The following is a 72089-nucleotide window of genomic DNA, read 5'->3' on the forward strand; positions in this document are numbered from 1 at the left end:
CTTGCGTGAACATAGAGAATTTATAGATGAGTCAGCAGCTTGTCAAAGGTCAGTGGGATTCCCAGGGAGCTCTGGTTTCCTAAACCCATGCGAAATACTGACCGCCATCGTTTATTGTTTCATTTGCGTGGTGGTTATGACATACTCAACAATACTTAAGCAGTATGGTGGAAGGAAACCCGAAGCTATTTATAGGTCTCTGACAGACCTTTCCACATAGGAGAGGCAACAAGCATGAGCTGGACTTGAACACGCTTGTATACTAACCACTCGGCTGTGGAGCCCCCACCTCACCCTTTCAGTGAAATCTCCTGATTTTGTTGTCTTTTTATTATATCAATATTTGTAAGATGAGATTCATAATCAACCAATTTCCGACAAATAAGTTACCGTGCTGTACATGACCAGTCTGCCTCAGAACTGTGTTCATATAGACTGTTATAAAACGCTATATCCACATGATCGTGGCTTCTCAATCTAACCCGCGGTATGTGTATAGAAATCCACCAAGATAGGACCACCCTGACAAGTAAAACCGGGACTTAAAGGAAAATTAAAAGATCGACCAGAATTCTGTATTAAATATACTCCTCACACAGGGTAATCTTTAAAATGCTAATCCATCCCTCTGCCCCATTTATAGTAAATTTGCGTTGTGTACTTAAACAATAGTGAAAGCTTGTATCTTTTTTTTCCTCCCCACTTTTAAAACTAGCTTGGCAAGAATTTAGCAGATTTATCCTTTAGCTTGAATTGTTAGACGCACTGGAACTGGCCTATATTTAACTTTGAATGACGGGATTGGCACTTTAGGTGAAACCTCTATTATGTGTATATGCCCGTTAGCCAACCCTTAATACCATACAATATAAATGGCAATGCCGTGTAGATAACATGTGTTGAAGACTTAGAATAAAGTCAAATCTGGTATTAAGTTTTAGAGCAGTTTTGAACAACCGGGCCCAGTAGAAGATGATATACCAAACACGTGTTGTCAGTATCGTACAACTGGCGGGACGTCATGTCTGGAGTCATCGTGGCATGTAGCGCTAACTTTCAGTGAGGCAGCACAATATGCAGGTTTGCCTTGGGATCGGTTCGAGTCAACTTTGTGATTAGAGGTAATAACAAAAGCAAAACTCATAGCATACCCATTCGAATATCTCTGACATGAATCATTATCTTGCGTCATGACGTAACAAAATTCTGCTGGCTAAACAGTCAGCATTGTCCCTAATTGAATGGGATTTTTTTTTTTTTTTTGTTTTTTTGTTTTTTTTTGCGGTGTCTTTTTTCGAAATCCCTATTCCAAGACTGAAAAAAGCAATTATTTCAGGTGTCGTTTTTCTGATGACAGTATTGTGTACACTGTGAAGTACTCGGTGTATCGATCAAGCTTATTCTCCATGCAGAAAAACCCTATTGTGAATGAAGTTTTAGATGTAGCACGGCTCACACGAGCATCAACTGATTTACATAGAGAATCAAATTATCCCATAGCGATAGTTCTGAGAAAACAATGGTTTCTATACGGATGAGAAACAACAAAACCTCAAATCAAGTCATCAGCTTGAACAGATTCTGTGCACACACACTCTACGTATGTGCTGATAAGCAGATGAGCTTATCTTTTTGCTCGATATATTGAATATCCCATGTGGAACATCATATAGTGTTCTCTTGTGAGAGCAGTCGTCCAGAAGTCTCTTTATAGGCTCTTCCACAAATAGGTGCTGCATAGATTCTTGTATGAATCACGTCGCCGTTGTCATTATATACACGTGCCCGTAATGCATTGATAAACTCTTTGTGGAACCCCTCCGTTCTGTCACGACGATTGCATTGGCTTAGAGACAGATACGGACATGATTGCACTCAAACGATTTGCCATGGACAGTGAATTTGTACATTTGCCACTCTCACTGCTTGTAGGCTTTTCTGACTGTAAGCGGTTGGCGACGCTCATGTGGGTGTTTACGCAAGCTAGTTTCAATTAAAGACGAGTTCCAGAAGTAGTGGCGCAGCGCGCATATCTTTACGTCACACGTCGAAAAGTTCGTCAGTAGCTTGCCAAAAGTCGATGGTTTACGCCGGGCACTGTGGTTTTCTATACCTATGAAACTGACCGCCGTCGTATAAGTGAAAAATGCTTGAGCATAGCGTTCAGTAACAATCAAACAAATATAGGAATATGACTCTATTCAAGTTCTTTTTGGGACCCTCGATTATTTTTACACACAAACGTTTGCCTTCAATAGTAAACCAAAATTCATTAAGTGCAGTTTCTCATAAAATTTTTGTGCCCTCTAAATGTAGGCCCCAACTTAACATTATTAAATCTATATGCAGATTAGATAAGCGCACGGCCGTTCTGAGGTTTTGGCGACATCCACCTATGGTTATTGGCTTCAAAGCCGGGTTATGAGACGTCATTGCATGTGCAAGTATATGAACCCCATAGGCCTATATGTGCCGTTTTATCCAGAGATTGCTGACCCAGTCTGTAGCGGGGGACGGTATACGCATTAAAACAATAATCAGGTTAACTGCACGCTTTGATTATTTCTTGTTTTGTCCGATACATGCAACTAAAGCCTGGAAAATACTGCATTTGTGTTTTAAATGTGAGTTGCACGCAACTTGGTACGGTCAATTTGTGTGTTTGGTATGGTCTATACAATGTTTTCGTTCCTGCATGTATAAAAGAGAGCGTGACGTTTTTGCTCAGTTCTAAGCTATTCACCTCAGTTTGACATCCATCAATATATCATAAACCTTGTACGTTCAGCGTTAAGAAAATAACGAATTTCGTACCCTTCTTAAGATTTATTTCATTACAGTATAACTTACAAGTATAAAGCGAGTGTGCTGTAGATAAATAGTCGATTTATTCTTTTGCAGAAGATAATTTCGTACATTTTATTACATTCCCTCTCTTCCATCAGCAGAATGGACATTTTATAATCAGTATATCCTTGTGCATCTTGTTTCACAAATTCATCTTGGTAACCGACATCACCGATAGATGATCACCTAATTTCTGGGTGACCTCATAAACTCGTATACTCTTTCAAGACACCATTATCATTATAACGAAACTCTTAAATGAGGTCATATGGTAAGTTTTAGTGTATCACTGGCTATTTTTAGCCATGAGGAAAGACCAAAAATGTAATTTATAATCGCACATTTCATGTCTCCCACAGTAAAATCTTATATGAAACGCAGTATCATTATTCTACCAAAAACGCCCAAGGGAAATTGAGTTTTCATTGCATTCTGGCAGCAATTTAGATCCCTTGATGACTTCTGACACGTTCTTAAAAGAAAAGACACTAGACTTCATAGCTTTTTATTTTTTAATGTTGCACAACCGAGATATCACAGTTAAAAGTTGGGCACATCGAGAAAATGGATTTATAATTTTTTGCTATTAATTTTAACCAATCATGCGCGATCTATTCAGTATGTTTCCGCTGACTTTGTTAACCCTATTGTTGCATTACATAAGAATCACCTATTTGGAGCTTTCAAAGCTTTCACGGTTCTATATGTTCCTTGTGTAATACATTTCGTCACCTGACTGCCAAACCTGTGCTATGGCCCCAGCGCTATTAGATAAATCTATGAGTTATTCACACACTCAGTGTATTGTTTTTCATCTGCTCTGCGAATAAAAGGTCTACCACTTGTGATCAGACAGCGTGCTTAAAGTTAAATACGACCTTCTTGGAGGTAGTTTGTCATTAACGCTTTGCACTGTTTTCTCTGACGATGGGTTTGGGACCATTCTTAACCAAGCTAAACTTTGAAGCAAAAACCTATATCACGGCTCAGCGCTCTTGGGCAGGCAGTGTTGATGTATGTGTACATATAGAGCGTTTGCCCTTAAAAACTGGTGATCAGTAAAGGTACGGGAAGTATATAAATTTTGTACTTTCTCATCAAATGGGCAATGGTCAGGTGCCGTATAACGAGTTAAAAATGAGCTATGAAATTTGTTTTTTTGCAAAACATGATCCATAATTTGGTGAAAAAAAATCATCAGCAAATTTCCAAATCTGACTGTCGCACTGTATAAATATCACACATTCATGTTGATAAAAGCTTTAATTTTGCTTCTAATTATCTGACAATATGGCATTTGCATTTTACCATTGGCGGTTAAACAGACGCATCCGAAAATATATCTAGTACTGTTAGCTTTGGATTGCGTCGCTAAGCTGCTAATTGGTAACACGACATTCATGTGAAATGGCATCAGTGATACTAATACGTCTTTTGTTTAACTAACGGGTATGTCTTTGATAATAATCTTTTACCTCATTGCGAATGATACAGATCAAGAACAATCTGTCCCATTGGTCAGGAAAAGTCGATTTCATCAACTTGTTATTCACAAGCACTGTACAGTACAGGGTCCAGGTTCAGAAGGTTAGGGATACCCAACCTGTGTCGACGTCATCGAGGTACTGGTAAAAGGCCCACAACCATTGGTTTGGTCCTTCTTTTCCAGGCCTTGGTCGACATGCCCGGCAGCTCGATACAAGCGAGCATAGAAGCTTAATCCAGCATTACCAGGGTAAGCCACACAGCATATCCGCCGTCAGTAACACGCATTGTTGATGGACCTAAAGAGTGCCTTATACAGAATTTGACATCATGACAGAAGGGTTGTACATTTATCAAGGATTCAAGATGATAGGTTCTCTGCTCATTATTGGACTTGTTACCTCTTATTACATGTCATCGGTATTTGGGAGTTTAGTAGATATCCCTGGTAAGTTTTTCTTCATTTTGTTGTTTCTTTATTTCTTATATTTCTGTATATCGGTTGAGCCATCAAAAAACGATGACCCTCTTAAATTTGCTATTATTCAAAATGTTTCACCCGTATGAGACTTCAATTCCACACACATTATTTAATGAATATTAGACAGCTTTCATGGAGATGGGCACCATAGGTGAAATATTGTTAAAGCCACAACAAATCTAAAAGCTCCGCATTCAAAGAGCATGATGGTAAATTGGAGAATCGGCCCCAGTGCACCTCAAACTGTGCGCCTCAAGAACATATAGCTGTGACTGACAACTTGGTATAACTCCACTAGTTTGACTTCTGTTTTACTCCTCATTTTCCTGTTACATAACAAGCTTCAGACGCACACGAATCTACATCCATGTTACCGCTGCATTATTGGATAAAGGGTAACCTACTCCACTTAAAATCTTTGTGTTAAACACTGTAGAGTGGGGAAAATCCCTTCACCACAAATGTAACTTGGTGGAAAATTCTTGAGGTCAATTTAGATCGGGAGAACAGTCTTGTCGCGTTATTTCTAAGCAGCCATCTCGGTAGCAGGAAATATCTACAATTCTTGATATGTAATGATATAATTTAAATACATTTACACTGATTTAATACAAATGTACACAAAATCAATACACGAAGTCGGGAGATTAGGGATCAAACCAGGATCGGGTCAGGCCAAAGATTTTAAAATTGCTCCTTAACGCTGGGAGATTAGAGCGAGGGAACAGGGCTGGTTGACCATTTGTGAGTATGATGTATGAAGATTTCACTTTGATGAGTGACAGGCCGGCTGCCTAGACCACGTGCGCTCTCGCGATGGAATCAACACACATTACTATATGCATACATCGAAATTTACGAGGAAAGGAAATCAATCTACATGTATCGATGCCTAAGAAGACTAACATTGGTTCACAATACACTTCTTGTATCACACATCTGTTATTACACTTATGTTTTTACTCGAGTTGGTACACTTACTGTCATATTACTCAGACAAAACTGCTGTAATAATAAATGGAACGTTGTTAGTAAATTTTTGAATTCCAGAAATCTGATTCTCCTGAATATCAGGCCCCGATAGGTCAGTTGTTTGAGCGCCCGCTTCGCGAGCGGTAGATCCACCGTCAGTCCTGTGTCGGGTCACACCTAAGCACTTCCTCGTTTGGCGTTAAGCATTAAGTGAATAGTGCAACAATTCTTTGCCTGTATAGGTGCGGCTTACTTTCCTTCGATAAGTCGTCTCAGTGAAGCAGCACTAGATAAAAGAGCCGTGGAAATCCGTCGTGTAACAGGAGGCACATTACATGCACCCTAAGGATTCCTTCGTCGTCATATGACTGAAAAATTGTTAAGTACGACGTTAAGCACTCACTCGTGAGGTTATTGCTTATTCCTTAAAACGAATGCTTCAGACCACGACTATGCACCCGGACATCATTTATGGTATTCAAGCAACCCTATCATACCCTCTATACAGTCTTTGCTAAAAAGTATAATGCAGCTAATCACAGATTCTTTCATTCTGCTGAATTAGTTCTGGCCGTATTGGATTGATTCGCTAATGGTTATGTTTTGTTATTGACTCCTAAATTGATTGTGGGGATGTCAGTGATTTGCCATTGATTTTCCTTGACAAAGACTGAGCGCTATTGAGGTCTTGGACACATGAACTTCAGTTAACAGGTAGTCAGCTGATTGAAATGCATGGGATTGAAATAAACCTTAAATAGACAAACAGTTAAAGTTTTTGTTTATGAAATCAAGTACATCTACATTACAAGGGACCTCGCCTTCTGAAAGGATTAAACCGATTGCTCGATATAAGTATGTCCCTTGAGCGATGAGATCGCGTTTTCGAATTTAGGTCTTCCATCTGATATACCTTTAAGTGAGGAAGTCAGATACCGAGGAGAGTTCCGAGATTAACTGCGGGAACTCCGGTTTCCTCCAACCATAGCCATGACTGCCGTCGTATACAGCGTTAAACATCGCTCAAATGTTTATTATTCAATTTGCCAGTCAGCTTTCCCTACATACAAGACCTGTTTATGATGTGAGGGTGGGAGCTGAGAGCATTGCATACAAAGAATATCAAAACCGCGAGAATAAAACCACGCTGATATTGACATTAATTCAATGTGCGTTGTAGCCGTTGTTGAATCAGCAGTGAGTTGAAAATTTATACCTTGCCACCTGTATTTGTCATCGCACAAAGAGAATATTTCTGAAGAAATTTGTAACAACTGATGATTAATGAGAGTAGGTCAGGAAACAATGTGTATAGTAATAGATTCGTGCTGAAATAAAAGAAAATCTTAGTGAACAATTGCAGTTTGAACACAGCAATATTTACCACTTAACCCAGTACTTAATATGTTGGCTAGTCAAATATTTACGTAGTTTGCATTTTGGTGGTGTGACGGCTGCGGTGGCCTAATGATTAGACTGTCCACTTTGAAGATGGAAGACCCGGAGTCTCACCCAAAGACTTTATTAATGGTGCTTGTTGTGTGTCTCACTTTACCTGAGCTTGGCGATTAGTCCTGAGAGGTTAGAGCAGGAAACAGGACTGTTTGGCTGGTGTCAGTATAATGTGACTGGGTGGGGCGTCATATCAGGTGATACCTCTGTGGCGACAGCACTCGCTCTGCGATAAGAAGACACAGTATACTCACCTAATGACTCCAGGGTCTGAAAAATTGCGACGTAAAACTCAAAGCATACGTACATGTACTTACGTACATACTTATGGTGTAATTCGGTAGGTACTGGGGTTTAGACACCGATTGAAACGAAGAGTGCTTTGCAAACCTTAAAGCTTTTAATGAAAGCTAATTGTCTTCCAAACAAGTATTTTATTCTTCATTTTCTTCCAGATGCTAGCAACACAACTGCGTACAAGGCTACAGCAAATGAGACGATTGGACAAGGGCTTGGTTTTTCCTACCCCACGCATGCCATGATTGTGAATTGCTGCTTACTGACCTTTGGTGTACGCAGTTGTGAAAGTAAATACACCACATGCGCATTCAATCTTCCTGCGGATTCTGCACAAACCTGTCAACATTCGCGCATGTGCGAGTCAGAGCTTCGCCGAAAGTTTAACCAATTCTTTGGATGTGCACTGAGGCGAAGCTGGAATATTCTCTTTCATGGCGTTAATGGTATGTAGCTTCGGCCTTTGCAATTCTTTTTCTATAGTCTTCCTATTATCAATATTATATCATGCAACTCCATACATTTATTATGGATATAAATTTATCGTCTATGTGACAGGAAAGTAATATTGATTATTGCTCCTACAGAAATAATGGAAGTCTTGAGTGGCCATAATGGCCTACTGCTGTCAAAGCATTGTTTAAGTTTCAGATAGCAGATATGTATTCGGATATGTCCCTAGAGGATTATATTGCAGGTAACTTCCATCACCGTTAGCAAACCAAGCGTTGTTGAATATGCGAAGAACAATGCTTACATTTGCGCACGTTTTCATGGCACATCACGTTGAGGTTAATGTTTAATATGATGTTTACTGTTTACAGTTATCATGGCGAATTAATGGCAGTCCTCACGAAAACCATTCGAAATTGTAACTCTGACTCTTTGGTTCCACGATTATCCTTTGTTATTTTTTGATAGAGCACCTGGTGAATGAGATTGAAGAGGTTATGAATGATCTGGGAACGAAAACTTCATCCATCCGGGCACAGCTACCCATTAATGTGACGGAAATTTTGGATAAAGTGAAGCGCTGGGATCGTCTGACTATCTTTGAGGAGACGTCATCATTCCTGCTGATTATGTCAACTGAAGCCTACACGGAACTTATGTCGTCATTACAAGTAAATAGGTCAACGACTGGCACAAAATAATGAAACCGTATAAATTTACTTTATCGGCTTTTTTCCCTTTTTGGGGGTGTGCCCTCACATTGTTTAAGCATGCAGTCTATATATGCATTCCGTTTTTTTGTTCTCAACATACAGTAAATATTTGCTTGCATATCTTATGAAATATTCTGCGATTTTTGTCGTTTACTGGGTTGGTGGTTGGTGTTCTGTATATGTATATTCTCTATATGTGGCCGTGATCCGTTTTTTTATCATCTTAATGGTTTGTTTCAATGTGTAGTTTTCGTTTACACTTGGTTAACGCGTTTGTTCTGCTTCTTTAAGGTGTTTTACCCGCCATCTTGGGATTTGAATCATGTACAGATATTAAATATGTTCACCTTCAAGGTATTATCATTTGTTGAAGATGCTGCCTTCCGGTGTTGACGATTGACTATAATGCCTGCAGGTGTTAAGGGAGTTGTTGGCGGCTGCCGTCCTGAGTGATTCACGGTTGCCGCCCTGAGTGGCAGTTCTGCCGTTTCTCAGTTGTTGACGGCTGTCGTTCTGGGTTGCTCACAGCTGCCGTCCTAAGTGACTGACGATTGCTGCCCTGAGTCGCGAACGGCTACCGTCATGGGTTGTTGACGGCTGCTCTCTTTTCTAGATCCCTTTGTCTTTGATGGCACCGTTGTCTGTGATGTTGATTTAGTCAAGGGTTTCATGCCCACTGCCATTGTCTCCGTCTCCGTTACTGAAATTGATTTAATTTTATATATATAAAACATTACCTTACCCGTATATCCTCCGGGTACGGTAATGTGGATGTTGTTATTTTATAAGTGTGCTTGTTTTATCTCCACACAGTTTTTTCTCTCTCCAGGCTGCAGTTGTCCCTTTAGTTTCAGGAGACAATGACGACCTGGTCTCGGCTTCGACGATCGCCGGTCCTAGTGCTTGTGTGTGGCAGGTCGACTTGTCCCTGGGAATCGTTCTCTCCAAATTTGAACCCTGTCACGTTTTTACCAAAAAGCATTGTTATTGGCATCCAGTACAAGAGACCATCATACTGCAACCAAAAGGTAAATGCTTCTTGGCATCATAACAAACAGAAAGCCACGACATTCTGATATGCCCTACTTTTATCAATGATAAAATACAGAAACCTTTGTAACTGTCAAAGAATTATCTAACAAATCCACACAAGAAGTAACTAGGTCACTGCATCTGTATGTGTTTTAATACGATGACCTGATTACGGAGCCGTAAAAGTGACATGGTGAAAAAAAAAATTTTGGAAGAGAAAAAAAAACTACAAAAAAGCCCCCCCCCCATGGGACCCCGAGTTTAACTGACCAATCATAATTAAGGATTACGCTATAATCTCATCTGTATATAGGGGACTACTGCCTGATCGTCAGTCCCATTATGCTGTTGAAAGTTTGTCGCTTACAAATTATACTCTCTCGATCCTTAGATGTTCTTTAGACGACAGGGAAAGCCAACGCGATTTATAGTATAACCTTCAACAATCTAGGATTATTATTAATAAAGTAAACAATCAACCAAATAATACAATAAAGTTAAAACTTATCAAAGACGTCTTCTGACATGTATGTGACATAAAGTTAAGGCTTTTGGTCGTATCGTATAAATAGCTTGCCTTAGTTTCACCTTGTCTGGATCAAGTACTTAAATTCGTATAGTCTCCCACATATAGCTGTTGCAGTTGATATGAAAAGAACTCAACTAGGCTATATAAGTGGGGGGCTACACTCTGTGTTTTGTATTTTATTTTTATTTAGTCCATATATGTCTCTTTGAATCTGTTTATTAAAAAGCAGCCTCGTTGATATAGGGAAATGCATTAAATGCATTTAAAATACAAGTTATTTATCTCATGGTAAGACCCTAGTCAAAACATGTAGTTATCAGTGAGAGATGCGCGTCGGTGGCTGCAAGATTTGTTGTTTGATGGCAATTGACCTGCGAGATGCCAATTAAGTCGTTGCCCCGAATTTAAAAGGTGGGGGATTAAAAAGAAATTTTTCTCGTCCCCAAATTTTTTTTCTCCATGCCTGTTTTGTATCTACAAAATCTTTGTTTTTCTCTTCCAAAAATTTTGATTATTTTTACCATGTCTCTTTCACGGCTCCCTACAGGAATGATTATCACAACTATTTTTTAGAGTAACGTGCACATCAGGTCCACAATGCTCCCAAAGGCTTCATCTTTTCTTCATTTTGTTTGTTTTTAACAGGTTAATGTTTTTTCTTTCGTTTTGTTTGCATTTGTTTAGATACCTGATGTGCTTATTCATTTCGGATTTTTTTTTGTACAAGCAATTTTTTTTTTAACAGGTCAGTGTTTTTTTTTCGCTTGTGTTTGTATTCGTCTGGATACCCGCCCGTGTTGAAGGTACCTGTATCGGCTTTATCAGGTCTATCGACTAATACGGGAGGATTAGGCTTATTGATGATTTATTGATGCTTCGGTCGGTATTCAGAAAGGAACCGATCATTAGGTAATTGAATGGGATTAATAATGAATCACAGTATAGTCACAAAAGAGCATATCTGATATCGTCAGAATGACCTCTTTCTGCCCAATGTGTCAACCTGACTGGTTGACCTGTAGCCCTCAGACATACTTCCTTTTAGCGGTCGACATTATCTAAATACGCTTGGTTGCTTCTGTGCTCGTTAAACTGTACGTAAAAAGAGAAGCTATAAGATCCATCGAAAAAATCAATAATCAAATCCACTTACTGACCGTACACACAATAGGTATGTAGAGAAGAGAATTTCCATAACAATTAACCCTATGGATGCAATAAATCAATGCTGTTAACATGTGCCGTAAAAGCCCTTCTGCATCAGACTCAGTCCTATTTGTCTCTTTCGTCTTGTCATGTGACAGGTTAATGGAACATCTATATAACCCACGTTAAAAGGAGAACCTTAAGTTCCTGAATCAGTTAACCGATGTACGTACGTCCGATTTTGGAAACACTTTTCTGTATAATCTGTACAGGTGCTCGGCTAATTGAAAGGCACTGTTCGTAGATATAGACCAACAAAACCTTGTCTGTGGAGACAATTCCAACCAACCGTCTATGCTCTACCACAACCAGATAGCACTTTGCGTGCAGTTACTGCATTTGCTCTCTGACTGTTGCAATCAATCGATTTTTTTATTGCAGCTGATCAGTATTTATATTGCGTGTAAATCGCGTGAAGCGGTAGTTATTCCAACAATGTGAAACTTCTGGGCTCAGTCAAAAGAGTGGAAAATACATGGTGTGCTCAAAGCAAGAAATCTTCAGATAGCAATTCTTGGTAATGCGACTGTTACAGTAACAAACACATTTAAATATATTTATATTTACGTTCACATGACGTATTAAACACTTTGCCTTAATAAGCGTATTTTTCTCATTCGTAACGTTTAGGTATTATTATTTTTTGCTAATTTCCGCATAGGTGTACTGTCCTCGTAGCGATTGTGACGTCAGGGTTCATACCGTGGCGGACAGTGGTGTAACCATACCCTGGAGCTGTACGTCTGATGACATGGTGAACAAAGTATCTATCGGGATCCGCAACCTTCTAGCTGGACGACATCTCATTGCTAGCACAAATGAGGTAAGTTTCATTTCACCCCGACGAAAGCCCCGGACGTACCATCGCCATCGTCACATTTTCAGTAACAATCGTGAATCAAAGCTATCTTAATAGGGAACATTATACTTGAGTGTTGAACAGTACTTATGGAAGGTTTGGGGTGCGATGCAATGAACAAGTAAGGGTTTAGAATTTTTTTTTACTTCCTAAACGGATGGTGGAGGGGAAGGGGGGGGGGGGGGCGAGGAGACATGATCTTTCAGGTCATTCAAACATTTTTTCACATATATAGGACTGCATTTTTACCACCATAAAATAGAGTTGATGAGATCATTTCCAATAAGAATAAAAAAATAATATCTTGTGACAAAAATTACAAAAGATGTCATGTCTTGTTGGGGGACGCTCCTTATTGAAATGCTTGTATATTGAAGGCCATTCCATTTAGGCCCACTTTGCCGATATTGACTGGGCCGGTTTCGTGTTACACCCTCACCCAAGTAACATTGAAGGGTCGTTTAGAATATCAAAAATAATTTTATATGTAACAGATTCACTTTGTACCGTAGGTTAGATAACACAGAGTAGATAATACAAACAGCGTCGATGTCTACAATGCTAGAATATCCCATGAGTTAAAGCGTAAACCCATGCATTGTATTTCATAACAGAAAGTGCAATACCGAAAATCTCTCTATCACGATATTCCCCTATAGCATTGTGCGAATACGTACTCTACCCGATGCACCCTCTGCCTTCAGGCGTATGCAAGGCGCCTCTAACATCAATCAACAAATAGCAATACCACGTTTGTCCCTTAATGGTGTTAACAGTCTGCATGGTGGAACATGTCGGTTATAGGATGTCAAATGTGATGACAACACAGCAGTTTTAAACTAGTAACGTCAATTAAACTGTTATTAACATCACTACATTTTTACTTAATTCTGCTTTAATCATTGTTCTGGTGGACATGTAGTTTGCCAATATTTATGTATTTCACGGACACCTGGAATAAAAAACCCTAAACGAAGTGAATTACAATATCCCTTCACAGTTTATTGGCAAACTTAAACAGTTATGATCTTCGTCAGCTTCGTCAATTTCGTAAGTTAATGCCAAAGTAAACTCATATCGTCAATCGCGCAGTTATCTTACAATGCTTTATGAACTTATTTACAAGGCATTTGCTTAGCGTCCAAGAATATTTCATAGACCTATATCTGACGGTGGACAATAATGAGTAAACGGGACAGTCAGGCAAGACCAGGGCCACCCAGGATCTGCTTGATAAACTTCTGACTTAGAGCCTTTCTTTTGATTAACTCATTCATCTAAAATGATTAGAGCATTCTCTTCGATTTGCTTGCTGATGTCTGGATGTGCCGCCGTCGTATACGTGAAACATTCCTGATTATTGTGTAAAACACATCAAATAAATCATCTCTGAGTGAGCAATTTTCACGGCGCATATACTGAGCATGCTTCTTTTCATCTCGCTAATCAGGCAGGCATGGCATATTCTAAGTATTGCTTTTATACACATGTCTTTTGTGTATAGCAGTTTTGATGTGGAAGGTGGAAGTGTGAACTTACTTGAAGATATATTTCTTTCCCATACCGGACAGTTAAAGTTATTGGGAACAGCTTAAGGTTATCTGGAAATGTTACAAATAGCCACTGGATGCTTCGGGAAATGGAAATGTATAACTGATTCTCATTTTAATTTGACAGTGGCCCCCTTTTGTCATCAAGAGACAGGCTGAGAGAGGAGGTATCATGTACGAGGGCTTCTGTATTGATATCTGGAGAATGTTATCTGATCGACTGAATTTCACGTGAGTCCTAACAATGTATTGGCATGTTCTATACCTAATGTTATAAATGCACTGATTTATTAAATTGGAATTTGACACCGTTCTGGAGAATAGGCATGCTTCATCTGATTGACAGAGTTGAGGTTTACGGGTCAGGGTAACAGGACAGAACCAGGAGGAAACACCCGCCCTTCACCATGTAGGGAAAAGTAGTTCCCCTATACGAATATTATATTTTTGAATCGGAACAGAAAATTCTTGGGCAAAAGAGCTTTATTGACTTATATTATATACATTTGACTTTAAAGATCACGTTTGTCTAAATGTAATTTATCTCTTGGCCTATTTTGGGTGTCTGTTAGTTTGCTGTCCAAAATACTACAATTTATATCCAAATGTATTGTTTCTTTATCTTATTTATTAATGCTGTTTACATGATTTTTTTTTTTTGATTGGTGTTTTACGCCGTACTCAAGAATATTTCACTTATACGACGGCGGCCAGCATTATGGTGGGTGGAAACCGGGCACAGCCCGAGGGATACCCACGACCATCCGCAGGTTGCTGGCAGACCTTCCCACTTTCGGCCGGAGAGGAAGCCAGCATGAGCTGGAGTTGAACTCACATCGACCGCATTGGTGAGAGGCTCCTGGGTCATTACGCTGCGCTAGCGCGCTAACCGACTGAGCCACGGAGGCCCCCTGTTAACATGAAGTAGCGGTGACAACATGTACACAATGTATTCTGTAAATATGTACAGTCATATCTCTCCCTTGTCCTTGTAAAGTACACCATTCATGGGAGGAGAGACATTTTTCTTTGCAGCGGCAGTATAATAGTTACGTGTAACTCCAGATTTGCTAGTTTCAGTTTCGCTTTCATCCTTGCACTAGGCATGAATTTGATGTCTGTATATATGATTTCGTCAACGAAACTTCGCAAAATGTTAATTCATTGGCGGTCTTTTGCCATATTTTCAGATACGAGTTCGTGGAACCCAGTGACGGTGAGTGGGGAAAGCTTGTCAATGACACCTGGACAGGGCTGGTCGGACAGTTGCAGAAAAGGGTAGGCTGTTAAATATGTCGTTGTATGACCGCGTAGTGATATCACATATATAGGTCAAGTGAAGCGTCATCAGTAAGTACATGGAGTATAGTATAGTACAGAAAAAAATTATTTACATATCGACATTTTTATACCATAGACATGTCAAAAGTTTGCTTTATACAATATATCGTTCTATACGTTAATAATTATAACAATAATATTACATTTTACTACAGAAAGAATTACTGTCTAAAAATAGACCAATGCCACGAGCACTGAATACACGCCGTGCAGCTTTCAAAAAACAACTGACAGTTTAACTTAACGAAGGTTGAACAAGCGAAACAGTCTACAGAGTTGTAACGACTAGCTGCAATTTAAGCATCAGCTAGTGTTCTCGTGAAGATTCGGATGACGATTCAATAAGACAAACACGTCGTCCTTTGAGTGCTTCATGATTGTAATGAACATGCACGTGAAAGACATCACCCGATGTGGGACCGCCCACTGCTAGGCTTACTTCTTGATATTCTGCCCCATGAAAAAAAAATGTTGCCATCACGAACTCTCTTATAAATAAAAAAATTTGCAACGCACAAAGTTTTAGGCCTACAGAATAATGTTAGGAAAAACAATGGCCTACCCGATCTTTCCGTTCTCGGGATTTGCTTTGCCTTCGTGGCGATATCTGTATGTCGTAGTCAATGCCGAGGATTTCCACATTGATTCGATTATCTCTTGTCACATTTATAACTCCTTTTTTGTCAATTTTAATGATATCTCCTGGTCGAAAGTCGACAATGTTGACATTTGCAGACGACAAAAGTTGTTGAAAAAAGTGGTGCCAGTACAGCCGAGTTGTAACTTTTGATTGGTCGATTTGATGAATTCAAAGATACACGGACCAATCAAAAAGCCAGTCTAAATGTTACATGACAATCTTTACTCAGGCTGCATTGGGTTATAACATTTATCTTTGTTAAAACCTTTCGTGTTGAAAAATTCTACCGCGACAGTCATGGAGGCCTAAAGGGGTTTTGTGCATGTCTTTCGTGCAATGTGATAAAATCCAATAATATAATAGGTCAAAATATGTTCACTTGATTGGTGTTCACTTGATTGGTATTCAAGAATATTTTACTCACATGATGACAGTTATCATCAGATGAAACTCATCATCCATACGTTATCCAGCAAGAATGTACAGTTGTCGAAGTTTCTAAAACATAAGAATCTGTCTAATCTAATTGTGTTGCTTGTTTGCAGGAAGTTGATGTTGCTGTTGCCCCGCTATCCGCCCAGCCGGCGCGCGCACCAGTTATGGACGTGTCGCAATCTTACTTGCAGCTGGAAGGGAAACTACTGGTGGCGCGAAGTACAGACACCCAGTTCCACAGTCTGCTATACGTGTTCACAGCACCAGTGCTGGTTCTGCTGGCAGTGGTTCCGCTCTTAGTCGCTATGTTGTTGGTAGCGCTAGAAAAGCTGATGGGGAGATATAACAATAATAGCTGGACCAAGACGACTGGAGTAACAAAACTGTCAAACGCCATCTTGCTGGTGTACGGTGCCGTAGTTTGCCAAGGTAAGACGACAATCTAATACCACTTGATTTTCGGTCCTACATGCTTATGATATCTGAATGGGGATGACAGCTCCTTCTCAAGTAACCTGTAGACTGATATACCGTTACTTCTTGTGATGCTTTTCGTCATGGAATAACTTCATATATTTCCATATATACTTGATGAGTGTCACAAATAATGAAACTTCTCAGACATGCGAAACGCGCTACGATATGCTTGTATGCAATCGTGTCAAAGTGCCATTAGGACAAAATCCTTCGCCTATTCATACATATCACATATCATCGTATCATCGTTCAGACATACATATCACTATCAAAAAGCCTCAGGTAAGATCAGCATAGGCTTACTGATTCTTCATTTTGTGTGTGATTGTTAGATAAAGAGTTATTGTTATTTTTATCTCTTTATCTTGGCATAATTAGCTTGTTGGTACAAAACAAATCCTAAGTTTGTTATATCTTGATTGTTGTTTTTTTCACCTGCAGCCAGTCCCTTCCGGCCTCAGAGCGTGTCTGGCAGAACCTTGGTAGCTTTCTGGTGGCTTTTCGGTATCGTATTTGTCAACACATTTTCAGCTTATATGATTGCTAGCCTGGCGGCGCCGTCAACCAAACATGACGTCAGTTCTCTCAAAGAACTCGTTAATTCTCCAAACTACAAGTGGGGGATGTTAGGCAGTACAATATTCCCATTCATTCTAAAGGCAAGTGTCATCTTAATTACGTAGGTTCGACATACAAATATGCATTTTTACACAGTTTCATTGTGGAGTATGTGTATGGGATTACATTTTGTGTAAATCTTGCCACTTTCCTGTTGATGAATTCAGTTAGAGCCTAATCCATACGTGATGTAATATGATGACAACACAGCATCTTGAGTAATGTGATGACAACACAGCATCTTGATGCAGTGTGATGACAACACAGCATCTTGATGTAATGTGATGACAACACAGCATCTTGAGTAATGTGATGACAACACAGCATCTTGATGCAATGTGATGACAACACAGCATCTTGATGTAATGTGATGACAACACAGCATCTTGATTAATGTGATGACAACACAGCATCTTGAGTAATGTGATGACAACACAGCATCTTGATGTAATGTGATGACAACACAGCATCTTGATGTAATGTGATGACAACACAGCATCTTGATGTAATGTGATGACAACATAGCATCTTGATGTAATGTGATGACAACACAGCATCTTGAGTAATGCTAACCCATTTAGGCCTAATAAATTGCAGTTAACAGCACGGCGTTATTTTTACGTAATTTGGCTTAAGGGGCGTCTAATCGAGCTGCTACTATTTTAGCATCCATATGAACAGTTAGAATAAAGCCCTAACTTAGGTAAATTGACAAGAGGCCGGATTTCACTGGTTACTTCAGACCATGCATTTGCCAACTATAACACTGTCGTGACGTCGCTGCTATGTTTAATTCTCTGTGATGTAGATTTAATTATAAAATTGCTTGTCTGTTCACCTAACTGGCCTGATGTTTAAAACGTTAGCTGGCTGCTACTATCAGACTGTTGACCAATGATGTGCCGAGTTCGAATCCAGGTCAAGGTGTTTCAGCATTGACTTTAAATCTGGAGATTTACCAACTTCTTGTCATGGCGAAAATCAGTGGTTTACTCCTATAAACTGGACCGCCGTCATGTAAGTGAACAATTCTTGATTATCACCCTAAACATCAGTCAAATATATGGAGAAATACATATATGCGGTGTTTTGTCCACGTACAGAACTCAAAAAAACCAGTGTTTCAAAAACTTTGGCAAGGGATATCAAAACTGAGTGAAGAGGATGAATCGATTCTCAGTGATGATTTTGAAGTTCATCTTCAGAGGATGAGGACTGAGAAATATGCCTATATAGGACCTGTGCCTGCCTTGAATTTTTACAACGCCAGTCACTGTGAATTCAGGAGCGGGCGGGATTCCTTCTTCACAGCTCGCTATGTGTTCGGCCTGCCGAAGAATTCGCCATATACAGAAGTCATCTCCAGAGAGTGAGTGAGAGGCTCAGCGGCCACTTTCATAAAACCTTCCATGCTCTCTTTTTGCGTAGCTTACTCTTAAATCATCTCGAAGTCGGGAGACCAATCAAACCCGGGTTAGTTCATACCAAAGTTTTTGGTAATGGTACTTGTTGTGTCGTCGCTTGGCGCTCAGTACTCAGAGGTTAGAGCAAAGAAACAGGACTGGTTGACCCAGTGTCAGTTCTAATGTGACTGGGTGGAGTGTCATCTCTTGTATTTTGATGATACTTCAGTTTCGGCAGCACTTTGTCGGCATGGGTTCGCCAGGCCACAAGAAGACAGAGCATATGTACACACACCTAATGACTCCTCGTTGTCATGCTACTGGATCCTTGGTGACAATAAGCGATCCATGGTGTTAACACATTGTGATAGCTGGCGCAGTCTAGCGTTGGACCACTAGTCTTCTTCGAATTAGATATGGTTTGCATATCTGTACGTCATATGTGGGAAAGTTCGTCAGTAACTTGCCAAAGGCCTGTGGTTTACACCGGACACTCAGAATTCTTCCACCGAGAAATCTGACCGCCTTCGTACCAACTTCACGGAACTATTGCCATAAGCTTTACGACCATGTTAGATTAACATCAATATCTAGAAGCAAACTATATAGGCCTATATCGTAGCACATTATCTTCTAGTTTTTGTCTCCCCCAGCTGGAAGCTGGATAACTCTTTCACACTCGCCCGAGCACAACAAACGCCCCTGCCTTTATGATGACCTACTCGGGCATAATGGTTAATCGGTAGAACTTGATACTTCAGAAAGATCCTTGATGGCCAAGATCTGCTCGAGCAATGACACATTATCGTGTGGTAGTACTTTCCGGGTGACTGTAACCTCAAGTAATGCATGCATCTGATCAAATAGTTATATCGATGTCTTTGTGTTGTAAATCCAATGAGTATTTCCCATTAACATTATCTGGCTTCTAATGGAAAAAGACCACGAAAATGTTCGGTATATGACACACCTTTTTTATTTGTCTTTTTATCATTGACTTTTTGGGGGTAATTTATGCTGTAACATCAAGAATTCTTTAGTTTATAGACACTCTTTCATTCCCCAACCCTGGAAACATCATAAAACCTTCATATTCGCCAGGTACTTGAGATAAAGTCTCAATAATTACCTAATAAGAAACACTTGGATTTGAACACGTAACGTAATTAGCCATGGGTTAGTGCATGGTTTGCCGGATCACCCATTAGAATAGACTCTTTGGTCACTCAACCATTCATCACTATGGCGGCTATATTTAAGGAGTGAGTGAGTGCTTGGTGTTTAACGTCGTACGTAACAACTTTTCAGTCATATGACGACGAAGGAGTTTTTAGAGTGCGTGTAATATGCCTCCTTGTTCCCGGACAGATTCCAACCGTCCTTTTATCTAGTGCTGCTTCACATAGACGACCTACCGAAAGCAAGTAAACTGTCCCGCCCGAGCCATTATACCGATACGAGTTAACTAGGCGTTGCACTCTCCCCTTAATGAGGAACGTCAAGTGAGGAAGATACATCTTCCTCTTTTAAGGTCTTAGGTGTGACCTGACCCAGGATGGGACCTGCATCTACCGCCTCCCGAAGCCGACGCTCTACGAACTGTGTTATCAGGGATGATTGTTACACCTATGGAACATGGATATGTATGTATGCATATATACTTGGGTTTTTACGTCGTACTTAACAACTTTTCAGTCAAATGACGAAGAGGCGTCATTCGGCGTGTCTTCTTACAGCAGGGCGAGTCCATGCCACCAAGTGCTGCCGTCACTAAGTATCATGCCGAGCACATCAGACATGATACCTGACCAGTCACGTTACACTGAAACCGGCCCAAACATCTTAATACTGAGCGCCAAGCGAGGAAATAACAAGTACCATTTTTAAAATCTGTGACATGACGCGACTCGGGTTTGACCCTAGGTCTCCAGTTTCGAGGCACCAACTTTAAAAACTATGCCACCAAAACGGTCGAGAAACCTTGGATGGGACATGACGTAAACGAAAAGGACTTTTGATGCCAAATTTGTAACATTTGAAAAAGAAAAGTTTATAGCAAGGAAAAAATTTGTGTTCGCAATTGTAATCTATTAAAAAGTCTATTTTCAGACTGCTGGATTTTGAGGAACTGGGCTTTATGCTTGCCATTAAGAGACGCTGGTTTCATATACAATCCAAGTGCGACCATCAAGTCCACCATAAACAGACAGTAGTGGGATTAATCCACGTGCAGGCTGCTTTCTTCGCCTTGGCAGTTGGCATCGCCGCCGCTGGCTTCGTCTTAATTTGGGAAAAAATTCTCAGATTGTGTCATGAAATAATTGTAGAAAATAAGACCTGATTAAGACCAGCGAGCCTCTTCATACGATAGGGTGGCCATGGAGTGTACCTGGGGGAAATGAACCCATCGGACCTTCGTTCATAGCAAGGGATTTTATACAGTATGATTATGCCTTTCGTGGAAGCAGTTATCTCCCGTTGTTATTCGTAAAGCCAGGTGTCTAGGTCTTCTGCTAGACTCAGTAATTCTTTGTGATAAAATTAATGTGACTGTATATGTGCCTTTTGTGTTTATATCCAAGTAGATACTTAAGGATAAATACCATACTGTAGGTAATGCATGTTTTTGATTGTTGTTGAAAGTCATACTCAAGAATGTTTTACTTCTACGATGGCGGAGGAAACCGGAGTGCCCGTGGTAAACCACCTACGTTTGGCAGGTTACTAACTAACTTTCTCACATGCGACGCAGAGATATGCACAAGACATTGGTGGGCGACTAGTTATATTTGTTGTTATATTACCTAGCGTGGTCGATCGATTTTATGTTCTCACCAAGGTCCAATGAAGCGACAGCTGCATCTACAAAAGTTCCTTTCATCAAAGAATTTAATAGAAAAAGGAACTGCACCATACCTGGTAACGCTACCTGACCAAGGGCGGTGGATTTCTTCTCGTTTTTTAGAGTTTATTTCGCTTACATTATGTTTTTGTTATATGCACAATTTCCATGAAACTGAATACTACTTATAGGAGAATAATGGAACAGCCTGTTTGGTAAATCTGTTATGTAACAGATAAAATTAATCTATCCCAGAAGAACTGTAGGAAAGAGATCATTGCATAGCGATGAGAGTAGTTTGATTTATTTTTTTAGAATATTGTTCGACTTAGTAAAATGCATTTAAAACTTTGGATTCTGCTGTGGCCTTTTTTGACCATATTGAGACCAGTTATGTCACTTCAGCTTTTTGCCACTTGACACTCTTAGATTACTATATTTCATCGTTCAAAATACATCTTGCGCTATGAATGCATCCCACATATGGTCATTGGAGCGAACTATTTCAAGCCAAAAATATTGCTATTTTGTCACTGATAGCCTCTAGGCCCCACCAGGCCACCATAAAATGCCAAATTTTAAATGCATTTTAGACGTTTAGAAAAAATAAATAAATAAATAAAACTATTTTCCTGGACAAAGCTTATTTAAACCTTATTTTAGTGCTTTCCTTAACTTTTAAGCTATGCTCACACAGTGTGATTTATCGTATCGACTCGTCGAATGAAAGTGGCGAAACGCTCTGGGATGCGACAAGCCGCGCCTTGCGCGCGAACAGAGGGTAATTTTTCATTTTTTTTTACTAGACGAGACAGAGCTTCGAGCTCTTCGAACGATATAACTACATATAGCATAGATTTCCTTCATTCATAAGCCACATATTCATAAAAAAGGACTTTAAGCTTTAAGCAAACAGAGAAAATCGCGATAATAGAAAAATATACTGCAGGGTTTTTTGATTGAAAGTCTGCAGATCACGCGATTCTTCTCTGCAGTTATATATTTAGGAAAACGATGACAGTAGTGCCTGTGTCGATCACATTTTAGCATGGATGTGCGATATTAGAATCTAGACGTCTCTTTTCTTCCAGTGTTTTCTTACCTGCACGAGTACTATACAACCAAAGAGCAGTGAGTTTTGGGCACATGGGCGTTGTAGCTGGTGACGCGGTATCCTTCAGACTACCAGCATAACAATCAGGTGGCGCAGTAGGCCTTGCAGGACAAGTGATTATGTCGGAGATTTGTGCCGTGACTTCCAGTGCTACAATCGCAGTTTTAAATCAGGAAGTCTGCCAGGCATATGCACCTTGCCCCGCAAAATCGGTGTTTAACACCGAACTCTCTGACTATCACCATTCGTAATCATGACCGCCGTCACAGAATTCTTCAGCACGGCGTTAAACACCAATCAAATTGTTATGTGAACAACTGCCGTCAGCTTCTAAATTTAGCTTGCCACTGTTTACATCTGCAGAGTTCAGGACCTGTTGTCTGCCTCTGCCTTAGAATGTTCCAGAATACCCTCAGTTTGGGGCCTGTTTGTTTACAATAAGTGTTGAAGAATTTTCTTATTCTAGAAAACTCCACCAGTCTATACAAGACGTATGAAAGCAGGCCAAAGGGGGAGAAAGGAGAATTATTGAGAGTTTGGATACTTTCGCTGTGTGTTACTTTAGTGGGCCTTTTGTGCTGAATTTTGGTGTCTTTATAGCCTCTGGCTTTGTTATATCATATCTCAACCGAGCACTTGTTCAGTCTGAACTTGTATATTTAATTTGTGCTCTTGTGTACACAGTGCTTATTAGTACATGGACCCTGTCTGTGGAATTTTGTGTATATTTCGTCATACACTCAGTTATACTGTGGATTTTCCCTCTTATGAATATTGCCTCCGTGCAATTTTTAAGCATTGTGGAGTATATGCGTCCGTTTGGACTTGACACCGTTGTACATGACAGTACTTTAGTATTTGTATAGATACTGCTATCCTTTCTTGTTAAACTTAAGTACTTTAGTACTTGTAAAAGTCTTGTTATCTGTTCTTGTTAAACCTAATAAATTGTTGTAAAATAAAATCTGCTGGTTTTGGTTACTTTTTTGTGCGGCTAAACTGTCGTGTATTTCGAACAAGCCATCTCTTTATAATACAGACAGTTTGGGTCGTAACAAAATGAACACATGGATAAATAAATATCACCTCGGCCCTCATTGTGCTGATTTTTTCATGCAGTTAGGGTAGGAATGTCTTGGTGAGACGGTGCTTTGAACCGTGGGTTAAGTCAACATCTTCTGATGAGATCGATCTTCGCGGCAAAGAATTACACGCTGGGAAAGCTTCAATCACTTCTTAATCTCTTACACAGTACGGTACACTACTACCTGGAACCTGTATGCCTAGCACTAGATAGCATGCATTAAAACGCCCGATTAACTTTACATGTGATCCAAAAACCTACATTAGGACCCATACATGTCTGTTTATTAATTTACTATAGTACCCCAAGGGGACTATATTTGTACGCCTCGCTTGTCCAGTAGTGAGTCCATCACAAGAGTTTTCCGCACCTTTTTCGAAACGGTAAATCGTAAAGCGGTTAAAATTTAGTTTCGCCACAATGATGTAACTAATCAAGTTCTAGTTTTAAGACATCCTCTTTCTTTTCGACTAACCGTATGGCGGTTTTTTTTTTGTACTAGTACATATGTACTTTGTTACAGCCATAAATCTGGCGACTCAAAATGGTAAAGGGAGTGCTTCTTTGATTGGTGTTAAAGGTGGTACTCATAATTTTTCGCTTCTAGGAAGGCCATTAGTTTAATGAACAGCAAAAACCGGAGTGAACCATCTTTAAGAAATAACAGACAAATTGTCGTGACAGTTTTTGATTCACAGAACGAGCTGGTTGTGCACGCTGCATTGGTGCAAGACACGTGATTTGCAATGAACTTGTAAAACCTTCATCGCGTCACTTTCGACGGCCTATTACTACTACATGTAATACAAGGGAATCTCAAATCTGAACCCGAGCCTAGTGGGAATTAGCGATTATCTACATTTGTACACGAAAGTATTGATTACGAATTATTATCGATGTCTAAAAAAAAATGAAAAGCATATGATCAATACCTGCACTTAAGTCAGTTCTGAAATCAACAAAATGACGATTGATGATCAAATGTACATACAATTTTAATGTCATGAATTTTTCTGTAAAAGAGTTACAAAAAAAGCACACATTTAATCAAAGGATTGGTAATTGGGTACTAAGATTTGGAACCACTTTGTCTCCAGTCTAGCTTGGCCTATTGTGATTACTCAGCTACTCTCATGCAAATGAGCCAATGTGTGTTCACATATGACATGAATGAATTAATGCAGTTAGGCAAAAATATAATTCCTATGCATGTAAATCAAATTTGATACAATTGTAACAAAGGCTCAGCATACACAATTTTTGTTTCAAATATAGTTGAAGTATTTAAGTGCATGTAAATTTATTACAGCCTTAACCCAGGCTCAGCATAAGTTATCTGAAACAGTTTTTGTTTTGCACATAATTATTTTTATCAGTATAACCATATATGGAGTATACAATACTAAATATGCAAGTACTGACAAATCAGGTAATATGGTAAAGTCGGAAAAATGTATCCACACTATTGTAGGTGCTCTGGGAAATACATGCACATGTACTCTACACACACACAATACTACAAAGGTATACAAAATCAGATGCTTTAAGCCTATCAATCATGCACACATGGTGTTTACATGACGAAGATCCTGTTGTTCAAAAGTCTATTAGCTAATACCAGTATTAAGTCCTTTAATATATTTATGATTTAGAGAAAACACAGCAACCGAAATCAGAGACCAAATCGAACAGCAGCAGATTTAGTTCATATTAATATACTGTTACACAATTATTTTGGGACCAAGTGCAAAACTGAATAGTTGGCCTAAAGTTAAATCTGGTATTAATCTTAAGACAGTGTAGAACAACTGGCCCTAGGTGACATTAAAGTTTCATCAAACAACCATTTCGCAAATATTGAAAGAAATATAAAAAATTACATCCTGAAATTGTTGGGACCAGCAGGAGCTGTGCCCAAATCTGCTAACTTACATGTACTTCATAATCTAACTTTTCATTGCTATAGGAGAAATCTGTGGCTGACATTTACTCTGAAGTGAGATCTAGGTCATGGTTTTTCTGACAGAATACTCCACCATGGCCCAGTTATTCAATAGTATATTAGCTAATACTGGTATTAAGTCACATTACATATTTATGATTGTATCAAAACCAAGCAATCAACAGAGTTTTACAGAAACCAAATGGAACAGCAGCAGATTCAGTTCATATCTAATATACTGCTATACACAATTATTTTTGGGCCAAGCACAAAACTGAGGACTGGGCTTGAAGTTAAATCTGGTACAGAGTCTTAACACAGTCTTGAACAACCGACCCCACGGTGAGGATTACACATAACGAACGTAGCACCATCCATATTGCCCTCTTCCAGCAGTCAAGCCATGTAACCGGCTTCACATTTCAGGATCCAATCGTGTCCACCAACCCGCTTCCCTCCACGCCGTTGTAGAAGAAAAAGTTGTTGTGAGGTTGATCTTTCTTTGACACAGCCTATGAGGGTGAAAGAAAACAGGGATAGTGTGAACATCACAAGTATGTGGGTGGGTACAGTGTCACAGTGGATGAAGATCCAGTACATTGTACAGGAAGAACACTACAATGGCACCATGTGAATGAGTCTCCCAAAAGAACATTATAGCTATTAAAACACACGATGTAAATCTGTGTTCACATGTAATGACAATGTGATTACCACAGAAACCTCCAAGTTGTTTGCATGTAAAATTTCACCCATCAGTTCACCAAAATCAACTTGTCCACAAGTATTGAAGTTTTAGCACCTTAGCTTGAGGAATTACACCAGACTCCAAGCATATACCGGGCATGGAGATAATGAAAGCTTTACTGTAAATGTGGTTACCATGGTAACATCCAAATTTGACTAGCCCCTGCTGTATAACACATCCTTCTTTACTCTATGACTGATTGTAGAAAGTCGCCATTACCTTGATTATTTCCTGTCCTAGAACTCCCCCTACCACAGCGCAAACTGGACTCAGCTCAGCAAAACAATGGCTGTAGAAAATCACATCATGTACATCAGTTAAATAATTCAAAAGACACTGCAAGGCGCATAGCAATATAGCAGACAAATCCGTAAAGCAGTCATTTTAATGTCAAATGTATTTGGCCCAAAGCATATTTGGCTCATGGTATGGGACCAATATATTATAAGAGACACCAATCTTGAAAACTCTCTCTTGATTCATTCAAGGGACAGGACTTCCACGTAAGATAATTGTCAGAGACGTAGTTTATATAATGATGCCAATATCGTCATGTGGTCTATATACCAAAATATAACAATCAGCATCCAAAGGAAAATAAAATAAAGCATACCCATAAATGCACTATACATTATCTTTAAGATTGCATCCTCAGTTCTAATATAATCTATCTGTATAAAGGAGCAATTTGCTATGATAAATTTATTTATTTATTTATTTATTTGATTGGTGTTTTACGCCATACTCAAGAATATTTCACTTATACGACGCCGGCCAGCATTATGGTGGGTGGAAACCGGGCACAGCCCGGGGGAAACCCACGACCATCCGCAGGTTGCTGGCAGACCTTCCCACTTACGACCGGAGCTATGATAAAGAAATGGCATAAAATATAAAGCTTGTAATGTCTGAGTTATGGGTTATGGGTGACATGCCATTACTCATGTATACAGTTGTAGATAAAAAGATAAGACTGCTTACTATTAAAGAACAGAAATAACAACCTTTCATCTATGCCTAAGTGCTACCCAAAACGGGTATAGCTGGCAGTATGTAACAGTTATAGTATTTTTTCTTCTAAGTTGTCCACCCTTATCCCAACTGTCATTCAGAATGCTAGATTTGTTAAAAGAGTTGCACTGGTACATGCACATATATAGCTGCATATTTTTCGGTTTAGGTGGTAAAATTGAATTCTTATCTTTGTAAATTTCTAGTCTTTCATTCTTTAACAGCAAAACTTATCAAGAAAGTTTTAAGGATAGCCTTCAAAGGCCACCCAAACAACACAAAATCCAAAATGGTGCCTTTTACCACAGATATAATTTATTTATTTATTTATTTATTTGATTATTGTTTTACGCCGTACTCAAGAATATTTCACTTATACAACGGCGGCAAGCATTATGGTGGGAGGAAACCGGGCAAAGCCCGGGGGAAACCCATGACCATCCGCAGGTTGCTGCAAGACCTTCCTGCCACAGATATAAATATGAGGCTATATTAATACTAAGGCCATTAGTCATATATACACCATTCTGAAAGGCCAGTAGAACTAAATAATGACTATTTTGTATTATGTCACACGCACACTCCTTTACCGCATTGTTCACCTGCACCAAGGTCACAAAGGTCAGATCTACTGAAGATCCTCACAATTACAAAAGTGTCACTAGACAATGGCCTGAGTATTCTGATTAGAATGTGGAATCAGTACTTGGGGCAGGTATGAGTTTTAATGATGAAAGTTTGAAATTCTGGGCGAGAGGACACAAGGAGACAGGTGATGATGAGGCTGCGAGTGACGTGGCCTTGGTGTTGCCTGGCACCCTTCCGGCTGCCAGCATTGGAAGGTCCAGATTTTTACGGTCAACCTACGTCAAGATTATTATTGCTGCTTTCTCACAGGCTGGGCCAGGTATGCACCAAAGCTTATTGGCCACGGAATGTTTGACACTGAGTTACAGCACTAAACATTAACATTGTCGCTTATGGAAAATGAACAGGGGTCTGAGGCCATGTGCCAAGAGAGGTGAAGAGTTCAAGCCTACATGTACACAGACGACTGATGAAGACAAAGACTTACCTGAAGAAATCATTTGGCAAAACTTCTTTGTTGATTTTGTGTTTATCCAGAATGTCATCACGGATTTTAAGTAGAGTTTCAATATCTGTACTCACAGAGCCTGTTGACGGACGACGACCTTCTGCGTCTATAAACTTTAACAAAACTGTAATTACAATAACATTTTCAGGTGAGAAACAGGCATACAATTTCACTTCTGCGGTGTTTCACCTATAACTTTGACCATGACTGAGTCACTCATTTTGCCTGATTCTGTAAGTTTCATTCATCATAGAATGAATGAGTGAATGAATGAATGAATGATTATGGCTTAATGCCACATGAGCAAAATTTCAGCCATATCATGGTGAGAACAAGGTGAAACACATGGTGATCAAAGTTTTCGAAACAAAAATGTTCGGACATGTTTAAAATCATAGAGAAAAAACCAAAACAGTTAAAACTCAAAAATCAGCATATTTTAATAATAGTATATCAAGAAATCTATATGTATATAACTTTTTATCGATAAAGATTTATGACAATTAAAGTTTATATTTTATGATATGGGCCAATGGCTCTCAAATATTTTACGACAGCATCTATATTACAGTTGACTGTGTAGAATCTTTGCCGAACATGGGCAAAGTCCACACAGTCAACCAGGATATGTTTGATGCCGTATTGAGCACCACATCCAACACATTCTAGGACAGAGCGCCCATCAAGGATAAAATTGTGAGTTAGACGAGAATGCCTGATACAACAGCTTGTTAAAACTACTTGATCTCTATGAGACATACTGTGAGTATACAAAATGGATGCCAATATGACCTAGGTGTTTTAGGCCTTACTCAAGAAATATTTCACTTGTATGACAGCGGCCACCATTAGAAGAAACCGAAGAGAGCCTGGAGGAAACCACAACCATCTTCAGATTGCTGACGGACCTACCAAATTACAACTGGAGAGGAAGCCAGTATGAGCTGGACTTGAACTCACAGTGACCGCACTGGTGAGAGGCTCCTGGGTCATGGCACCGAGCTGGCGTGTTAACCTCCACCGCCAAAGAGGACCCCATTTCTTAACCGTTTTACTGGTTTTTTTTGCAATTTTTTTTAATTGCTCTTTGATTGTGAAACAAGTTTTTTCGCTGCCTTTTCTTTGACCACAAATAGTATATAATTAATGTCACACTGTAGTCACAGGGAATATATATATATTAATGTAAGGGCTGCTGTAACTTTCATGTGCATATGTTCTTTGTTTATTATATTCGTGATGCAAGTCCATTATGCCAATCTTAGATAGGACATGCCTCTGAAAATAGTCATTTTGTTGGAAATATAATTCTAGTGTGTGTGGCACAAATACAGTTATAAACCTGAAGGTAAGCTGTTTTCATGAGACTAATAAAAGATGGTAAACTTTATAAAAAAACTTTGTGATCTACTGTCTGTACTATAACTTTGGTTAAGCTGTCCCCCTGATCAATCACCTTGCTGAGTGTCTGCTATCAACTTGACAAAGTCAGATTGCACAACAAATTACACAACGTGTCAAAATTTACACAAAGATCAACATGTGAGCAAGTATGAATCATGTCATAGATCTTCAATACGGTACGCTCGGTAGCATAAACAATAATAGTTAAAAAACATTTTGAGCAGTTCTGTTATGTTTGCATGTACTTAAACGGCTGATCCATCGTGTAGGAACGCACATGGCTGCAGCTAGTTGTAAGGTTTCCACACAGTAATCTATACCACATATTGTAGCTCCAAATCTGATATGAATCACTGCCTCACCCTATACGCAATTTAGCTGCAAGATAATGCAACAGTGTTAATAGTTCTATTAAGAGTTAAATACTGTACTAAGTTAGTAATACAGACCTGACAGGATTCGCTACCATGGCAACTTTATGTCTATACTTTTTGGACAAGTTACCTCCTCTGACTTGAAATTGATTTTACAATGCTGTACCAGTTCGGTCAAATGAGTACATGTATAAGATAAAATAAGAAAACTGTAAATGACTTTATGGTCTATTGTGTTGGTCAGTATCAATGACCTGTCAATCCTGTCAAACTGTCAATCTACTGTAGACCAATGCGATATGTTAATTAGTCAAAGTAACATCATGTTTGACTTTCCTTTCATGTCACTTCTGTAAAAGTACTTGACCATCCTGAACAAGGTTAAGCCATTGTATCACCTGCTGAGACATATTGGCCGGATATCAGTAACTGTAGGCAGCATTTGGGCTAAGATAGTCACATTTGTTTAATATAGTAGTTATGAATCACCGTTGTTCATACGGCCCTGTATGTAGTAGATCACTGTAATTTCCAGTGACCTTGCATTCTAAGGTTTAAGAACATTTACAACATTATGCATGCATGTACAGGCTGGCTTTTAAATTTTTATATTAGTTTTTTTTTTATCATAACTCATGAGCATGCAGTTATGATGCCATATAAAATCACAGTATTAAGAAACACCACAGCAGGTAATCGTTGTACAGCTGAGAAAGCGGAGCTGTTCATCTACATGCTTCTAGTAAGTTAATCGTGTTACTCTGATCAAAGTATTGTGCAGAGAGATAATTAATTTTCTGTAATTGCCAATAGCTTCAAGTTACTCATGTTATATTGATTTTTTACTTTGACTCTTTATCTTCTGAAAAATTTATTGTTTCAAGTTAACATTATAAGGAAAAGGGTTATCCCCACTGATAGTATATACACGAACCAGCATCAGAGATTTGTCATACGCTATAAAAAGTACATGAGTCATTCATATAGCTAGCAAATGTGTAATACACATATCACCACTGTACTTAACAATACTGTAAAAGTACGACGGTATAAAATACAATGGTATAAAAGAACATCAGTCTAGAAAGTCTTGGGTTTATTTATTCCACTTGTTTTACAATAAAAATGAAATAAAAAACTTGAGGATACCAACAGCATGAAAATCTCCACCCACCTTGCAGTAGAAAGAATGTACTTGGAGTTTTCTTCACTTTCTTACTGTTGCTTTCTTCTGTCCAGTCAACGCTTAAGGCATCCTTGAGCTCCACAAAATTTTCACTCTAAATATAAAAGTTAAATGAGGTCAGAGAACACGTAAACAAAGAACAGTATGCTATGCCCTCTGAATGAAGTGGTTGAAAACAAAGAAACGAGAACACAAAAATAATGTGTCAATAATATGTCTACAAACTAAAGTTACAAATATATGTACTACATTTACATGATCTCAAACTATGGCATTTTCCTGGGATATTAAAAACAATACAATCCATCCATCACCTTGAAAACATTCCTCAAAACATGTCAAAATAGAAAGCAGGGGATTCAATTTTACAACCATCATGTTCCTACAATTGGATAAGGAAAATCTCTTTAAGAGACAAAATGTTTATAGCTGTCACACAGCATGCGTTTTCTGTTGATTTAAAGCAGACAACTTTTTGTGTAAAAAAAATCATTACTGTGTTACCTGCATCAGAAGTTGGTTAGAAAAAATTATCAGTTATCATTAACAGCTTAATACATGATATACAGTGAGCAACACTCAATCATATTCAGGAAAATTCTGAGGTGGTGGACAGTAATTTTGCTGGCAAACAATTCCAAAGTCCCGACAAGTACACTCTCTAGTATTAGCAGAAATGTACTCAAAGCACATATCTTCCTTATTGTAAGGAAGCTTTGAGTTCCGAGAGCCAATAATTCCAAACCGTACATGTGTTCAGTATTATTTGGAAGAACATACATGTAGTTTGTATGGGTGTGTGAGTGCTTGGTTTAATGTCGTCCTTAAAAATTTTTCAGTCATATGACGACGAAGGAATCCTTAGGGTGCATGTAATGTGCCTCCTTGTTGCAGGACGGATTTTCACTGCTCTTGTATCTGGTGCTGCTTCAATGAGATGCCTTACCGAAGGCAAGTAAGCCGCCCTGCCCGAGCCATTATACTGATACGGGTGAACCAATCGTTGCACTATCCCCTTCATGTTGAACGCCAAGCGAGGGAGTTACAACTTCCTCTTTTAAGGTTTTTGGTGTGACTCGACCCAGGATTGACCCTGGACCTACCGCTCCTGAAGCGGGTGCTCTACAAACTGTGTAGTTTGTATGTGCATCTACTATGATAACATTGCTTTCATTTATTATTATTCGTGCAATGGCTGAATCATCTTTGTGACACCATTATTGCTTAATTTGTACATGCAGTGAATAATTTTTGCAATACTTCACCCTCACTTTTCAGTGTCTTAAGTAATACATCTAGCAAATGTGAAGTCAACTGCATAAACAGATGCAGAGAAAATTGAAGTACAGACATGCAGAGATTCCTTCCAGCACTAACACATGATAAAGCCTTTTAAAGAAAAATATTAAGCTGGCCTCACAAAAGCAACACCGCAATAATAACTCCCATCTACACAGTTTTTCTTTCATTTCATTTCATTTCTATCATTCAAACAGTTCATATTTTCCCATACTTTTTTTTGTCTTGTAACAATGTATGTTTGTAAACCAAGCACAATGATCTTTAATTCTCACACGACTCACATGTTTCACCATTATCGTCTCTCTCTCTTCTGTTCTCGTTTTTTTGGCTGCGGGTTCTCCACTACCTTCATCACTTCTTTTTGGCTTAGGTTTGAGAACTTCTCTGGAAATGCAAAATTGTAGATGACAAACTCAGATCTGTCCATGTGATACAGAGCAACCAAAACTACGTAACTGCATGTACATGGACTATCATTCTAGTAATGGCTTGAAACCCCTACGGGTTTTGTTCAGATTATTATTCCACCAAATTTGTTGCAGCCCGGCAGTCAGAACTAATATGTCTATGATTCTGAAACTAACCACGTTTTAAAATACCATTCAGACTGAGTGAGTGAGTGCTTGGGGTTTAATGTCGTACTCAACATTTTTTCATATTTTTTTTGATGACGAAGGAATCCTTAGGGTGCATGTACGTGTAATGTGCCTCCTTGTTGCAGGACGGATTTCCACCGCTCTTTTATTTAGTGCTGCTTCACTGAGACGACTTACCGAAGGCAAGTAAGCCGCCCACCCGAGCCATTATACTGATACGGGTCAACCACTCGTTGCACTATCCCCTTCATGCTAAACGCCAAGCGAGGAAGTTACAACTTCCTCTTTTAAAGTCTTAGGTGTGACTCTACCGGCCCCGAAGCGGACGCTCTACCAGCTGTGCTATCCGGGCCGGTCCGTAGGCTGCATCAAAAAATTCAGGTGTCAAACCAAAACTGACATCATTTAACCCTGAAATGACACCATCTACAATGCAAATGATATTAGAGACATAGGAGTAATACCATTTGGTGTCCCAATGCATGAAAACTTTACATGCATCAAACCACAATTGATATCATATAGATCTGAAATGCTGGCTTCAACCCCGACATTGCTGTAATTGATATAACAGCTATACTTTTTGCTTTGTTTTAGGATAAGGCCTTAAAAAATTATCATAATCTAGAGCACGCTGTCTTCATGGCATAGCTGCGTGTCATTTGAAGATTCAACTTTGAAGGCTAAAGTTATTAAAATGAAGGTATATAACATGTGTTATATTCATCCCACATATTATATTTATATTTACTTGTTTGACTGCTGTTATACAACAGCAGCCAGCAATATGGTGAGCGGAAACCGGACAGAGCCTGGGGAAACCCATGACCATCCGCAGGTTGCTGACAGACCTTCCCACATATGGCATTATATTTTTAATATCACCCTGACTTTTTACACCTGCATGTATAACAATATCTACAAGTTAAAGACAGTTGTTATATTCAAGGAAATTTCAGGGACTTAAAATGGTAAACCATGGGAGTGTGTTACTCTGTAACACCACAAAACTCAACTTTGTACGTACAACTTTCAAAATGTCAAAACAGTTGAATACATTAGGAATGCCGGGCAATATTTTCTTTTCTTTTTTACTGTACTATAGCACATTTTTTTTTACCTTCACAGATATTCTAAATGCTGTTAAGCATTTACTTCCTGAATTTAATGTTTGCTGCTTATATCTGAATGTCATTTAAGAAAAGTCTGAAATCTCATTTTATTTTCAAATTACACTGTAAATGACAAAATGTTATTTACTGTACTGTAAACATTTTATACACTACACATCACCCACATCCACTTAGTCAGCAAACCACGCAGCCGTGATTTGCACGTAAGATCTGAGAAAACACGGCTAAATATTTCATACTGGGTTCAGCTGCTCCTGTCACTAGCAGTGCCTCTTTTACTTCACTGTGTTGGCAAATAGATAGTTTAATTTGCAATAAGTAGCCAAGCATGGAATTCACCAAAAACTAACTTCAGTGTTATCAACAACAACACCAACAATGCAAGGAGTGAGGAGGGGACTTGACTGACCCCAACCATTGACTGGTTGGAATTTAACCTATCCACTAATAAATCAGCTTTTATCCCATCGAATGTTGCTTGGCTAGTGGAAATAACCGCTGACTGGCTGGCCCGTGGATAGCAAAAACTTCGCCGGGCTGGCAGGAGTGCTCAGCATAAGTAAGTCCAGCATGCTAGCTAAATTTTAAAAGCAGGGAGGAAAAATTAGGCTTTAAATATATATATATACACGCTCTGATTAATTAGGGCATGATGAGTAAACACAGCTGGAGTTCTTTTGTCTGAAGTTTGAGTGAGCTTGTGACAAATTGTCAGAAATGTCACATGTTTTCAACATAGTAACTGCCATTTCACAGTTACAGTCCTGGCAGCAGTTCTGGACGGCTACTAAGGACTACTGAAACATAAACATATCCAAAACTAATGAAAAAATAGCAACATGGAGCAATGAAAAATGTTTTGGTGGCTATTACTATTTAAAAAGTAGTGATGAAACATTGGAAGCGGCAGGAATGCAGATGGCTTTAAAAACAAAAGTTTGCTTGTAAATTTGATCACACCTACTCTGAAGTTTTGGAACTAAAGGGAATATTTTATAGTGACATGTAAGGCTAAATGTCACAGCAATGTAGCAAATCCATTACAAATGCCAGCATCTTTATCAGGGTGTATAGGGTGTATGCGAGGATCAGCGGTCCCTCAAACATCTCATCCACTATTAAAAGTTCACAGCTGATTTCCTGGCTACAATCCTCTAGTATCTGAACTTCTCAATGACTTTCTTCATGTCATTAGTAACCCAGTCACATGTACATGTAATTTTTTTGAAAATGGATAATAATACACTTTATAGGAGGCCAATCAGAACAACTTGTGGTGGGAAGAAACTGGACAGAGCCCGGGGGAAACCCACAACCATCCGCAGGTTGCTGACAGACCTTCCCACGTACGGACCCCATTGGTGAGAGGCTCCTGGGCTATTATGCTGCGCTAGCTCGCTTACCACTAAGGAGGCCTCAAGTTAAACTATGATTGTGGTTTACTGGATGAATTTTCTTTGAATACTGTTGCTGTTTTTATCACTTAATTTTATATATACATTTTTCAAGGGTTCATATAAATGTATACATATGTCAAAGGTGATAGGCTAGATTTGCACAAGACCATGAAATGAAACAAAACTATCACTTTTCCTCCAGTTTTCATTCTTAATTCAAAAAGTTGATGTCCTGTTTATAATCTTTCAGATCACTAAATTCACTCTGAAGGAATCAGAGACAATCTTGAAACCAAGAGCTTCCAGGGTCCCAGCACCCCAGTTTGTAGGCTCCCTGCGCTCCGCTCAGTCAACTTCCATCACTACTCTCGGTTGAAGAAGATGCACTCCTTAAAATGTTTTTTGCATTTTTTTAGTTTTTGTTTTTGTGTGTGTGTGTGTTTGTGTGTGCGCTTACATGTATTTTACATTCTGCTACTTACGTCACATATTCATGCTCTCCTAAATCACTGAACATGTAGCCAAAGTATCCATACACATCCCCTGCAAAAAACTGGATCTTCTTCTTGTGGCAGATGTCACTGATACGGGTCATGGCTGCCTGGGAGCAGCATGTCACACACACCACATCAAACTGGCTGAAGAAGTCGTCTCCCTTGTTATCTAATATCTCTGTGTCAGCTGTGACTGTCACCATAGGATTTAACTGTTGTGTTCTGCTTAAAGAACATGTCGCTCTCTACAACAGAATAACTTTTCACATGCACATTAAAAATTCTCTATTATTTTTTGGAATAACTGACTGGGATTTAACTATAAGCAGTCCTTCAAATAATGTATGAGCCAATATTCATAATCACTGAATACAGTCATGTAAGTACGAGTGTCATTTTTACATAGCTGTAATATCGTGTCAATGTACTAAACCTGTTCAATTTAAACTAGTTGATGACTTTGTGTTAATTCTGCACCTGGTGTCAGTATAGTTCAAAAAGTACGAAATAACATCAAATTCACATCTTCATTAGATAGTAATTTATGGAATTTGGTTAACAAATTTGTTAGATCTATTTAAAACATGCTTTTCTTACTTTAAAAAAAAAAAAGCCATCCAATTCAATCATGAAATTAAACAGTTTAATTTCAATACCAGTATTATCTTCAGTCCAGAAATCTTAATATACAGAGTCAACAATACCAGTTCATGCTTTGTACTCACATTTTTCCCCACATCATCTCGACTCACCAAGAACTGAGAACATGCGTCTTCTTCGGACACCTAGAAATGGACAGACAGTGAGGACATGTGTATGTAAGCAGATGTATTAGAATGCAGAGATTCTAGAGTCTGTAACATTTAAAGTTATATCACTACACACAGATATAACTTATTATAGGAACATAAAATAAACATTTTCTCTCCTAGTTCTCTTCACTTCAAATGAATTTCTCTACTTTTCACTTGAGGTGAGTTTTTCCATTTTTTCTCTTCAAGCTGATTTCTTCACTATATCTCTTCAAGTATATTTTACTGTTTTAAAATAGTAGGCACAGGTGTGATTATAGCCAACCTTCTATGTGCATTTTTACAGCTTCAACATACAGTTTCAGTCTGCTTCAATATTTCACTGTTTTTCACATAAAATTCCTGTAAATAAAACAAAAAAACTTTCATCTATTACTTCACTTAATTTGAAAAAAAAAAGAAGCAAAAAAAAAATCATTTACAAAACAGCGGTACATCCAGATGGAGGAAGTGTGCTATTTTAATATCCACTGCACTACACGGATGGTAATTTAGCCTCCCTAAAGTGGAACAGTAACTGTCGCAGGGCTTTTAACTGCAACAAGGTTTGCTCGCATGGGACAAAAACTTCTCAAGAGCTTCTTTTTATACCCTATCGGTGGCACTGGAACTGCACTGACACACAGAATGAAAAACCTCTTTAACTTTCATACCATTTTATATGCCAGTCCTCCCCTGGATTTTATCTAATTATTTTGATCGTTGCTTAACATTAAACTACAGAATTTTCCAACTGTATGATGCCAGTCAAAATGCTTGAATTAAAGCTCTGTACACAGGCAACTTACTGACAAACTTTTCAACATATATCTTGATAATGTACAACTACATCTTACAAGTGGTCTTTAAAACCTGACAGACTGCCAAAACGGCTCCACAAGCACTGCTGATTAGTGATTGTCACTAAAGTTTCAACAACAATGAAAGTGTAGGAATCTAGACATTTCCTGTGTATTTAAAGGTTGGGATTAAATCCAGACTTGTGGCGGCACTTAGGGAGTTCAAGGTAGTGCACTTCACTGTTGAGCGTCACCTACCCTGGGTTTGAAAACACCACATGTGGCTTTAAAAATGGGTGTTGATAGAAATGGTTAAACAACATGCAAGCACCAACAAAATTTTAGCATTTGTTTTTATCATAAAACTGTAAATTAAGTACTCACGATGATGCTGTACTCAAAGGAGCTCAGTTTGTGTGTCATGTGTACAAGTCCAAGCTTACAACTCTGTCATGCTTTGTTTTATAATAAGAGATACCAATAGTCTCAGTGACAGCATGAATGTCACAATTTTAGTACTGAATACATATATCAACGCAAATATACTGAAAAATACTGATAGTGATGAAATTAAGCTTACTAAAGTGTCATCCAACAAAGTCAGCGATTTTATGCCTGCTAAGACGATATTTTTTGCAACTTCTGCGCCAAGGCCTCTCAATCCAGCTAGCAACACTTTGGCGGATCGCAACCTTGTTGAAAACAGATAAGAGAAAAACATATATTTGCCAATAAGAATTTCAAAACTCACTGGCTTTTCAAAATTTGCACACTGTCACAATTAAATTACCCACATACATGTAGTATTGAGAACATTTGAGCTGATTGCGAGGTAAAACCTGTCTCCCCTTATAAACTAATTACATGTTGAGTTAAACTACTGTATTAGTAATTCTGTTAATTTTTAAGACTGCGGCAGCAGCAAGTATCAGTTTTAAAGTCTTAGGTATGACCTGACCGTTTTGATCCCAGGTCTCCCAACTTCGAGGCGGATGCTCTAACCATTAGGTCACCGAATTGGTCTTATTTATTTGCTTGGTGTTTTACACCATACTCAAGAATATTTCACTTACATAAGGGTAACCAGGACTTTGGTGGGAGGAAACCTGCGACTACCCTTACTCTTCTAATTTTAGGGACACCTGGTCTGCTCTTTTTAACCAATACCAATCTTTTTAACAACGTACTTGTAGCAGGAATATTTAGTTTCTTCTTTTCACACGGTTAGTACATCTAATGGCCAACACATTCACATCTTTACTTTGTCAAAAAACAAGAGAAATGTAATTCTTGGCTTTCAGCGATACTTACAGCTGTCCTAAAAATTTGAGGAAATAGGGTACCGGTAACTGCAGATTGCTGCCAGATCTTCCCACGTACTCCCAAAATTAGAAGAATTACAGTAACTCCGTTGTCTTCAATATGTTTAAGAAATGTCTGTGTTTAATTAATCATTAATTTTAATTTTATTGACATGTTTTCCAACTCAGGATCTGTCAAGGCGATCTACAGTGCTGAAAGGAAAGGAAACAATCTAGTTCACACCAACAACAGCATGTGCATATCGCTGTGGCTTTCTCACTCTGCCTCGGCCGTACCTACGCTGAGCATCAAGGCCCCAAAGTCGTATCTGTCTGTCATACAACGCTGCTTCGTCTTCTGTGATCGTTTCCTGTTCGACCATCCTCACTTTTTCACTCAAGTAACTTGTTCGATGTTGAAGGTCTGTTTTCTCCTCGTTTGCATTTGCCGGCTTCGACTAAGCCATCTTTGAAACCTCAAAGCCTATTGGATGTCTGGGTTCATATGTATCCCTTCCGGCATTTATGCACTAATCGAATTTACCGTCTTATCGTTAAACGGCTAGCGACTGAAAACGACAACATGGTGCTGCTAGAGAATGACACGGTAAACCATCTGATTTGTATTCGGGATATTTCTTTAAAACTTATCAGTTTAACATATTCAGGTAACATCACATGAAAAAATCTGAAAACCTCTTTTATTTTTATTTTAGTTCTTAAGTGAGCTGACGCGGCTTTTCCAGAAATCGAGAACATCTGGTTCAGTCGTACTGACGATGAAGCGTTGTAAGTATTATTGTGGCATCAGTTTTCGTCATTTGAAGTACGCTCTTATCTGATCGTCAAACTAGAGAACAAAATGGTACGATAGGGTAATATATATATATATATATATGTATATGTATAACGTTTTTTCGTGTAGGCGTAATTTACTAATCCCATACGGTGTTACAGGCGGTTATACTGTCCATGTTAAATGGGTTGTCCACGTACAAGAAAGCAAATTGCCTCCCCTTTGACCCTTTACATCAGTCAGCTGATAACGCTCATTCAAAGGCTGGAATCAGTAACATTCATTGCAACCTTAGTTGTTTTCCCCAGTCTCCAATAAAAGCAGTCAGTCAAATTTCACATATTTATTTTATTTTTTTGTAATTTATTGTCTTCCGTTCAACCCTGATCTGACCAAATGGTTGTTGTTTGTGACAAATAAAAGAAAATTCTGTGCAGTGGAACATATTTCATTTTTTCACAAAGTTGTGAGGATAGCATAACGGTTTACAACCTAGGTGTGCCCTTGAGGGTGAATCCAGTGCATTTTGAGTCCAAAAATACACATACCAAACTTACTTTTTGCATTGCCTGTAGTGAGTGTGTGAGTGCTGGCACCCAGTATTAAACAGCTGTGTTAAGTAATGTTAAGGATGGTATCATAAAAAGTACTGCATGTTTATTTATTTGATTGGTGTTTAACGCTGGACTCCAGGGTATTTCACTTCAATAATGGTAGCCAGAATTATGGTGGGAGGAAACCGGACAGAGCCTGGGGGAAACCCAGGAGCATCCGAGCTTGCCTGGTACAGCTGGAGAGGAAGCCAGCATGAGTTTGACTTGAACTCACATGTATTGATCCCAAGTTTTTCATAGGCTGAAAAGTAAAGTTTTCCTCACACGAGAGCTAACAGCTGATAAAAAAAAAAAAAATTGTCTCAAGATTGTTTGCTCAGCTGTTTACGGGGTGTTGTGGTGAGATTTCTTCCTGTCACAGCTGTGCCACAATTATGGATATTATGGATATGATATTTTATGGACTCATGAGGTGAAAATCTCACCATGCTGATGACACTGAGTTATCAGCTGAGCTGAATATTTCAGGGAAGCAATGAAAAGGTATGAAACTGTCACGTGAGCTCAAGATGGCAGAGGTGCAAGATATGCTTTTATTAATTTTACTGCTCAGACGTTTTCGATGACAATTAAGAGCAAAATGTCGCAAAACATGGACCAGTTTATGGATCCTGAGGCAACCGCAGGCCTATCTGGTGTAATTCCATAGTTATTTCCTTCATAGCTTACTGTTGCTTATCCCGGTATTTTAAAATCAGCAGACCTGACATCATACAAAGAAGGATAATCTGGCAAAATATCATTAAACTTGTCATCTAAAAGTATTTTGGTCGTCAATTCCATCTTTATATCATGTGAGAAATCACATCGTTTTAATTGGCTGATATCATTTTCCAGTTAACATTTAACCATTTAACATGGTGAGATTTTTGCCTCACGAGTCCATTAAATATCGAACGTGCTAGATAATTGTTGCACAGCTGTGAAAAGAAGAAATCTCACCAAAAACACTTCGCACTTGAAGAGCAAACAACTGAGCAAACAGCCTCGAGAGTATTTTTCTCAACTGTTAGCTCTCGTGAGCGGTAGACTTAAAGGCTTAGTTACCATAAATTACATAATTCACAACTAAGCCTTATATGTATTGAAATCAATGTTCAGGTAAATGCTGCATGTGTTGAGCCTTATTTTGTGGTATGCATGTCAATTGTTTATTTAGATCACACAAGCCTTTACCATGTGTTTACTGCTATGCTGTTCCCACAATATTTGGCATGTGTGCAAGCACCACCATGTGGAAGTAGCAAACCGAGGAACTTGCTTAAGGCCTGTTGAGAGTCCTGGATTTGGTCAGTCCAAGAAATGTAGTTTCATTTTCAACAATGAAATTGTGAAAATTTGTAGAACATGTTTATTTGTATACAAAATTTTACAAAATATCATATAGTGCTGTTCCTCAAGTGAAGCTTAAACATTTTTTTTTTTAAACCCAGACACTCAGCATTTATTCAGCTCTTGACAATGCTTTTATGTGGCAAAAAAAACCCCTTCAACATTGTAAATTTCATCAAAATTGCATGGAGTTATCTCCCATGGGTGGTTTTTTCATTCTTGCTTTGAACTGAATCAGCCCTGTCAAAAAACTTAACAATGGCTGTATAATTTTCAATAGAGGATCCACCTGAATTTATAATTCTGTATGTGTAAAGAAATTTAGTTGACATATATGACCTTATGGAACAAACCGTTGCCTGATTTAATTTAAATTTTAAAACTGTTTTGTCAAATCTGTATGTATTAGTGCCACACAGATACAGTACATGTATGATATTATGTTGACCTGATTTGCTTGTTGCCACCGGAAATGAGAAAAAATGCCCCTGACTTTTGTAGGTATGTTTTATAAGCTTATGACCAGCAGTTATTAACAAACAACCAATATTTTCTGTTCCAAATAAAGCCATGTAGATTTTATATGTAGATGAAACATAATACTAAGCCACAAAACTGACAAATTAGAAAAACAGGTTGTGAACATAAAATTAATTAGGATTAATTACATATCCACCATAATTACATGTAGCATGTAGAATGTGATACAGAACTTGTTTTCCTCTTAATTCTAGGTCTGTATATGTATGATGTTAAGTAACTTTCAGTAAGGATGTTCATATACGTTCATAATTGTATATCAGGACGTAACTGCAAAATATTTCTGTTTTGCTGTTTTCTGTTTTTGGTAGTAGATGTGGTTTAATTTAATGTATAGTATTTTTTATACTTGTATTTAGGTTCAAATAATTCTGTTAAGAATATAGATAGATTTGCCCAGTTCATTGGGAATGCCCTTTATAATGTCACAGTATGATCTTTTCTGCATCTCAGATGATGGACGGACAAAACCCAAGCCTCGCCCCGGGAGAGGGGGAAGCCAGTTAGAGCCCTCAGAGTACAAGTGTCTTGTCAGAGCACAGTTAGCAAACAAAAAAATATCAACAGTGGTAAGAAAGCCTTTATTCTTTTTGCCGTGTCAAATTTTTAAATATATATCTTTGTTTAATTTCTTTTCTCAATTAATTTATGCATTCCTTGATTTTTTTTTATTGTGTTTATGAGGGGGGAGGGTGGGGAGTCTGTGGTTATATGTTCTGTTGAATTGTTGGTCATGATGGTGGTCGTACAATGTCTTTCAGTCACTTAAACACTCACAGTCTCGGTTCAATCCCAGCCTAGGTATTTTCAAGATTCCACTTTCTCCACTGGAATCAATTCCAGGTCGGGTCATACCAAAGACTTAAAAAATGTTACCTGTTGTTTCCTTGCATGGCACTCAGCACTAAGAGGTTACAGCGAGGAAGCAGGACAGGTTGACCTGAAGTTAGTGCAGGGTATCATATCAGGTGTCCTTAGCATGATACTTTAGTTAGGGCAGCACTATGGTGGCATGGACTAGCCCTGCCACTAGAAGACGCCAAATGACTCTTCATTGTTTAAAAAAATTCCTATTGAGGATTATGTAAAACCCGAGCACACATATACATATAAATACATGATTGTAGTACAAGTATTTGCTCACATGCAGCTCCCCAGAAAACACTGATTACGACATCTCAAGTGAAAACTACGTCCAAACAACTTGGATGAGGATGGGCGACAGATTACATAATTCTTCTTGTTTTTATGACAGATATTAGTAGTGCTAAGAAGAAAAAATTACATTGCTCTCATTTTTTTTTTTGATAAGTAAAGATATGTATAAGATGTTCATTAGGTTACACCAAGCGCATTGATTTTCCTTACCATTTAAGTAGTAAATTTTGCAACATCACCCTCACCTACCTTTTTTTGAATCATTGCATTTTAAATTGAAGAAAAAGGTAAATTTGTATGGAAAGACATTCAGTGACATCACAGGAAAGCTGATTTGATGAAAAAAGGTCAGCACTAGATAATATGTACCTATGAATGCATAAGATTTATAAATCTTATCTCCACACCATAATTCTTTCAGAGTGTTTCAAAATATGGGTTGCAGAGGCGGTAGAAAAGATTGAAAAAATATGGTAGTGGGAAAAGTTTCCAACTGTAAACACTGCTTTACTAGTCGTAGATGTATATGTGAGTATTTGTGCATGAGTTGACAAGAGTCTCTTTGGGACTCTTTCAATGTACAGGGTGGAGCAAAAGTCTGGATCCATAGGCAGTTTACTGTAGAATTTGTTTTCTTTTATTTTTAACATAATTTTGATGATTTAAGTATCATGTATAATTTTACATGACACCACATTTCCAGGGAAATGGATTGGATGTTGAGGGCTGGTCGAATGGCCATCAAGATTTGAGTCCTTTGGATTTTTTTTTATGGGGACACCTTAAATCAGTGGTTTCTGCTAACAAACCAGGAACATTACGAGATAACACTAAAAGATAACATCACACAAGAAATTGAAACGATAAGAGGGAATAACTCCATGCTTCGAAGTGTGCAAAGATTGTGTGTCTTCCGAGTAAGAAAGTGTTTGCAGGAAGGTGGAAGTCAGTTCAAACACTTATTGTAAACTGTAAATTCTTATGTAGTAAATTGCCTATGGGTCCAGACATTTGCTCCACCCTGTATATATGTTTGGATCCCAGTATACGGTTTGACGTCTATGTATACCATCCCCTGAATTCTGGAGACAAGGTGTGTCATGCCTTTGTCTAGGTGGTAATTGTCAGCTCATGCTAATGAGTTAATTGTAAATGAAAGCTGGAGCTATTTTTTAACTGGTGGACATCGCTCAGTGCCCAGATCTCTGACTGGTACATTATCATCTCTAATGATTTACATTCAGAACAGGTCAGTCACCTGCTGTTCATTATCACTGGTGTACAAGTTGTTGATTGCATTATCAGCAATGAAATCTGAGCTTTGGGAACACCCAGCTGCGTATCACCCTGTGAATTGTTAACTCTACCTGATATGAAGTGTTTTCCTTGTAGATATTACAATCAGAATATAAAACCCCATGGACGGTTTCCAAGCATCATATTGATTTTGCTTACCCAGAGACACTTGAACAAAATTTTGTAAATTAATTTTTCTTAACTTTTGTGTTAAATGTCGTCGCCTTATATAACCTAGACAACATCTTTTACGAAAAATGTTACAAGAAATGTGACATAGGGAATTTTGAGAAAGTGGCTCACAGTATGTTGTGTGAGTCTGATGGCTCCTTATTTATTATGTCACAACGGCAAACTAATGTCTATTTGTGGCATACATGGAAGTATGAAGGGTTGAACAGATTATTATAAATTTTAGTAGTTGGCATGCTAGTGCAGCACAATGAATCACAGGCCTCTCATCAATGCAATCACTGTGAGTTCAAGTCCAGCTTATGCTGGCTTCCTCTCCAGCCGTGCATGGGAAAGTCTGCCGGAAATCTTTAAATAGTCATGGGTTTCCTTCAGTTTCCACCCACCATAATACTGGCCACCATTGTGGAGTGAAATATTCTTGATTATGGCATAAAACTCCAATGAAATAAATAAATAGATAAACCTTTTTGGTTGGAAAAGTTGGGTAATATTGGGTGGTATTTGAGTTGGAGAAACAGTACCCACTAGAAACTATAAAAAATATACACACCAGTATATGAAGTTTTTACACATGCAATTTGGTTGATGTTTTTGTTCACTCCTTCATTTTGAGATACAATATTTAACAAGGAAGTGTTGAGGAGCAATTATGTGCTTGTTTCAGATGAATAATTTAGTGTGTCATGGGAGTTCTGGCATATTATTGGATTATTGATTTGATAAGGAAATTCTTTTATTGAATTTTAAATATCTGCGTGGAAAATAGATTTCAATTTAGAGAACATATTCCCTTTTTTTTGTCTTTTCCTGATTACTATTTTGTACTTTTGCGTTTGGCAGCCTTATTCCTCTATGCAGGCAACTTTTCATGAATGAATACTAACAGAGTGTTATGAGTTGCTATTGAAGGCAGTTGTAAACCAGGGCTAACACATTTATTGATCTAAAGTTAAGAAAACGTGTATTTGTATGAGCAAGTATGAGCAAGAGATGTCCTGCTATATTTGCTTAGCTATATTCCAAGCAATCCAGATCCTAAGTGTGCTAGTGAAATTCTTTGATTGAGGGTAGAATGAATGAATGAATGAAGTAAATTGCTTGTTTTAAGGATCCTGTCATGCATTCTGTGCCCGGTCATGACTTGGGAACAGATTCTGGGCCCATGGTTAACATACTGATCTTTCCATTGATGGTCACACATTGTTTTCAGGGTTTTACTACTTTCATAGATGAAGTTCCACTTATGCTGGCCTCCTCTCCGACAGTATGTAGGAAGGTCTGCCTACAATTTGTAGAGGTCTTGAGTTTTCCCTGTTTTCCTCCCTCCACAATGCTGGCCGCCACTGTCGTATAAGTGAAGTAGTCTTGAGTACAACCTAAAACACCAATCGAATAAATAAAATAAATAAGTACTTCCATAGAGCATGGTGGTGATTAGAGGTCAACTTTCTTGTGTGGTTCTTGATGTAACATGATATGTGCTGGAAACATCTTACCATCCACCTGTAGTACATGCACCGTATGTGAATGTTACAAGCCAAAGTTTGTAATGGCAGCCATTATAATTCAAAAATTCTTGAGCTTGGATTATGGAAAAACAAGGAAATAAATAAATAGATAAACCAAATTTGAGAGAACCTGATTTGTAATGTGTTAAAATGCTGTGTATGGGCCAATTTGCAGGGAATTTTTTTGCATTATTGTCTTACTTTCATAAATACCCAATCATTACAGTGCAGGTTTTCATTTCTCTGCCAGTCTGAAGGTATAATCCTCATAATATTAACTATGAGTTGGTTTTGCGTTGTATTTTTAACTGTATATAGAGAAATGTCCAAACCAAAATAGCAGAGCATGGCAATAAAATTACCTTTGTTGGTAGGATTGGACCAGTGATGCAGCTAACAGAGTTAGAATTGTTGTCTTTGAAGTGCAATTCTTCATGGGCAGAAATTCATATCAATATGATACCGGTAGCTGGTTGTCTTTGAAGTGCAGTTGTTCGTGGGCAGATAAATGTAAATGTGATACCTACTGAGTTTTTTTTTGGTTTTGTTCTTTAAGATAACACAGAAGGATGTTAACAGATTTCAGTTGGTAAGTATGTGACATTGCTGTATTTATTTGGTCAGTACAGGAACATGTGGGACAGCCATGGTTACCCTTTATGGTTGAAGGGTTCCCAAGGGTTCTGCTGAGTTTCCTCCCACCATAGTCCTACCAGTCATTGTATATGTAAACATTCTTGAGTTCACTGTTCATAATGCCAAATAAATAAATGGCTTTATTTTCATTCATGGAATATTGTGTCAACAATAGGTGAATCTGCAGAACGACATTTGAGAAGATTGAAACATTGAAACAAGATTGAAAAATCATGGGTGTTGAAGGTAGAAATGTACCATGATTTCATGAACATGAAGACTGAAGAAAGCATTTGCATCATTACTGAATAGTCCAATAATGAAAGGAAGACCTCATTGTGGGAAAACTTTTGGTTGTATTGATGATTTTAGAGTATTTTAACGCATTTCATTATGGTAGTCAGAATCTGACTTTCTTCCTGCTAACTGAATAGAACCCCAATGTCCATTTATCTAAGCTGATTCTAATGGTGCAGGTTAAGTTCTTCTATACATGTGTACACCAGTGAATTTTTGCCTATGGCATGATGACTAAGTTTTATTGATTCACTGAACAGAACCGGGTCTTTGTTTTCTTCATAGGCTTATGCCAATCTTCTCAAGGGAAACATGGATGGATTAAAGAAGAAAGACAAGAAATCAGCTAAAGCAAAACCGAAGTCAAAAGCGACTCAGTAATGAAGCCATGGGAGTTCCATTCAAGGCGGCCAGCAGGTTGGCAGAATCTGGGAGGCTGGAGGAACGGGCGGATGCAGGTCTGAGTGCAATGCGGACAGTGTACTGTTAATAGAAATAATGACACTGGCGTTTCCAGTCAGCTGGAATTCCAAGAATTGCTATTGATAAGGTGCAGGATGACAGGCAATTTTGGTGGGCTAGTGTCTGTGTTTGTAGCGGGACGTTTGGCACAAACAAGCTGCTATTGTTGGCATGTATTGACTTCTTCATCATTTTTGCTGCTGTCCTCAAGATGCCACGCTACTTGAAGTTGAACATCATGACTTCTTATGGAATGCCAGCAAGGGCTACAATGTACATGTGCTGAGCAGAACTAACTTTGATGTATTGTGGGAAATTACAAACAAAGGCTGCCGGACTTCTAATATTTGACTGCATCTACACAAGAAATAATGTCAAAGCAATGTTATTCACTTAATCAAACAATTAAATGGGTGTATTGAATCTTATTTCTACGCTATGATAATCAGTGATTTGTAAGAGTGGAAAAACTCAGATTCATCTTGCTAAAGATTTATATTTAACAATTAAGGTAATAGCATGAAAACTTCATGCAAATGACTGTATTCAGGCTACCATAAACTGCCTGAAATTTCACTGATGACCAAGTGGCATATTTTGAAAGATTATGACAATTCTGTTGATTGTAGAAACCTGTTTTGTTTGGAAAGTAGGATGATATCCTACTGGAAAAATAGTAAAACAGTTCCAGAACCAAAGGTAGCATTGTTATGACATTTATTTGCCTCTAAAATGCACTTTGGGTCAAATTTAGTCATTTACGGTACTTGTGAATCTTATTTCTAAATATAATTATACTTTCCATGCGTTTAGCCTTGCCATTCCCTCAGTTTTTCTTGTTTTATGGTTTTTAGGTTTATTATACACAAGATTTATGGATTTGGTGTATTGTGTAACTGATGATAAAAATAAAATAATCCATCATTTTATGTTGAACCCATACAGGAGTTGAATGACATATTTTGGTTAAATGGGATAAAAACTTATACTCTAATATCGCTGATATACTTTCGTTGTAGATGTATATATAAGATACACATATTAATATGTACATTACTTCATATAAAGAAGAAAAACGTTATGTATTGTTTTGTGTCATTGCTTTTGGAAAAATTAAGATTGTTGTTACATGTATAACCATTAGCCTAGACTCGTAAGAAAAATATCCACATTTAATACCGCTTACGCAATCTTTTTTTAGGCCTAAAATAGTGTTATCAGTGTCCTATGGTATGTGAGCGATTACTATGCGTGGCTGGTGTACAGATTTGGTTGAAACTTTTATTTCAAGTGGATCATATGAAAAACTACACCACCCCTATTACTCAATAGTCATATTTGAATGTCGATGAAAGCGATGATTAGAAATCGTTGCTAAAATTTCGTATCAGCAATTTTGTAATTAGCAATATCCTGTAATGTACCTCAGCACTCAACCGGTGTAAAAATCATGTGCCCGTTGTGCCATCAGATGGTATCCGTTGCCTATATATAAAAATAATTGCTGTACCGGTATTTCATGTTGTGTTTGCTATCATGTAATAAAGGGCAGTGAGTGGTGAACGCCAGACCAGTGTCTCTGAGCAATTTGTATACAAGCAACATTGACGACACTTGTCATGGATCACGTCTGCGTGTTATTGCTCTTGCTGGGTGACGTTTGTCTCTTATCTGGTATCTGAATGACTGCGTAGGTGGCGATCTGACTGGATATTAGCATTGAAGCTGAAATAAGCCTAGCGCACTTGTATGTTACTACTATAATGAATACGAAGAAAATTTCTGTAAAGCGTTGCTCTTAGGTGACTCGGTATAAGCGGTTTTACATGACTTGCAATTTTGAGTTGGTGTTATTCCACGGGCTCCTGTATTGGCCATAATATGTCTCAGGTTTAAACTAGAGATTAGATGGTAAGCAAGAGATAAACCAAGATAATTAACAACGATCTACCAGGAAAAATACTAGACTAGACCTAGCTGTAGGAAACGAAAGGTTTATTTTAAACCTTATTATTTTTGGCCCTTTCGTCCCACATCATTTAGCGTTACATTACAGCCATTACAGCTTCAAGAAGGCGACTTCCAAACGATGTGACAACCTTAACGCATTTCTTAGAATATTTTTATAATAATAATGACACTGGCGTTTCCAGTCAGCTGGAATTCCAAGAATTGCTATTGATAAGGTGCAGGATGACAGGCAATTTTGGTGGGCTAGTGTCTGTGTTTGTAGCGGGACGTTTGGCACAAACAAGCTGCTATTGTTGGCATGTATTGACTTCTTCATCATTTTTGCTGCTGTCCTCAAGATGCCACGCTACTTGAAGTTGAACATCATGACTTCTTATGGAATGCCAGCAAGGGCTACAATGTACATGTGCTGAGCAGAACTAACTTTGATGTATTGTGGGAAATTACAAACAAAGGCTGCCGGACTTCTAATATTTGACTGCATCTACACAAGAAATAATGTCAAAGCAATGTTATTCACTTAATCAAACAATTAAATGGGTGTATTGAATCTTATTTCTACGCTATGATAATCAGTGATTTGTAAGAGTGGAAAAACTCAGATTCATCTTGCTAAAGATTTATATTTAACAATTAAGGTAATAGCATGAAAACTTCATGCAAATGACTGTATTCAGGCTACCATAAACTGCCTGAAATTTCACTGATGACCAAGTGGCATATTTTGAAAGATTATGACAATTCTGTTGATTGTAGAAACCTGTTTTGTTTGGAAAGTAGGATGATATCCTACTGGAAAAATAGTAAAACAGTTCCAGAACCAAAGGTAGCATTGTTATGACATTTATTTGCCTCTAAAATGCACTTTGGGTCAAATTTAGTCATTTACGGTACTTGTGAATCTTATTTCTAAATATAATTATACTTTCCATGCGTTTAGCCTTGCCATTCCCTCAGTTTTTCTTGTTTTATGGTTTTTAGGTTTATTATACACAAGATTTATGGATTTGGTGTATTGTGTAACTGATGATAAAAATAAAATAATCCATCATTTTATGTTGAACCCATACAGGAGTTGAATGACATATTTTGGTTAAATGGGATAAAAACTTATACTCTAATATCGCTGATATACTTTCGTTGTAGATGTATATATAAGATACACATATTAATATGTACATTACTTCATATAAAGAAGAAAAACGTTATGTATTGTTTTGTGTCATTGCTTTTGGAAAAATTAAGATTGTTGTTACATGTATAACCATTAGCCTAGACTCGTAAGAAAAATATCCACATTTAATACCGCTTACGCAATCTTTTTTTAGGCCTAAAATAGTGTTATCAGTGTCCTATGGTATGTGAGCGATTACTATGCGTGGCTGGTGTACAGATTTGGTTGAAACTTTTATTTCAAGTGGATCATATGAAAAACTACACCACCCCTATTACTCAATAGTCATATTTGAATGTCGATGAAAGCGATGATTAGAAATCGTTGCTAAAATTTCGTATCAGCAATTTTGTAATTAGCAATATCCTGTAATGTACCTCAGCACTCAACCGGTGTAAAAATCATGTGCCCGTTGTGCCATCAGATGGTATCCGTTGCCTATATATAAAAATAATTGCTGTACCGGTATTTCATGTTGTGTTTGCTATCATGTAATAAAGGGCAGTGAGTGGTGAACGCCAGACCAGTGTCTCTGAGCAATTTGTATACAAGCAACATTGACGACACTTGTCATGGATCACGTCTGCGTGTTATTGCTCTTGCTGGGTGACGTTTGTCTCTTATCTGGTATCTGAATGACTGCGTAGGTGGCGATCTGACTGGATATTAGCATTGAAGCTGAAATAAGCCTAGCGCACTTGTATGTTACTACTATAATGAATACGAAGAAAATTTCTGTAAAGCGTTGCTCTTAGGTGACTCGGTATAAGCGGTTTTACATGACTTGCAATTTTGAGTTGGTGTTATTCCACGGGCTCCTGTATTGGCCATAATATGTCTCAGGTTTAAACTAGAGATTAGATGGTAAGCAAGAGATAAACCAAGATAATTAACAACGATCTACCAGGAAAAATACTAGACTAGACCTAGCTGTAGGAAACGAAAGGTTTATTTTAAACCTTATTATTTTTGGCCCTTTCGTCCCACATCATTTAGCGTTACATTACAGCCATTACAGCTTCAAGAAGGCGACTTCCAAACGATGTGACAACCTTAACGCATTTCTTAGAATATTTTTTCATTGAATTATACGCAATAAAATGTGGGACATAATGTGTACCAAATTTATAAAAGGAATTTTTTTTACATTTCATTTTAACACCAAATACCACTGTATTTGACAAGTATTTTCAGATCGGTGTTTTCTTCCATCGGGTATCCTGAGATTAATACAGACAGTTTCAGTCGCTTTTTCCTTTAAACTTCAAATTGTTTAATATGGTTTGAGATTCACATGATTTGTCTGTTCCGTTATTTGGGTAGGTTTTATCGTCACTTTTATTCTAAACATTATTTCGGTAATGTCACGAAAGCATTTTTTCGCAGCAGGCAGGTGTACGTGATGCTGGGAACCTCTTCCGCTCAGATGGTAGGCCACAAACGAAATACTGATTCAATCCAGTCGTTTTAGCTGTTTACGGGACTTGGTGACATGGGGTCATTGGTCTACCCGTGACAGGAATATTGCATTAAATACATAACAAATGAATGTTCTGCGATGCAAGCGAAGAGGTATGAAGGTAACTAATCTATGTCCGGACTGAACCCTGGCTGGGACCACCCTGTCACCGTCGCAGCATAAGAAATATTTCTGTTATTTGACATAAAATAGTCGAAAGGGTTAGCACGCCTGCGCAGCGCAATGACCCAGGAGCCTCCCACCAATGTAGTCCCTGTTAGTTTAAGTCCAGCTAATATGTCTTCCTATCCAACCGAACGTGGGAAGGTCTGTCTGCATCCTGCGGATGGTCGTGTGTTTCCTCCAGGTTCTGTCCGGTTTCCTTCACCTTAATGCGGACCACCGTCGTATAATTGAAATATTCTTGAGTAGGGCCTAAAACACCAATCAAATAAATAAACAAATAAATTTGACATAAAATGTTGGATTTATTACATAAATCATAGATTATGTGTTGAGAGAATTCACATACAGTTCAATGTATCGATTCGAACACATCTTTGTAGTCGTTTATTTGTGTGGCGTGAAGCAAACATCTGCCGTAAACAACAAACATTCAAACAACACTCGTGAGGTTGTGTGCAAATATTGGACCATTCCGAGCTGGGCATCCTAATGCTTTATTTTGTGAAACCCTGTTGAAACAATTTAGTCTAGTCAAAAACCAAAACCAAAACAGTATATTTCTGAAGATAATTTGCTTTTTACTGTATTATCGGCGTATGTGGTGGTTTTCACTTTGAAAACATGGCCAATAGAATGAAGTGGCTTTCTTCACGGAAGCAGCGTTAAATCATCTGTCAATAGATCACCGATGTGGCTTTCTCCTTGTAACCATCTTCAAATCACCTGTCAGTAGATCCATGAAGCGGCTTTATTCTTGAACGCATCACAAAAATCACCTTTCTATAGATCGAGGATGCGATTTTATCCTTGTTAGCATCTCCAAATCACCTTTCTGTAGATCGACGAAGCGGTTTCTTATCGTAAACATCATCAAATCCCCTGTCAATAGATCTTTGAAGAGGCTTACTCGTTTTAAGCATCGCCAAATCAACTGTCAATAGATCTGTGAAGTGGCTTTCTCCTAGTACCGTTGTCAAATCACGAAAGCATTTGTCACTGGATCAGTGAAGCGGGTTTTTCCTTGTCAGCATTGCCAAATTTTCCAGCAATATAGTTCGCGACAGCGGCTTTCGCCTTGAAAGCATTACCTAAGCATCTGTCAGTAGGTATTATGTTGAATATGTCACAGTATTATGTTATGCTAAGAGAATACATTCTAGCATAACTCAGACTTTCTCTTAAAATTAACAGAATGAGTTTTTGAGTGTATGCCATTGTATGCCGTCGGTCATTATATAAGTTAAGTATACACTGGCACTTAAAGCACTTATCAGTTATTAAATGAAAAATAATAAGACATCGGCATATGGTTTCTATAAGGAACGCAGTTACATCATCATACCACACACTGCATGAATGTTCATTAGATTCATATCCAAAGATTACGTTCTGCCTTGAGAATATACAATACAGACTGAAGTAAGTCTGTATTGTCATGCCTATGGAAGCTGAAATGCAAATGGACAATATGTATTGTCATTCGTACGCCTTAATCTGGATTTTGAAGGTGTTAGATATCAGTGTTGGAGATATAAACCGTCTTTACCGCTACTTGATCGACGGCTTGAGTCGTTACACAGGCGGATGGAAGGTAGGAGGGCTGACGTATTGACTCAGTCCTCCCGGCATTTACCTTGGAAAAATGGCAATGTCATGTCTCAAAGCGGCTTTTCCTTCTTTTTAGAAAAATTGTAAAAGAATCTCAATAGTTCACGGAAGCAGCTTTCTCCTTGGAAGCCTTGCGAGATCAGTCAGTTGTTCGACAAAGCGACTTTTTGCTGCATGTGGTTAACCCAGTATTTCGTCTACGTCTATTATATATCGCGGAGGTGTTTGTCTTGTCAAGAACCAAAGGAAACCTTTGTTTGCGTTACTTTTGAATTCCGAATATTGTCACTGTTTGTTGCGTATCAGGAGATGTGCCGGAGTCATAACAGTGCTCAAGTACACTGTACCCGAGTGGCGTTTGAAGTCAAGCTGTTATATAGTGTTGTGTTTAGTCCAAATTGTGGCAGCGTGGTGGGCGTTACTTCTGAAGTCAGAGTATTGTCTTTACAGCAGTTTGTCGCGTCTTTGTTGTCAATATTTTATTAGTGAGTGTTGCATCAGGAATCAGGATAATGTCACGGATTTTGATGTCGCGTTTTAAGACATTGTCACCTTGTTACATGTGGTGTCTGAAGCCAACAGTTGTTTGAACACTCAAAAAATTAATCTTAATATTAACAGAAAGTCTGTTATCTGAGCGATTGTAGAATGTATTGCGACAGATTATTCTGTTAGATATAACACATATTCTGTTAAGTCAACCTAAAAATTCTATTAGGCTAACAGGATATCATGTTGAATATGGCACAGTGTCATGTTATAATAACAGAATACATTCCAGTATCAGACAACAGACTTTCTGTTAAAATTAAACATTTAATTTTTTAAGTGTAGTGGATCCGATGTCAAGATATTGTAGCGTTGCTTGTCGTATCCGGAGCGGATGGTGTCAGCATGGTGTGTGTTGCGTTTAGAGTCATTAGCATTATCGTCATTATTGTCATCGCATGTGCTTGATGTCCCATGATTATAGTGGAATCTGGATGACACCCTCAATAAAATCGTAGCCACTTCTACACTTGAAAAATTAATCAGTTCATTTTAAAAGAAAGCCTATTGTCTGCGTGAGGCTGGAATGTATTTTGCTATTATTCTGAGATTATTCTATAACACAAATATTCTATTAATTCAACATAAAGATCCTATTAGACTAACAGGATATTATGCTGAACATGACACAGTAATATATCATAATAATAGAATACATTCTAGCATCGCTCAGACAACAGGCTTACATTGTCATTCGTACGCCTTAAATCTGGATTGTGAAGATTTCATAGTGGAGATATAAACTGTCTTAACAAATACTTGATACACGAATTGAGTCGTTACACAAGCGGATGGAAGGTAGAAGGGCTGACGTCTTGTCGCAGTCCTCCCACGGGCAGTAGCCAAACACAACCGGTCGATTCAGCAGGCCAAGACGCCTTGTCAATAACCATCCGGAGCCAGTATATAATGATTCTAGGACATCCTGTCATCACTCATATAGCCCGACAAGAATGTATACATTATCCACTTAGCTGTTTCAACCATAAAATCAGTGGCTAAGCTCTGTGGTATTTCTTCTGCTTCTTCACTACCACCCCACCCCACCACCCCCACCAATAGTCTTTTGAGGGCGCTTTTAGCTCTTGGGTATAGCTCTGGCTTGTACCAGAGGGAAATTGTTCTTAGAAGAGACAATCGTCATTATATACTCTGCCACTCCGACCACTGATGTATGTGCTATCGAAATATCGACAACTCATCTTCAGACATAGAAATATCTACATTGTTATAGTTTGCTAGATGTACATCAAAGAGATGTTGAGAAAGCGCCGAAGAATGGGTGATGCAGTTGCCATTGGCTCGAAGCGTGTTTACTGTAGACCCTTTTGGTCTGCAAAATTAGATTTTTGTTATGGTTCTGCCCGTTAATGAAAATCATTTCATATTTCACCTTTAAAATATCCATTTATAAGCTGCTTTTCATGCATTACCTTTAGGAATCCACGTATTACTATGTGGATGTTTTTTAACATGCAAGGCCTACATGCAAACGGGAAAAATCACATACGCCATGCACCGCATCTAAGTATTCGGCGCTTTTACCCATATTAGAACCCACGTTAACGAAGAGCCATGGAGACACCAGCCGACTGTACATGAATTGAACATGAACAGTGTCTGTATTTCCGTTTAAGATGTATCATTTGTCATCAGTAATAGAAAAAAAATTATTGTTCATAGGGCTGAATGTCATGTACTGGTACTCTTGTGTTATACCATAGACTTGGATACTGTTGCATTGGTAACGCATCACACTCGAAGATTTCTTGTAACACTTGGAGATATAACACATACATAATGTGGGTTTAAGCTGAATACAAGTACGATAGATAAAAACTATAAGTGGAAAGTACAGCAGTACTACTCTTTTTATTTCTTCATATTTCGTGAACTATATAAATGCCTATTCCGTTGCAAAAATAATAACACCTTTTAAAAGGCACTATAATTTTTACTTGTATTGGTACATATGTTTAAATACAATGTGTACTTGTCAATAAAAGGTTCCAAAAGCGAACAGGTGAAACGTATTGGACCTTGAGCAAATATAACTACAATGTATCCACATACGAACATACGCTGCGGGTTCGCATTGTCACGGTCTGTAATAAATACCTGTAACAAAATGTAACACGCATACTGCACATGTAATAAACCTTTCTCTTGTATATACTATGAAACATGGGAAATAGGATCTGTGAATTAGAAATAAAAATAATTTATATTACTTCCCGACATTTTATCGCTTGGAGTTCAGCATGAAGGGAAAGTGCAACGACTGGTTTACCCGTATCAGTATGATGGCTCGGGCGGAGCGGCTTACTTGCCTTCGGCAAGGCGTCTCACTGAAGCAGCACTATATAAAAGAACGGCTGAAATCCGTCCTGCAACAATGAGGCATATTACATGTACTCTAAGGATTCCTTCGTCGTCATATGACTGAAAAATTGCAAAATACGACGTTAAACCCCAAGCACTCACTTACTCACTCCGGACATTTTGTGTCATTGGAGATTAGAACTGTTAATATTACCGTCCAGAACTTATCTGGGTTAATGGATAATTGGCCTAGATTACGAGACGCAGTTTCATATAGAAATTGCAATTCACACTGCATGGCTCTCGTGGTTAGCACTCATTTTACTGAAGGTATGCTGAATACTCCAGCTAAAGTAACCAAGGGTGAAAAGATCTGCTTCTGTACGGATGAATCGATATGGGTGAACTGAAGCCAAATCTCTTGGCCAGACACAATAGTGCTATACACATGCGATAAAAATGAATGATTACGCTCAAAAAATGCCAAACTCAACATTCACCATGCTGACATCATCCGCTCCGGATACGAAAAGCAACACTACAATATCTTGACATAAGATCAAATACATTCAAAAAATTAATCTATTAATTTTAATAGTGATACTAGAATGTATCCTATTAGTACATTTAAATACAATGCAACACACATATACTATTAATTCAACACAAAGATTCTGTTAGATATTATTTTGAATATGACACAATACTGTGTTATAATAACAGGATACATTCTAGTATCACTATCATTCTAGATGAACTTCTGTTTGTGACCTGTTTTCACTGTTGAATGAGCTTCTGTTTGTGACCTGGTTTCACTGTTGAATGAGCATCTGTTTGTGACCTGTTTTCACTGTTGAATGAGCTTCTGTTTGTGACCTGGTTTCACTGTTGAATGAGCATCTGTTTGTGACCTGGTTTCACCGTTGAATGAACTTCTGCTTTGTGACCTGTTTTCACTGTTGAATGAGCTTCTGTTTGTGACCTGGTTTCACCGTTGAATGAACTTCTGTTTTGTGACCTGTTTTCACTGTTGAATGAGCTTCTGTTTGTGACCTGGTTTCACCGTTGAATGAGCTTCTGTTTGTGATCTGGTTTCACCGTTGGATGAGCTTCTGTTTGTGTCCTGGTTTCACTGTTGAATGAGCTTCTGTTTGTGATCTGGTTTCACTGTTGAATGAGCTTCTGTTTGTGTCCTGGTTTCACCGTTGAATGAGCTTCTGTTTGTGTCCTGGTTTCACCGTTGAATGAGTTTCTGTTTGTGTCCTGGTTTCACCGTTGAATGAGCTTCTGTTGCTTATTTTGTGATTAATAACAGCTTGGCTGAAAATATTAAATTAATTAATCTGCTTTCAAGAAAAAGATGCATGTGTGTTCTTTATTGGTGGAAATATAAAAACCATCCTTGGGGATCTAACAGATTCATCCGAGAATTCTGGAGCTCGTTCGCCATAATTTCATACTTTCGGGAGCAAACAAAATACTTCTCATTAAGTTCCTTCCATTTTACAGTACTTAGTCTTCTTGGAAGTAAACATGGGCGGTGTGTCAAGGGTCTGTTGCACTCTATTTCATACTTGTGTGAAATTGTGCGTAACCTTAGCCTGGTGCCCTTTATTCATCGTGTCAAACAATATCATCTCATTGGATGTGTGAACAGTAGCATTCAAAGCTCAACTGAGATACAGGGGCCTCTGTGGCTCAGTTGGTTAGTGCGCTAACCCAGGAGCCTCTCACCAATGCGGTCGCTGTTAGTTCAAGTCCAGCTCATGCTGGTCTTCCTCTCCTCCATAGGAAGGTCCTCCAGCAGCCTGCGCATGGTCGTGGGTTTGCCCCCGGGCCATGCCCGGTTTCCTCCCATCATAATGCTGGCCGCCGTCGTATAAGTGAAATATTCTTGAGTACGGCGTGAAACACCAATCAAATAAATAACTCAAATGAGATGTATGTTTTGATTAACGATAATTTATGAACCAGCATGGTGCACTATTTGAACACTGATCTGATTCATTCACTTAGAACATTCGAACATGCGTTTTTCCTTCACTGAAAACTGTTGACTCCTTCAGTCTGCATGAATTCGTCCAAATTTCTTATTTTACAAACTTTTTTTTTAAGTTCTTTGTGTGGAACGTTAGTTGGGAAATGGGTCTTGCGATTATTGACCTCTATCGTCCGTTATGGCTCCTGTCGCCTGGTGCATGTGTAGGAATCTCTGTTCAGACGCTTAGTTTTCAGAATTTCAGATTTGCTAATCATATCTTCAATATTCAACACGCAGACAGATTTTCCTGGAGAGGGATTTGAACGACTTTGGGGCTCGAGGGTTTCTGAACGCTGTAGTCAAACCCCAAACTAATAAGGAAACAAAGTAATTGTCGGCGACAAATATCAAAAAGTGTTGTATCGACTTTTTTATGTTTTTTCTTCCTGTCCCTCTTTCAACGACGCCAATGTTTGGGCATAATTTCATACTTATCACAGAGGGGCAGCATCTATATTATTGACGCGAATGACACTATTTATAACGGTGCATAACACACAAAGAACAAAAAAAGAGAGACCTTTAGTTAGAAGTTACAAGTTCAACTTGCAACTCCAAACTAGAGTAGGTAAACTAATTGTAACTTGAAGTTAGAAGTTACAATTAAATTAAAGGTCTCTAAGGTCATCCTGCACCATTTTCAAGCTAACTGTGCAATACGGTTCTGTCCACTTCTTCACCAGAACCCGTTAAGAAGAGGCACATCTTTCGTATGCTTCTTAAACTAACAGAAATTAAACAAAAAATTGATTAGTGTGAACTGTTATTCAGTTTTAGTAGAAAGTTTCAAGTGATATGGAAAGGTCTTTCTTCCATTTTCATTTTATCTTTCAGTACGTCAAACTACATCGTGAAAACACGACTTAACTGAAATGTTTACAGGAGTTTTGGGGAATTCAGCTAAACTCTGAATTACCATCCTTGTCTATATCCTCTCATATACGATGATTATACAAGGGTGATAATGTTGAAGCGGTTCGACCACTTATGCAACATCTGATAGGCCGCTAATGAAACAAGTCGGCTATAGGTGATTTCACGTAGTATGCCAGATGTAACGGATCATTCCCCATATCTAAGTTCCCGTCAAAACTCGACAGCCACAGATTTACTCTGAGTTCTGATGTATGCTTAAGCAAAGGCAAGGATAAACCATGACAGTTTCTTAAGATTTTAACGCATTATAAACTTTGACTGTACACGTGGCTTGCATATAAATCTGCCAAGATTACAAATTACAGAGTACCCAGGACTATAAACTTTATAGTTGCCAAAAGCAACGTTATAATGGCTCTGGTTGTCGAATTGTCACTCAGTCGGTGACAGTTTGACACCCTATCGTTTACCACGGGCCATTCATCGGACGATTGGGAGGGACCTGAGTGTGAGGGACGAGCGGACATGAATTCTGGCGGGACGTCACCGCACACACGCCAACCAAATCCTACCCATATTTGGGCTCTGCTTGGCTTCCTCCTACCATAATGCTGGCGGCTGTCGTATAAGCGAAATATTCTTGAGTACGGTGTAAAACTTCAATCAAACAAATAAATGACAGAGAAAACACATATCTCACATGTTCGAACATGTGCACCTTGAACACCTGCAGTGACACAGTACTTGTTTTCTTTATTCTCCAACGGTGAGAAACTAACACATGCCGTGGGTAAAGTGGTAGACAATTATCACTGGGATCTGTTTAACGTGTTGTTCTCGTGGTAGATAACAAGTACGTCAAATCTTCTTTGGTAATGAAGTTTACATTACTGTATACATGTACATGGAGCCAGATAATTATTGGCACATTTATAATGACGAATCCATCATCTTTTCTCCTTCTTTGCAATTCTTCTTTATACAGGGGCTGATTCCACAAAATCATTTCTGACTTGTCAAAATTTGAAATACAATCTGAAAGCTTGTTTCTAGGATTTCGAAATAAAAATTTGTCCCCCTAAATAATGTTGTCTTAAGACAAATATGTCTAAATTTCAACTTTTTGTACCAAAAATTAAACATCGAAGAGAGTTTTAAAATTTTGAATTGAGTTAGAAAGTGGTTTGTGGGATCGGCTCTAGGTCCACATCAAAATAAAACTAGTTTGGTGCATATTGGTGACGTAATCAGTCTAATTTGTATACACAAAACGCCATTTTTTAAATGCTCGATATTGCACTTCCATTAGGACCTCAGCAATATAGCCGTAAAGTGTGAAGTCGATTTTTATGAATGGTTGTGGAGAAACTGGAAGGACCTATACCTACCTACCTACTTACATTCCTTCATTAATCCTTGTATTTTTTTCGCTTTGAGAAATGTAGCCTCGTTATTACCCCAAATTGGACATTCCACTTCCCAAATCAAGTCTCCAGAACACTTATGTTAATACATTGTAGCCTCGTTATTAACCCAAATCGGACATTCCACTTCGCAAATCAAGTGTCCAGAACAATTTTGAAGGTGTAATACGAATTATAAGTATAGTAATGTATCTATACTGTTAAAAGAGTAGATGATATAAAATATGGGGTGCTATTAATATTTATTATTTTTAATCAGATGAAAACTTTATTAGTAAGACTGTTACATGAAGGAAGCAATATACGCATACGGACAAGTTTTAATCGTTAGTGATTCATTCAGATATCTGGCAACCAGAAAACAAATTTCGACATATATCGCATTACCAAATTTATTTACATCTCGTGCAATACTCCTGTATATGGAAGCCGATTAAGGCCATCATCGAACATCGTTTCATCGCGCATCGATGGTTACCTGTGTGGTATTGGCGTATTTTGAGTATAATGACAACAAAGCATAAACAACCAAACGGTATTTTTTGTTCATTCACATTTATACAATCGTATCTTTGACAAATGTCAACAAGAAATGTGATGTTTCCTACTTTTATGGTTTTGTAATTACCCTTATGGCTATAGTGGTTCGAATGGCAGAAATACATCTGATCTTTGTATATATAAATGTGAACTAAATAACAAGCATAACCACTCTTGTGCCCCCTTAGTTTCACTTTCGTACTGATTTTCACTATCGTGTTATCACCTTCTCATTTTCAAGTTGTTATGGCGGTGGCCTGTAATTTTATTGATCGTTTCATTGGAATCCTGGTCCTCTCCACGTATCTTAACAACTGAATCTAGCGATTTTTCTGTTTTCTTATTGTTTGTCTAGTTTTAGATTTATTATTGCTTTTTTCATTTTATCTTTTTCACTTTGTCAATTTCACGTTTTTCTTTATAACGAAAAACATAGAAAAGGGAGATATGAAAACCATCACAACATTCGTTTTTTTATTACTGGTTTGTACTAAAATCTAAAGTACTTAAAACAACATGACTTTAAGAAACAAGAATGCATGGGTGATTGGGGTTAAGACCACATAGGCAATATTTCAGCCATATCGTGGGGAGAACATGTTTAAAAAAGGAGCAGTGCAGAAATAAGAAGCCAACAAGAAACGGAAATCTTTTTGTGTTCACACAAGCTTATTGCAAACACTAACCACGAAAATCTCACTTGACCTTTACCAGTGTGGTCAGATCAAAGGTTTTCTATTATTATGTCCACGAAGTTTCCTGTCTCGTTTTTGGATTGCGCCCCACCAATCAGCTACACTTTAATGCCTCTACGAACTATAGCCTTACACACCGACCATCTGGCTCTGATCGTAGTTATAAGCTGAAAGCTTGTGGAAAAATTAATGGAAACCTCTTTTGCTGATTGATTTCGATTGACTTCTGGAGGATTTTTAGCAATTACATCAAAAGAAACATTGACGACATTTTGAAGGGGACTTTGAGAGGAACTTTAGTTTCAGCGTAGTTGTAAATTCTGAGCCTAACAGGGAATCAATCACTGCTGACAATAGGCTGCAGTATGGCTCGCGATGCTCTCAAAAGACAGGTAACATCAATAACCGTAGGACACTTGTCCCTGCGGCTAATGAATGCTAATTTAAAAATCGATTCCTACATCTCTCAAAAACGTCACTCACGGTTTAATTTCGGTAACCAGCTCTTGTGGCAATAGAGCGCACGCGCACCTGCATTTCTTATTAACGCTCTTTAACGCTCACAGGCACACCCTCTTCGCTGAGCTATTTAAGCCGCTGGCTGGGAACCTCGTGGTATTTCTGCTAGAGAACACCAACCGCAGCCAGCTTTTCCGGTCACAGCCAGGTAAGTCAGTCAGATTTCTAATCGCCTATTTGTTGGAACAGCGCCAGTTATCCCAATACACTAATTATGCACTGCTATGCTGGGTATAAGGTAACGAAGTACCTTATAAGGAAGTTTTAATTGCACTCTTTGGATTATGAACAATGGGAAACCTTACACGCCATCCTCAATTGTCAGATTTTTTTAAAACGAACAAAATCCTGACACCCAGGAATCAGAAAGGAAAGCTAATATGGTAAAACGAGATGCGCTGATGTTGCAATTACAATTCATTTTCGCAGGAATCTCGTTGTTGGAAAGTAGGGACAGTAGAGTACTAGATCATATACACCAACATTAAATTACTCACATACGCTATGTTTTTTCCACAGTCTTTCCCATTTTTGTACGTTCACCACACATCTTTCTCCCCTCGAGATAATCCACAAGTAAGCAGTGTTTTTTAGCTTCTCGGAACGAAATTCCGGTACAGTATTTACAATGATGTTTACTTGCCTAATCTTTCGGTATTTTATACGTTTATACATGCCGTGCTAATTATTGTCAGACTTATTTAGTTTACATCTACTCTTCAGTGTATAGCAATGAAAAAAATCACACTCCACTTGTTTAATACATGACTCTTTCCTGTTCATCATCGTTCATAATGTCTCTTGTATATGTTTTTGTTCTCTTAATACCACTTTACCATTAAGACACTCGATCTACCTGGTTCACATGCCACTTTTATTAAATGACATTGCCTACCATAAAATTCTGCTATCGTGATTATGACTCTTCAGTTTTCATTAAGGAAAAAAAACTTTCAATAAACTTGTGGGATTATTAATTCTGGGAAATAGAACACCTGGGTGGCTTCATCATCTCTGTCAGAACCGGTGACAGTTATACCCACAAATAACCTTCAACCCGAAATATAAAGTCCTCATGGCCTATAAAGGCAACCAGGACATCACCTAGGCCCCCAACGATAACCATTACTAATTTGTAATATTTCCGAATTCAGTCTCAGTACATATTTCGACAAATGTCATTTGTTTCATGTGACATTGTTATTCTAATGTATATTCTCAAAAATCCGTTACTTTTGTTATCTTAATATTAAAACAAAATTAACAAGGCTTAGCATTGCAATAACTGAAACCAATGTTCATGTAAGTGGGAGTACAGAGGGACACTGGCATTTTAAGTTATGAGATTCTATTTCCGGGAACACTTTGATCTGTAATACCCGAAAAAAATTTTTGACAACTGTCAGCCAAATTATAACTTATAAATGTTAAATTCAAAAACTGATACGACAGTTTCAATAAACTGTTTTAATTCATTCCTGTCACACAGGTGTAGAATCTGTATCTGTAAATATCGCTAACGTCCATTTCAATTTCAAATATGACGTTAAATGCCACAAAACTTGCAATTCAAGTCTTGATACCTGAACGAGTAATTTGCGTTCTCCTATTTAAAGTGTGCTATTGAATTGGTGGAAAAGATGAAGTTATATTCGTTTCCTAGTGGCCTAGGAGAAGCTAATCCATTTACGTCTTTTTCCATTGGTCACCAATGGCGATGGCCAGAGATGCCACAGCTACCTCAGATAAGGAAGTGCGTAGGTTGAGTTCCCTGTCTTACGCGATACGACGTCACTTCCTTAACATTGGGGCCGCGACACCATGGGTATGCCTTGTATTCTGATTGTTGAATGAAACATAACTGAGGACTCAAGTATCTCATAGTGAGATTTCTACATTGATCTGCTGATGAAAATTTGATCCTGTGATCTTGGGACCAAGTGTTTCTCAGCCTTTTTCTACAATGTGATTTCTTGTTATTTTGATTCTATGAAAATGACATGCGTTATTCCTTTTATAAAGAAAAAACACCGTGAAGGCGGACCGTGCGGGGATTTTCAACTGCAAGACATTTTCTTATTTTTTTCCAGCTTTTGTTTAATCACGATGGCTCGTCAACTAATCTCCTGCTTTTTGGTCGCCATGGTAATTGCGTTTGTGACGTCAGAGCCTATTTATCCAGCAGTGGCACTGGAAAATATGGACCACACTGATGCCTGTCTATTTGCATGCAACATATGTTTCGACTCTCAGGTAAGTTATGTAACGCTAAAGGATAACTCATACTTTATATTTATTTACTAATGCCATTGATATATCACGCCGTACTCAAAAATATTTCATTTATACCACGGCGGCCAGCATTGTGGTGGGTGGTAACTGGGCGGAGCACGGGGAAAACCCACGACCATCCGCTGGCAGACTTTTCCACGTACGTCCGGAGAAGGAGCCGGCATGAGTTGGACTTGAACTCACAGCGACCGCATTGTTGAGAGGCTCATGGGTCATTGCGCCACGCTGGCGTGCTAACCATCTCGGCCACGGAGGCCCTTCATACTTTTTAAACATTGAAATTTTTTTAACGAATTTTTATTATTCTAACGTTCACTTACCTACCAGGGCACCGTCTTACGAAACAATCGCACCATGAGCCTGGCCTAACGTCCATGGCAACATATATAGCGCAGAGATACGTCACCACAGTAAATGCGCTTGACGTTGCGGCAGCTTTGTAAAACTGGCCCGCAAATGTACCATTTTCTGCACCATGTCGACTCGGGTTGAAGCTATATTTGGCCATTCTTTTGTTGTTGGGTTTTAATAATTGGGTTTGCCCGTTGAACTGACACAGAGAAGTACGTGGCGCGTGTATAGGTTAAAACTGAAGCGTGGAGAAATGGAAAAGTTTCTGCACATTTAAGTTTCAAGAATCTCACTCATTTTATGAATTTCTCTAGAAATGAGCGAAGCTAACAATATGAGTGCATTTATGACGCATTTTTCAACTGGTCGAACAGAATTTCTTCTTTTTGTTGTATGCGATCTGAAGCAATTTAAACAAGTGTTCAGATACAAGTGTGATGGATGTATTCCTACAATTGTGCACGGAGAAAATGACTTCTATGCAACACAGAATCTCCACATGAACAAAATTTTATCTTGGTCCAACTTCCCCTGTAATGCCCATAATTTGTAAGCAAGAATCAGACGAAAAGAATAACGATTACGGAGGCTGTATGAATGCAAGGACGAAAGGAAAATGGCTACCTAATACAGTCAATGGCAACTTAAAGGTAGTTTCTTCTGTAAACTCCGATATTTTGCGATCTGTTACCGTATATTTATACAGAACGATTTCAGACAATAGAACTAATTTTGGTAGGGTCACATTGCCAGTTAAATCTTGTATCATGAGTGATTGCGGAATTCTCGTTACTTGCTACTCTCATTTACGCAGCACGACCACCCCCCTTCCCCCCCCCCCCCCAACCCCACCCCCGCACCACCACCCACCCACCCACCCTCCGCGCGCTCCTCCCTCTTCTGCACTGTAGGTCTTTACAACGGTCCCTTCGTTGACGTAACACCCAGCTTTCGTGCCAGTGGACGCAATTAAGAGACTGCTTCATAATTTATATCATTTGGCATAATTCCACCGCAGATTGGCACAATGATGTTAACTGTATCATCATGGAATAGGAATGGCTCTGATTATCTGTACTGAGAGGAAATTCCGATATTTGACAAATGACAGACCATCTGACTTCGGCGGCCTGGACTCAATGCCTAATGAGCTACCTCCACTGTACATAACTGAGTTAGAGCCCTGGTCGACAGATACCTGATTATCCAGATATTCTACTGCAGGATATTACACCGCAATAACAACTGTAATTTTTCCATAATTGGAACAATGCTCTCAATTTACCAAATGAATCCTATCTATAATTATTATCTTCCATGATGAATTCCTTTGCTGGTTTTTGTGATAAATATCAAAGCCATTTTGTAACATTACCATACATAAAAATTAAGGCATTAAGGATTGTACAGTCGCTGCATGCGTGTTTTATTATAATATTTGCCTGAAACCTTTGACATTTTTATTCCACAAATCATCAATTCGTAGTGAAATTGTTAAACGTTATCGAGTATATCGGCATCGAATAGGCTAACTTTTCCATATTTTACAAAAACAATGTTGAATATTAGAGCTGTAATTATGAGGCAGTGTATAATAACCAATATGTTATTTATATTGTCATTTTGTTTCTCAGTATCACATGACGTGATGTGTACACCGATTGTGAGTCAACCTAGCCAATTACTAACAAGAAAGTATATTTTCTTATATTTCTTTTGACTGGTGTTTTGCGACATATCAACGAATATTTCACTTATAGAATTGCGGCCATCATTGTGATGTGTGAAAAACTGGCAGAGCCCGGGGAAACCCACGACCATCCGCAGGTTGCTGGCAGACATTCCCACATAAGGCGGCAGCATGAACTGGATTTGAACTCTCAGCCACGGTATTGGTGAGAGGCCTCAGCGTCATGGCGTTGACCTGCCATACTAACCACCTCGGCCACTGGGGCCCCCTATAATGCATAAGAAGGCGTGTTCTTTATGTGTGCAGAATGACACCCTATTTGTACAGAATGAAAACCTGGTCATTCAAATCTTCCATCAACAACAAATAAGGTTTTACGTTTTTCTGTGCGATGATTGTACATTCGAAAGAGTCGAGCGGGACGAGGCAGCTTGTATAATCGCTTCAGATGGGATTATTTACAAGTGATAACTAATTCCCGTCACTAAACGAATGGGCTGAGTGGTACAATATGTGGTCGAGGAACAAAATTATCACTTAGGACTCATTTCTTAATTAAAAATGAAATGGGTTTGCAGAGTTAATGATCTCCTAGCAGCAAGTGCTAAATACCGGGATTGTCTTCGCAGATAGGCATACACGGAGAGATCTGTCATCGTATGACCAACACAGAACGATTTGCCTGTGTTTGCTATCGAATACTTGAATCATGCAGTGCCGATTATTCCGTCTTCATCATGTCCTCTTTCGTAAATCAACATCCACCGTAATTTGAAACCCCCTACCATTACACGTATTAATTACACTTATTTTAGAGTATAAATCCTGATATTTTGCAGCCATTAAAGAAAATAACCCCTCTTTCCACACCCACACCACCCCCGCACCGCCTCCTCTGTTTGTGTTGTGGAAGGGTTCTGTTCGCAAATATATGTGCTTTTCTGCTTGTGCCATTTAAGAGCACATGTATCTATGAAACCACCAGTCACCGACGCACCCTGTACTCAACGGCGAGTTGCAAAACTCTAGGTAAACCCGATTTTTCCAATGTATCATTAGCTTTACTGTTTATTTGAGCAAGTAATCTGATCTTCTCTTTGTTTATTTACAGCCCCCAAAAATGATGCAGTGTGTAGAGAAGGTGTGCTTGACCACAAAAGCCAACAGAGAAAAGGGTTACTTCTGGCTGGGAAAATCCTGCGTGAAACACCCAAAAGTCAGTGAATACGTGTTCAACACGCTCAATGACATATACGCATAAAGGCGTGTCATCAGCCTGAAGCCGTCCTCTCGGATCCTCCCTTTGCTACCCGATCACGTGATCATACAATCTGCACGTGTCTCCAAGGAGGGCAGCCAAAGATCGAGTTTACATGACAGTTTCTATATTATCCCATGTCTGAATGACGAGTGCCATTTTGCATCATGAATGTGTTGAATAAAAGGCCACCCCGCAACGCTCATTTCTGTATTGCTGTCATGCAGTATAAAGTGAATTTGTGTTCCAATTCATTGTTCTCAGAGATAAACCTATCTGAGACAACACTCTCAGATTTTTAAAGCCAATTCACTATTTGAAAAGTGTTATTTTTCAATATGAAATCCAAAGCATGACTATAGGCATATAGATCGATCAAGGTGATATTGTTCTGGTTATAGGCCTGCATGAGGCCGGAAATGGTAAATGTGAATGTAAGCAACCCACATCTGCGCATGCGAATCAGATGACATTAGAGAGCAATCTGATCCACAGTAACATAATTCTGTTACTAAATGGACATTTTTGTTCACACAAACACATTAATGAACTCGGTTAATTTATTTCAGACAAATTTTTAGTTTGTAACAATGTCGTGTTAAGATAAAAATATTTATAACAATAAATGTGTTTTCTGTGAAGTAAGCATGAATGTTCGCGTCTCTTTGAAGTGTTTATGTATACTAGTATTATCCGTGGATTACGTCCTCCTGTCATGCTCGTGGGACTCTGATCTGACATCAACAACAGGAAATCTCATTACAAAAACGAGGCAACACCACACAGTAACAATATACTACTCTAGGACATAAAACATTTCCCCTTTTGCTTAGCTCAGATGGCTGAAACGCTTGCTAACCATGACAGTCAAACCCTTGACATATGCGTTCGCGTGCTCGAATCCAGAACTAGTTGCTTCGCCTGCAGGATTAACCCAGGATGTTTGTCCGGTATCTGACCGCCGTCATACAGTGAAGAATTCTTTAGAAGGGCATTTAACACCAAATGAATAAATCACTGCTGCATCGGTTATCGATCTGGCAAATCAGTCTAAGGTAAGTAGATATGGCAATACAGGTATTGTCTGTGCGTTAAAATCTATGTGCTTTTTTGTATTTGGATAATTTTCCTCAGTTGGCAACACCATTGTTTCAGAACTAGAATCCCGCTTCTGTACATCAGTAGTCGATACGAAATGTTCCTCTCCCCGGTTGGCTTTACAGAATCACTTGACCATCTCTTTAACAAAGGTCACTGGACTAGGTTCGTGTAGTAATTATCCCAATAAGCCAGATCACAGTCTCTTTCGTCCTTGTAAAATATAGAATACCTGAATTTTCTACATTGGCAGTTTTCTTCCCCACAGAATTCAGTTAAGAGATCATGGTGTGTTTCTATTGTCACCTTCAGGGCTCACAAAAACACGACTCGAAGTAAAGCGTTATCATGTGTGAACAGAACTTGTGCCTTCCTACGTGCGCGCTTCACGTGTCTCCATCGCCCTGTTCTATTGTCTCTAGGGGCCGACTCCCCAAAGCCATTACTTCAACATTTCAAATAATATTTTGGAACTTGGTTTGGAAGTTTCATGAATTAATATTAGGTTTTAATTAGACAAGCAAAATTCCAACTTTTAGTACCTCTGCCAGGATTCCTCCCACCATAATGCTGACCGTCGTCGTATAAGTGAAATATTCCTGAGTACGGCGTAAAACACCAATCAAATAAATAAATACTTTTGTGACATCGGCTCGCTGGCTTAGATGAGTAGAGCATTGGCTCGATGCGAATGTCGGGCCGCACGTTCGAATCTAACTGTTGCTGTTTTGCTTGCGTCAAAAAGTCCAAAGGTACTCATAGAAGGGCTGTATTTTACTGGTTTCTTCTACACTTAAACTTGACCGTTATACAACATGTAAATGAAAACTACGTACAGATTTAATCCGCAATCAAAGACACAATCTTGTATATGAGCTCAAAGTCACAAACTATAAAGTGGTGGCTAGGCAAGGGTTTAGACCATTTCAGTTATGGTGTGCACTCAAATGTTTACTTTTTAGCAAATTCATTTTCCTATTGTCAGTAAATGAACATATCTTATTTAACACCGAATAAAAATGGCTCGGGGAGCAGTCATATGCGAGATTTGCAAAAACATTTGCAGTTTTGAACAAAAGTTCCCATGACTGTAAAGATATGCCTCCATCTTAATTGAGCCAAAATTATGTTATTATAATTATGGTTTCGGGTTCCATGCAAAACGCCTAGGCTATAAAGACACCAAAATTCAGCACAAAAGTCCTACTAAAGTAACACACATCAAAAGCATCCAAAACTCTCAATAACTCTCCTTTCTCCCCTTTGACCTGCTTTCATAGGTCTTATATAGACTGGTGGAATTTTCTAGAATAAGAAAATTCTTGAACACTTGTTGTAAACAAACAGGCCCCGAACTGAGCGTATTCTGGAACATTCTAAGGCAGAGACAGACAGCAGGCCCTGAACTCAGCATATGTCAACAGTGGCAAACTAAATTTAGAAGCTGACGGCAGCTGTGCACATAACACCTCATTGCGGATGGCCGTGGGTTTCCCGCGGGCTGTGCCCGGCTTCCTCCCACCTTAATACTAACCGCCGTCGTATAAGTGAAATATCCTTCGATACGGCGTAAACACCAATAAAATAAATGAATAAATAAATAGACATAAATAACTATGTAACTATGATAAATAAAGACTTATCAATAATTGATATAATTGATATCATTAATTCCGGACTGGTTGTTAATCGGTTCGGAACTACTGTGAACTACTATCCCTTACCATATAGTGTAGCTTTTCTTCTGTTTTCTTTTTGGACGTTTCGATGGTACTTTTTGTAGCGAAGTATGTGTGA

At 38.5% G+C, this 72089-nt stretch overlaps 4 protein-coding genes across 5 annotated transcripts; 3 read left to right on the forward strand and 1 right to left on the reverse strand.

The window, feature by feature from the left end:
• The first annotated feature begins 9560 nt into the window (after nucleotides 1-9560).
• LOC135467017 (glutamate receptor U1-like) lies at nucleotides 9561-18760 on the forward strand. Its single transcript, XM_064744770.1, has 7 exons — nucleotides 9561-9728; nucleotides 12129-12290; nucleotides 14004-14107; nucleotides 15067-15154; nucleotides 16403-16721; nucleotides 17211-17428; nucleotides 18491-18760. The coding sequence occupies exons 1-7, from the start codon at nucleotides 9561-9563 to the stop codon at nucleotides 18758-18760; spliced, it is 1329 nt and encodes a 442-aa protein (XP_064600840.1).
• Nucleotides 18761-24830: 6070 nt separating this feature from the next.
• Nucleotides 24831-39837, reverse strand: LOC135468332 (SUMO-activating enzyme subunit 1-like). 2 transcript variants are annotated; one of them, XM_064746528.1, is made up of 9 exons: nucleotides 39703-39837; nucleotides 38685-38796; nucleotides 37239-37298; nucleotides 36502-36758; nucleotides 33175-33277; nucleotides 31580-31685; nucleotides 28607-28733; nucleotides 26740-26809; nucleotides 24831-26284 (listed from the first exon to the last, which is right to left on the reverse strand). In XM_064746528.1, the coding sequence occupies exons 1-9, from the start codon at nucleotides 39786-39788 to the stop codon at nucleotides 26195-26197; spliced, it is 1011 nt and encodes a 336-aa protein (XP_064602598.1). In that variant the 5' UTR covers nucleotides 39789-39837; the 3' UTR covers nucleotides 24831-26194. The 2 variants fall into 2 exon arrangements, with proteins under 2 accessions (XP_064602598.1, XP_064602597.1); XM_064746527.1 differs by having other exon boundaries at nucleotides 28607-28751.
• Nucleotides 39838-39977: 140 nt separating this feature from the next.
• On the forward strand, nucleotides 39978-49922 carry LOC135468184 (signal recognition particle 14 kDa protein-like). Its single transcript, XM_064746278.1, has 5 exons — nucleotides 39978-40012; nucleotides 40122-40194; nucleotides 43141-43256; nucleotides 47401-47433; nucleotides 48063-49922. The coding sequence occupies exons 1-5, from the start codon at nucleotides 39989-39991 to the stop codon at nucleotides 48156-48158; spliced, it is 342 nt and encodes a 113-aa protein (XP_064602348.1). The 5' UTR covers nucleotides 39978-39988; the 3' UTR covers nucleotides 48159-49922.
• Nucleotides 49923-63724: 13802 nt separating this feature from the next.
• On the forward strand, nucleotides 63725-69826 carry LOC135469114 (uncharacterized). The gene is made up of 4 exons (XM_064747646.1): nucleotides 63725-63751; nucleotides 64123-64179; nucleotides 65694-65856; nucleotides 69048-69826. Exons 3-4 carry the CDS (start codon nucleotides 65710-65712, stop codon nucleotides 69195-69197), a joined length of 297 nt encoding a protein of 98 aa, XP_064603716.1. The 5' UTR covers nucleotides 63725-63751; nucleotides 64123-64179; nucleotides 65694-65709; the 3' UTR covers nucleotides 69198-69826.
• Nucleotides 69827-72089: the final 2263 nt, after the last annotated feature.

This window comes from Liolophura sinensis, chromosome 6, assembly GCF_032854445.1.
Source record: "Liolophura sinensis isolate JHLJ2023 chromosome 6, CUHK_Ljap_v2, whole genome shotgun sequence".
Classification (NCBI taxonomy): Eukaryota; Metazoa; Mollusca; class Polyplacophora; order Chitonida; family Chitonidae; genus Liolophura; species Liolophura sinensis.

Coding starts and splice junctions, on each gene's coding strand:
- LOC135467017 (XM_064744770.1), top strand. CDS start 9,561: ATGACGACCTGGTCTCGGCTTCGACGATCGCCGGTCCTAGTGCTTGTG. Junction 14,108..15,066: donor TCTGATCGACTGAATTTCAC/GTGAGTCCTAAC, acceptor CCATATTTTCAG/ATACGAGTTCGTGGAACCCA. Junction 16,722..17,210: donor CGGTGCCGTAGTTTGCCAAG/GTAAGACGACAA, acceptor TTTCACCTGCAG/CCAGTCCCTTCCGGCCTCAG.
- LOC135468332 (XM_064746527.1), bottom strand. CDS start 39,788: ATGGTCGAACAGGAAACGATCACAGAAGACGAAGCAGCGTTGTATGAC. Junction 37,299..38,684: donor CTTTGTTGGATGACACTTTA/GTAAGCTTAATT, acceptor GTCCATTTCTAG/GTGTCCGAAGAAGACGCATG. Junction 36,759..37,238: donor GAGATGATGTGGGGAAAAAT/GTGAGTACAAAG, acceptor ATTCTGTTGTAG/AGAGCGACATGTTCTTTAAG.
- LOC135468184 (XM_064746278.1), top strand. CDS start 39,989: ATGGTGCTGCTAGAGAATGACACG. Junction 40,013..40,121: donor TGCTGCTAGAGAATGACACG/GTAAACCATCTG, acceptor TTTTTATTTTAG/TTCTTAAGTGAGCTGACGCG. Junction 47,434..48,062: donor ATGTTAACAGATTTCAGTTG/GTAAGTATGTGA, acceptor TTTTCTTCATAG/GCTTATGCCAATCTTCTCAA.
- LOC135469114 (XM_064747646.1), top strand. CDS start 65,710: ATGGCTCGTCAACTAATCTCCTGCTTTTTGGTCGCCATGGTAATTGCG. Junction 65,857..69,047: donor ACATATGTTTCGACTCTCAG/GTAAGTTATGTA, acceptor GTTTATTTACAG/CCCCCAAAAATGATGCAGTG.